General features: G+C 45.4%; 3 long non-coding RNA genes across 3 annotated transcripts; 2 read left to right on the top strand and 1 right to left on the bottom strand.

The window, feature by feature from the left end:
* Positions 1-31,401: 31,401 nt before the first annotated feature.
* On the top strand, positions 31,402-33,466 carry LOC138916032 (uncharacterized). The gene is made up of 3 exons (XR_011422671.1): positions 31,402-32,048; positions 32,175-32,265; positions 32,434-33,466. It is a non-coding gene; the product is annotated as an uncharacterized lncRNA (long non-coding RNA).
* Positions 33,467-50,697: 17,231 nt separating this feature from the next.
* LOC111775178 (uncharacterized) lies at positions 50,698-52,485 on the bottom strand. Its single transcript, XR_002810668.2, has 2 exons — positions 52,184-52,485; positions 50,698-50,928 (listed from the first exon to the last, which is right to left on the bottom strand). It is a non-coding gene; the product is annotated as an uncharacterized lncRNA (long non-coding RNA).
* Positions 52,486-52,717: 232 nt separating this feature from the next.
* On the top strand, positions 52,718-61,727 carry LOC106782077 (uncharacterized). Its single transcript, XR_011421810.1, has 3 exons — positions 52,718-53,211; positions 60,673-60,966; positions 61,079-61,727. It is a non-coding gene; the product is annotated as an uncharacterized lncRNA (long non-coding RNA).
* The last annotated feature ends 10,162 nt before the right edge of the window (positions 61,728-71,889 follow it).

Genomic DNA, 71,889 nt, shown 5'->3' with positions numbered 1-71,889 from the left:
TTTTCAAACACCTTTAGCATATTTTTAAAAACTGACCATAAACCGAGCTGTAAATTTCGAAGGATTGACTTTGTATACAGACTGTTCTGTCAACATTACTGTTAAGCTAGCCATCAGTCTTTAAAAGGATAACTAGAAAAATCCCTGTATTTTTTAGTAATTTAGTCATGTCACGTTAATATTCTCTCTCTGATGTCTGTAAGAACCACAGTAACATCCCCTTGTTCATTCCTGAAAGCAGTTATTTATACCTTTCCTCTTTTTTTATCTTGTTAGGAATTTATCCATTTATTAGTCTTTTCAAAGAACAACGTTTGCCTTTGTTAATTTTCTTTATTGTATGCTGCTTCTATAGGTCATTAATTTCTACTCTTATAATTTATTTCCTTCTGCTTTCTTTTGGTTTAAGTTTTTCTGGCTTCTTGAGGTATATGCTTAGTTCACTGATTTTTGGGCTTTCTTTTACTTTAATATATGCATTTAAAGCAAAATTTTTCTTTAAACATAGTGTTGTGTACCTCATTACATGGGTATGTAGTATTTTTATTAATTAAACAAAATATTGTCTAATTTCCACCATAATTTCTTCTATGACTCAAGGGTTATTAATTTTCAAACATATGGGAATTTTCTAGGCGTCTTATTATTGCTGATATTAGTCTGGTTACATTATAATCAGAAAACATCTTCTATGATTTCAGACATTAAATGACGTCTGTTGAAAATTGCTTTAAATCTGTTCTTTAGTTGTCGTATGCAGTGCTCTATACAATTTTATTAAGTCAAATTTGTTACTGTGTTATTCAAATCTATACATTCACCGATTATTTTTTGTCTGCCTATTCTACCTGATACTGAGAAGTGTGTTAAAATCCACTACGATTGTTAATTTGTCTGTTTCTCCTTGGAGTTCGTTCAAATTTTGTTTTATGTATTCAGAGTCTATATTATTTATTTCATGCAAATTTAGAATTATTTCCTGTCTCCCATAATTGAACTGTGTATAATTATGAATTTTTTGTTTATCTATGGTAATGCTTTTTGCCTTAATGCATCCTTTGTTGATCAATAATATTAACATACCCACACAGCTTTTTTTTGGTTAGTGTTTGCAGGATGTATCTTTTTCCATCTTTTTATTTTCAACTTTTCTGTATCCTTACATTTTAGATGTAACTCTTACACATAATATATACTTTATTTTTAAAAAATTCAGTGACTCTTGGGGCCAGCCCCATGGCTGAGTGGTTAAGCTTGTGCGTTCCGCTGCGGCAGCCGAGTGTTTCGTCAGTTCAAATCCTAGGCGGGGACATGGCACCACTCATCAAGCCATGCTGAGGTGGCGTCCCACATGCCACAACTAGAAGGACCCACAACTAAGAATATACAACTATGTACTGGGGGCTTTGAGGAGAAAAAGGAAAAAAATAAAATCTTTAAAAAAAAAAATTCAGTGACTCTTTGTCTTTAATTTGTCCTTGTCTTTTTACTTGGAGCATTTAGTTCATATATTATTTCCAATACTGATATATTGAGGTTTAAGTCTGCCACCTTTTTACTAGATTTACTAAATATAAACTTCCAGCTTGGCAGTTATTTTCTTTTAGCATTTTGAAGATATTGTTTCACTCTCTTTTCACTTTATTGTTTCTGTTAAGAAGTCATCTACCAGTCTAACTCTTGCTTCTTTAAAGGCAATCTACCTTTTTTCTCTGTCTAGTTTAAAAAAAATTCTCTTCGCCTTTAGTTTAGTAGTTTTATTATAAAGGATTTAGGTGAGGATTTCTTTATACTTATCCTCATTGGTGTTCTTAGGGTCTCTCAAGTTGATGGATTGATGTTTTTCAACAATTTTGATAAATTCTTAGTCATTGTTATCATTCTCTCTTCTTCTAGGATTTCAATTACTGGTACTTCAAGCTTCCTTTCTGTGTATTCTATGTCTCTTACCCTCTCTTCAAATGTTCCCAACCTGTTATCTCTCTGTGCTTAAGTCTGAGTATTTTCTTCTTCTTTATCTTCCAGTTCATTAATTCTCTCATCTGTATATGTACTGCTGAATAATCCATTCACTGAGTTCTTTTTTTTTTTTTAAAGATTTTATCTTTTCCTTTTTCTCCCCAAAGCCCCCTGGTACATAATTGTATATTCTTCGTTGTGGGTCCTTCTAGTTGTGGCATGTGGAACGCTGCCTCAGCATGGTTTGATGAGCAGTGCCATGTCCGCACCCAGGATTCGAACCAACAAAACACTGGGCCGCCTGCAGCAGAGCATGCGAACTTAACCACTTGACCACGTGGCCAGCCCCCATTCACTGAGTTCTTAATTCAGGTTATTCTGTTTTTCAATTCTTGAATTTCTTGTTTTTGTTTCCAAATCACTGGTGAAATTTTCACATCTTGTCTTTTATCTGCTTGAGCATAGCAAGTATAGTTATTTTAAAATATATCTAAAATATAGTTATTTTTAAATGTCTGACAGCTTCAATGACTAGAGCTCTCGTGTGTCTGTTTCTATTAACTGTTATTTCTGTTGATTTTCATTCACATTGTCTCGTTTTCCTGTGGTCTGGTTATTTTTTTATTGTGTTTTGGACATTGTGTGTGCAATATTGTTCACAGAAAGTTTTGAGGCCTAGGATCATGTCAGTTTCCTCCAGAGTAGATTTGTTTTTGGTTTTGCCAGACAGCTGGGGACATTAGCTGTGCACAGCTACTTCAATAAAATTTCAGGGCTTGAAATGATTTGTAGCTGAGTCACAGTCCCTGCAGGAGCCTACTTACGGTTTGTGCTTATGGCCAGGATACAGACTTTTGTGGTCGCATGCTAAATTGATGGGGGCTCACTAGTCTTCTCTTTACTTGGCAGGCCTGACTACCAATCCCTCTCACCCTCAAGGCTGTCAAAATTTTAACTTAACCTCTTGGCCTTTTACTTTTCCCACCTCAGAAATGGCAACTGCCTCCTGGGGAAAGTGGCCTCAAATGCTGTGCTCTGCTCCCAAGGTCTCCCAGGATGTCCTTTCTGAGATCCCGTCCTGGTAATTCTTTACTATCATGTTGGGGCTCTTTCGTGCTTTCAAGCAGGTTTTATTTTTATTTGTTTTCCAGATTCTCTAATTGTCTTTTGTGGTAGGGTTAGTGGTAACTAGTCCACCATTACTTAAAGTGAAAGTGCTTTACTCTGTTCTTTTTCTTCATGGTTGACTTGACTTGAAAAAAGAAAAGTGAATTTCTACTTTACTTCATATACAATAATACATTCAACATGAATTAAAGGTCAAAATAAGAAAAGTATTTTAGTAGAAAACGGAAGACTTTATCTTGATATTCTTAAGACAGAAGTATCCAGGAAACATATCTAAGGAAAATAATTGATAAGTTAGACCAAAATAAAATATCAAGTTTGTAACAACAAAAGTCATGAAAACTAAGGTTAAAATGCAAGGCTGTCAGCGAGAGAAAGATAATCTGTGTATGACTCCACTCATATGAGGAATTTAAAACTATGGACCAAGAACAGTTTAGTGGATACCAGGGGAAAGGTGGGGTGGGGGGTGGGCACAAAGGGTGAAGTGGTGCACCTACAACATGACTGACAAACATTAATGTACAATTGAAATTTCACAAGATTGTAACCTATCAATAACTCAATAAAATAATAATAATAAAAAAATGCAAGGCTGTTTCAGAAAATAGTTTTTAAACGTCCGTAACTGACCAAAGATTTTTATCTAGAATATATTAAAAAAAAAAGAAATTAACAAACAATCCAATAGAAAAAAGTGGCAAAAGATACAAACAGACAATGAAGAGGATGCTCTACAAGCATATGATAAGATACTCAACTTGCCAGGATTCAGGGAACTCAAAATTAAAACAATGAAATGTTTCATGCCCATCACATTGTCGAAATTTTTAAAAATCTGACAAGTGTTTCAAGAGACAGGAAGTCACCTGTAAGCCAGAGTGCTAAGGAGAACAGGCAGTTGTGCTTTGGATGGTAATATCTGTTGAAAGTTGAATACATACCCTCCTTTTGACTGAGCCATCCCAAACCTAGTTATAAAGCCTTGAGGTATTCTTGAACATGTGCATACGGAGACTTACTTATATCAGATCTTTATTGCAGCACTATTAGCGATGATAAAAAGTGGGAAACAACGTGTATCCCTCAATAGGAAAATGAGTTGAAAAACTGAGACATATTTATTTAATAGATTCATATAAAACAGTTAAAGTTATTGAACTAAATCTATGTGAATCAAGATGGATAAATTTTGAGAATGTATTGGTTAAGAGAAGAACATGATGATGTGTATAGTATGACGTAATACAAAGGTTAAAAGTAAGGAAAATAATTCTATAAATTCTTTGAAGATATATACAAAAGTTGCCAATATACAACAACATAAGCAGAATGGGTATACACCAACTTCTGGTTACCTCTGGGGAGAAGCAGAGATTGGGATGGAGGAAGAAAATGAGACTTTCACCTCTAGTGGTACTGTTTTCTTTCTTACACAACAAAAACAAAAGACGAAAGTTGAAACAAATATGGCACAATGTTAAGATTTTTGTTAAGTTAAAAAAATTAATTAAATAAGGCATCTAACAGTTCCAAACATAAATAGGATTAAAGAAAAGAAGGGAAAGGGGATTGAGAGAGAGGGAGGGAAGCACTCAGACTCGGCGGATGTCCCTAGGTGTCATAAGCAGCTGCAGAGCTTGAGGTGGTTGACATTGACAATATTTCATATGGAGAATGTTTTTTAAAAACTGGTTCCAATAAGGATGGAAGATGATGTCTTGGCATGTGTAGAAAGCTGGCTGAAAGAATTATGAGGTTAGAGATAAGCAATCTGGATCCTTACTGATGTCAGTTTCTTTGAGACTACAGGAGAGTCACCCTCGTTTAACATCTTTATCCATAATCTGGAGGTCACAGAGCACAGGAAACTCTGGGCTCAGAAAGGGCACCAAGCCCTTCCCAGGTATGAGGTTTCAGGCTGCTTTCACTGGGCTGTAGAGTAGACCAAGAAGGGGTTATCTGAACTCTACTAAATGGGCACTGAGTGATGCTGACCCCCCAGAAGGGATGCAGGTGCAGCTGTCATCAGGTGTCCTGGGTCAGTATGCCATCAAGGACCAAGCTGAGAGCACTAGCTGGGAGGCAACTTAAATTTGGCAGATACCCAGGGAGAAAAGTGTGCACAGCTGGCCCAGAACAGGCAAGGCAAGGCTGGAAGGACATCTGATCAGGGTTCCTGAAGTTGTGATGCAAATGTTTTTGCTCACCAAACTCTAGAATGTTGAATATAAGTATTTGAGAGAGGGAAATCTATAATAAAGGAAAAGAAACAAGATCTTTCAAGCTTCTGTCCCTAAGTTGGGAGTGCCTACTGAAAGAAAAATTGATCAAAAAGATTTTGTTTAAATTGAGAAGACTTTTGGATCCAGCCTTGACCTCCGAGCTTGTTTGGGCAAGCCATGTCTAGATAAAACCAAGCATGACTGGGGACCCCAGTGTGGGCCTTCCTTTGGGGTTGAGGCTGACTTTGGTTGCTCCCTTCCTTTTGGGTAGGACACACAGCAAGCTCACATCTGGGGCAGTTTTCCGTCAGTGTAGCTAATTGCCCAAAAAGATGTAAAAACTCCCATTTTTTCCAAAGTATTAAGAAATCTAATGCTAAGCAAGATACAGTCAGACTCCCCAAACTCAGCTTGTGTGTAAATTAAGCAGTATACCACTAATTGGTGTCAAGATGACTTGTTTGAATATCTATTTTTAATTTCTTATGTGCATGGGAAATACCTTATCTTTCAGCCTGTTAAGGAGCTTTCTGATTTTTAAGGATATCATCATAATTGAATAATGAGATGCTGCTTAGCATGCTGTTGTTCAAAAATGTTTCCCCCCTCCAGTTACATTTGTTTCAAAGTAAATAAGAGTGATTATTTCACTTCTTAATGTAAACAGCATGGTCAATTTTCTCCTAAATCTGTTTCTCTTATAGTGACTGAGTTTGTAATTTAACAGAGTTGGAAGGGAATTTTTTTATGTATTTAGGAGGGTCTTCTAAAATAAATTAGGGTTTCTCTGTGAGACTTATAAAAATGGTGGAAATATGATAAATCTTTCTATTGATCAGATACTGGAGGTGTCCAAAATGAACTGATAAATGTTCATATCTTTGTTGAATATTCTTCGAAAAGTCATTGATAGTTACAGATTGTTCATCTTGACTCTGGCTAAAGGAAGACGATTATTGATTAATAAACATCCATTAATTAAAAAATTTTTTTTGGATATGACACCATAAGTAAAGGCAACAAAAGCAAAAATAAACAAAAAGAATTTCTCCATGTCAAGGAGCTTTTTCCCTATATTTTCTTCCAGGAATTTTATGACTTTAATCCATTTAAGTCTTTAAGTTTTTGTGAGTGTCTAGTTTCATTCCTTTGCATGTGATTATCCAATTTTCCCAGCACCATTTATTGAAGAGACTGTCTTTTCCCCATTGAGTATTCTTGGCTCCCGTGTCAAATGTTAGTTGATCATATATACAGGTTTATTTCTGGGACCTCGATTCTGTTCCATTGGTCTATATGTGTGTTTTTATGCCAGTATCATATTGTTTCGACTACTAGAGCTTTGTAATATAGTTTGAAATCAGGAAGTGTGATGCCTCCCGCTTTGTTCTTCTTTTTCAAGATTGCTTTGGCTATTTGGGGGCTTTTGTGGTTGCAAACAAATTTTAGGATTGTTTTTCCTATTTCTGTAAAAAATGTCATTGGAATCTTGATAGGGGTTGCATTAAATCTATAGATGGTTTTAGATAGTAAGGACATTTTTTCCAGCTTTATTGAGATATGATTGACATATAACTACGTTTAAGGTATACAATGTATTGATTTTTACATTTATATATTGCAACATGATTGCCACCATACTGTTAGGTAACACCTCCATTCCATCACATAATTACCATTTCTTTTTTGTGGTGAGAACATTTAAGTTCTACTCTGTTAGCAACTTTCAAGTGTTTAGTACAGTATTATTAGCTATGATCACCAAGCTGTACATCAGATCCCCAGAACTTGTTAATCTTATAACTGGAATTTGTACACTTTGACTAATATCTCCCCATTTTCCTCACTCCCTAGCCCCTGGTAACTACCATTCTACTCTTGGTTTCTCCGAGTTTGGCTTTTTTAGATGCCACATATAAGTGACACCATATAATATTTGTATTTCTCTGATGTTTTTTGCTTAGCATAATGCCTCGTTTCATCCAAGTTGGTGCAAATGGCAGAGTTTCCTTCTTTTTTATGGCTGAATAATACTTCATCATATACATACCCATTCTATTTACCCATTCATCCATTGATGGATATTTGGGTTCCTTCCACATGTTGACTATTGTGAATAATGCTGCAGTGAACATGGGAGCGCAGATATCTCTTTGAGACAGTGATTTAAATTCCTTTGCATACATACCCAGAAGTGGAATTGCTGGATCATATGGTAGTTCTATTTTTAACTTTTTGAAGAACCTCCATACTGTTTTTCATAGTGTCTGTACCAATTTACATTCCCACCAACAGTGCACAAGGGTTCCCTTTTCTCCACATCTTTGCCCACACTTGTTATTTCTTGGCTTTTTGATGACAGCCATGGACAGAATGGACATTTTAATAATATTAATTCTTCCAATCCATCTTTTTATTTGTGTATTCTTCAATTTATTTCATCAGTATCTTATAGTTTTCAGTGTATAGATCTTTCACCTTCTTGGTTAAATTTATTCCCAAGTATTTTACTGTTTTTGACGCTGTTGTGAATAAGATTGTTTTCTTTATTTCTTTTTCAAATAATTTGCTATTAGTGTATAGAAATACTACTGATTTTTGTATGTTGATTTTGTATAATGCAATTTTGCTGAATTTGTTGGTTAGAACTAACACTATTTTGGTGAAGTCTTTAAGATTTTCTGTATATAAAATCATATCATCTGCAAACAGAGACAGTTTTACTCTTCCTTTATGATTCAGATGGCTTTTATTTCTTTCCCTTGCCTAATGGCTCTGGCTGGGACTTCCAGTACTATGTTGAAGAGGAGTGGTGAGAGTGGGCACCCGTATCTTGTTCCTGATCTCAGAGGGAAAGCTTTCGACCTTTCACTATTGAGTATGATGTTAGCTGTAGGCTTGTCATATATGGCCTTTATTATGTTGAGATATGTTCCTTTAATACCCAACTAGCTGAGAGTTTTTATCATGAGTGAATGTTAAACTTTGTCAAATGCTTTTTCTGTATCTATTGAGATGACCATACGATTTTCATCTTTCATTCTATTAATGTGGTTTGTCACATTTATTGATTTGTGTATGTTGAACCATCCTTGCATCCCAGGGATAAATCTCACTTGATCATGTGCTGTTGAATTCCAATTTTTCCATTTTGTCAGTATTTTGCTGAGAATTTTTGCATCTATTTTCATAAAGGATACTGGCCTTTAGTTTTCTTTTCTTGTAGTGTCCTTATCTGACTTTGTTACTGTAGTCTTGGCCTTGCAAAATGAGTTTGGGAGTGTTCCTTCCTCTTCAATATTTTGGAACCGTTTGAGGATTGGTGTTAAGTCTTCTTTAAATGTTTGGTAAAATTCAACAGTGAAACTATCTGGTCCTGGGATTTCCTGTATTGGGAGGTTTTTGATTACTTATTCAATTTCCTTACTCATTATTGTTCTGTTCAAGTTTTCTATTTCTTCACGATTCACTCTCAGTTTCTCCAGGAATTCTTTCATTTCTTCTAGGTTGCCCAGTTTTTTGGCGTATAATTGTTCATTGTACTCTCTTGTGCTCCTTTGTATTTCTGTGGTATCAATTGTAATGTCTCCTCTTTCATTTAGAATTTTATTTATTTAGTTCTTCTCTCTTTTTTTCTTGGTTAATATAGCTAAAACTAAAGGTTTGTCAATTTTGTTTATCTTTTCAAAAAAGCAACTCTTAGTTTTGTCAATCTTTTCTATTCCTTTCCTGTTCTTTATTTCATTTATTTCTTCTCTAATTGTTATTATTTCCTTCCTTCTGCTAACTTTGGGCTTAGTTTGTTCTTTTTCTAGTTCCTTGAGATGTAAAGTAATGTTGTTTATTTGAGATCTTTTAATTTTCTCTATATGTGCATTTATCACTATAAACTTTCCTCTTAGAACTGCCTTTGCAGTATCCGTAGGTTTTTGCACGTTCTGTTTCCATTTTTATTTGTCTCAAGATATTCTTTTAATTTTCCTTTTGATTTCTTCTTTGACCCATTGGTTGTTCAGGAGTGTATTGTTTAATTTCCGTGTATTTGTGGATTTTCTGGCTTTCTTCCAATTACTGATTTCAAGTTTCATACCATTGGGGTCAGAAAAGATACTTAGTAAGATTTCAATCTTAAATCATGAGAATCTGTTAGGTCCATTTGGTCTATAACGTCGTTCAAATTGGTTGTTTCTTTGTTGATCGTCTGTCTGGATGATCTAGCCATTGCTCACAATGGGGTATTGAAGTCCTCTACTGTTATCGGATTGCTGTTTATTTCTCCTTTTAGTTCTATTAATATTTGTTTTATATGTGTAGGGGGTCTGCTGTTGGGTGCATAAATATTTATATTTATTACATCTTCTGGAGGGATTAAGCCATTTATCATTATATAATGATCTTCTTTGTCTCTTTTGGCCCTTTATACCTTAAAATCTATTTTTTTCTGATATAACTACTGCTTTTTTTTGGTTACCATTGCTTGAAATAGCTTTTTTCATCCCTTCACTCTCAGTCTGAGTGTGTCTTTAAAGCTAAAGTGAGTTTCTTATAGGCAGCATATTGTTAGTTGTTTTTTTTTTTTTATAGATTCAGCCATTCTGTGTCTTTTGATTGGAGAATTTACCCCATTTATCTTTTAAGTAATTATTGATAGCTCAGGACTTACTGTTGCCATTTTGTTAATTGTTTTCTGGCTGTTTTGTCAATCCTTTGTTCCTTGCTTCTTATCTTGCTGTCTTCTTTCATGATTCAATGACTTTTTGTAGTGGTATGTGTTGGGGAGGAAGACATTTCCTCTATTCTCTGGGTCCTTCTGGCTGGGGTGTGAATTAAATTCACATGAGACAGGGCTGGCCCCGTGGCCAAGTGGTTAAGTTCGCACACTCCGCTGCAGGCGGCCCAGTGTTTCGTTGGTTCGAATCCTGGGCACGGACATGACACTGCTCATCAGGCCATGCTGAGGCGGCGTCCCACATACCACAACTAGAAGGACCCACAACAAAGAATATACAACTATGTACCGGGGGGGCTTTGGGGAGAAAAAGGAAAAAATAAAATCTTTAAAAAAAAAAATTCACATGAGACATAATAACAGGAGAAAATTAAACAAAGCTTTATAACATGTATATATGGGAGAGACTCAGGGAAATTGATCAACTCCCCAAAATGACAGAAGTTCTCATCTTAAATACCATCTTCAGTTACAAAGGAGGATGTTGGGGGTAGGGAGAATCAGTTATGGGAGATTACCAGACAAGCACTAGAGTAAGGTTATTATGCAGATGTAAGTCCTTGCCTTCCACATTGATAAGAGTTTCTAGAGATCAGGTCATCCCCCCTTCTTCCTGGTACAGAGAGGGAGACACCTTTACAGATGGAGATTTCCTTTACAAATGTAAATGTCTCTTAACAAAGAGTAACTTCTACTTTTCAGTGTTTCTCCCATGTCTGCAGTTTTAAAAGTAACCAGCCCAAAATAATCCTCATGCCAAAGAGACATATCTTGGGGTGGCCAATTCCAATCCCCCACATATGCTTTGACTACTTTATCATAATTTTTTGTGCATCTACTACATGTTTTTTCTTTGTGGTTATCATGAGGTTTACATAAAATATACTATATTTGTAACATCCTATCTTAAGCTGATAGGCTTCAATAGCATACATAAAATTTATACTTCATTTTCCCCTCCTCACACTTTAGGTTATTGATATAACAACTTGCATTTGTTTTGTTTTGTTTTGTTTTGTTTTTCTGAGGAAAATTCACCCTGAGGGTTAGGGTTGCCAATCTTCCTCGGGTGTTTTTCCTTGAGGAAGTTTAGCCCTGAGCTAACATCTGTGCCAATATTCCTCTGCTTTATATGTGGGTCACCACCACAGCATGGCTGATAAGTGGTGTAGGTCCACGCCCAGGATCTGAACCCACAAACGTGGGCCGCTGAAGAAGAGCACACCAAACTTAACCACTCAGCTATGGGGCTGGTCCCTTTTTAACTTTTAAACTAGAGCTGTAAGTTAATTATGCCGTACCATTACAATATTAGAGAATCTGACTTTGACTATATATTTACCATTACCAGTTTTACACCTACCTTCATATGTTTTTATGGTGTTAATTAGCACCTTTTAATTTCCACTTGAAAAATGCCCTTTAGCGTTTCTTGTAAGGCAAGTATAGTGGTAATGAACTCCCTCAGCTTTTGTTTGCATGGGAAAGTCTGTATCTCTCTTTCGTTTATAAAGAACAGCTTTGTTGGGTATAGCATTCTTGGTTGACAGTTTTTTCTTTCAATATTTTGAATACATCATCCCACTCTCTCCTGGCCAGCAAAGTGTCTGCTGAGAAATTTGCCCATAATCTTGTGGGGGTTCCCTTATATGTGATGAGTTACTTTTCTTTTGCTGCCTTCAATATTCTCTTTGACTATTGACAATTTAATTATAATATGTCGCAGCATAGCTCTTTTTGATTCAACCTATTTGGGGTTCTTTGGGCCTCCTGAATCTGGATATCGACTATTTTCCCCAAGTTTGGAAAGTTTTCAGCCATTATTGCTTTAAATATACTTTCTGTCTTTTTCTGTTTCTCTTTCTCTTCTCCTTCTGTAACTCCATAATGTGTATATTGTTTCTCTTAATAATCTCCCATAAATCCTGTGGGCTTTCCTTGCTCTCTTTCATTCTTTTTTCTTCTTGCTCCTCTGACTGGAGAATTCAAATTACCTATCTTCTAGGTCACTGATTCTTTCTTCTGCTTAGTCATGTCTGATGATGAAGCCCTCTACTGAATTTTTCAGTTCATTGCACTCTTCAGCTCCAGGATTTGTTTGAGTTTCTTTGATGGTTTCTATTTCTTTGTTGAACCTTTTTTTTTTGTTCATGCATTGTTTTCCTAATTTCATTTACTGTTTATGTGTTCTTGTAGTCCACTAAGCTTCATTAAGAAGATTATTCTGAATTCTTTGTCAGACGGTTCATAGATATCCATTTCTTTAGGTTCAGTTATTGGAGTTTTATTAGTTTCCTTTCATGGTGTCATGGTTTACCTGATTCTTCATGATCTTTGATTCCTCCTCTTCCAGACATTACAGGTTCCCTTTGGCAGGGACAGTCCTTCACCAGTTAGCTCAGCCTGGGGCTCTGAATGGGTCAACTGATAGTGTCTTTGAGCAGGTGGGGCTTGCTATCAGGGTCTCTATTTGGGCAAGACACTGCCTGAGCTCTGAGGTTGGGGGGTGCTGCTGGCTGGGAGCAGTTGGATAGGACTGCAGGCTTGGTTCTCTGCCCAAGCATGGCTGTAGGATGGGCTCCGCAGTTGCCTGAATTCTCTAGTCAGGCTTCCTGGTTGGGCAGGACTGAATGCTACATTCAGTAGTTGGGTAGGGCTGCAAATTTTCTTTCCTGCTCAAGTGGAGCCATAGAACAGACCCCATGACTGGTATGGCTCATTGGCTGGGGACCTGAATAAGACAGAACTACCCACCAATTTCCCTGGCCAGACAAGGCCACTGGCTTGGCTCTGCAGGTGGACAGAGCTGCTTGTATGCCACTACCAGTGGGGCTGTAGGATGGGTCACGCAACCTCCAAGGTGCTCCAGCCTGGCCAGACTGGACTGGGGGTTATATTCCACAGTAGAGAGGGATTTGAATCTGCTTTCCTATCTGGGTGGGGCTGCAGAACAGCCTCCACAGCCAGTACAGCTCATTGGTTGGGGACTTGAATCAGGCAGAGCTGCTCACCAAGCTCCCTGGGCAGACAGGGTCACCCGCTTGGCTCTGTTGATGGATAGAGGTGCTGGCTGGGCTAAGATTTGTGGAACGTTTTAGTGCATGCCAGGCACTGTACTAAGCACTCTGGAGGCATTGCTTCATTCAATTATTTCGCCAACAATATAATTAGTCCCATTTTGCAGATGAGAGAACTGAAGTTGAGAGTAATGAGGGTGAGGGAGGGAAGCTGGGATTCAAGCCCAGGGCTACATGATGCAAAAGCCCCATGTTCTCAACCTCCATGCCTTTCTGTTTGTTATTTCGGAATCCTTCGTTGGTCTCTTCACAGGTGAGATCACACAGATTCTTAGTTCTAACTGCCATGGCTTTTCCTTAGCTCTGCATCCTTTGTCTTGATCATAGAATTTTCCATTTCTATGGGGCAGGGTGAAGAGAATCCTTATCTGCTGTGCAGTTTCTGCTGTTACACACAAACATTACAGACAAACTTTTTAAAAAAAATCTTTAAATGGACCAAATCTGGGGATCTTCTTTAAGTTATTCCTATTTTGAAAACTAGTGATGATTCTACTTTAACAACTTTCTCACCCTTTTTTCCCCACATTCTATCCCCAAATGAAGCCTCATGAAAACTTGTTAATGTTCCTAAACTGTGAGGGTAAGAAATCTCAGGGCATAGTGGTTAAGTTAAGAGTGCTCTGCTTCAGTGGCCTGCGTTCAGTTCCTGGGAGACCTACACCACTTGTTGGCAGCCATGCTGTGGCAGTGACCCACACACAAAACAGAGGAAGATTGGCACAGATGTTAGCTCAGGGCAAATCTTCCTCAGCAAAAAAAAAAAAAAAGAGAGAGAGAGAGAAATCTCTCTTCTATACTGAGTCCTCCTAATATCTGGCAAATGTGTTAGACAAGTCAAGTAGGTTGTAGGGAAGTGTCAGAGGCATAAATGAGAAATTAGTCTGAACTTAAAAGTGGGAATCAGGTGTTAATTGTATTCAGCAAGTAAAGATTGAAATGTTTACTCTTAAGACAGGATGAAATGGAAGCTAGATTGAAGAGATCACTTCACATTTGGTAAAAAATTATTTAGTTATTTATTTCCATGATCTCAAATCCTCGTTTTGAATTCTGATTTTAAAGTGGTTTTCTAAGTTGGAGTGTGATCCCTGCCATTAATACTTACTTACCCCCGAGTACTTATATCTTCATACAGATGTGTATTACTGATGTTGGAATAAGACTTGTTTTTTGTTGTGCATCCAGTTGTCTTGTCATTTGGAAAAATAGTGATCTACTTGGTTTTTTTGTTTTGTTTTTAATTTCTCAAGTTTCTCTTTATTTTTTCCAGCGTTATTGAGGTCTAATTAACATCAGTGATCTATTTGGACCTTTCCTGTAGCACAGAGGAATGATCTAGTTGCAGACCTTTTTTAGGAGCTACAAATGTCCTGGTCGAAAAAAGAATTCTCATAGCCCTTCTTTGCTTCCTAGCCTTACCTGTATCCCCCCATCGTCCGTGAACACCAACGTAAAGACCCACCCCATTCAGGCCCACTGCCAGCTCTCCTCAGAGCCTGCTGCGTGGGTCTTGGTGAGCTGGTCTGGTCAGCATGTATTTCTGAGGGAGGAAGGGCAGGCTCTGTCGAGGAGGGGCCCTGGATTTCTATTATACTTCAGTCAGAGGCCAGGATTTATTTGTTGTTAAGGAGAGAATAAATTAAAGCAAGCATGTTCTTATGAAGGCTGTGGGTGTGTAGTTGGGGACCATTGTGAGGCCCCCCCAAACATGGAAATGAGGAGGAGAGAATGACCTCAGAGCCAAGTGAGGAAATCTATAGGAATTGGATCAAAGCCCGTGCTTCAGAGTGAGCTTGTCAACAGGAAGGTTCCTCAAAGAAGGGGTGTCTCTTAGAAGCATGACCAGTCCACTCAAGGTCAGCAGGGAGGGAGGTGATGAGAGGCCCCTCCAGGCACTCCCCCAGGATGCCTGGCAGCACCTCAACCTGTGAGCAGGGCTACCCCTGCTGCGGAGACGGAGACCAAGTCATGCTGCCCCGAAACACATGACCCACACTATTCCTGAAATTGCATGTCCACCTAGAGGACGAGAATGTGCAGGTCATGTTGACCTAAGTGCCGTCCTCCGTGTGAGTGGTCTCTCTCAGTAAACGGGCATGCTGAGTTTTTACAGTAGTCCTGAGAACTTGTCTCAGGGCACCCAGCCCCTGAGAGATGGATGCAGTCTCCACATGCCGGCAGCACCCAACTTCCAAGCCTGCAGTGCTGATGGACAGACCCTGCACTGCGGTGGGTCTGCAGGCCGCCTCCTGGGAGGCCTGGCAAGAGCCGGCCAGCCATGCACTTCAGCTCCCTGCCCAGCTGCAGCCTTGGAAAGTTGACGTCTATACCAGTGACTCTTGGGTCCACCTGTGACCCAAAAATGTTGAAGCCCTAACCCCCAGTACGGGTGAATGTGGTCCTATTTGGAAATAGGCACTTTGCAGGTAATCAAGTTAAGATGAGGTCATTAGGGTGGATGCTAATCCAATTTGACTGGTGTCTTCATGAAAAGGGGGAATTTAGATACGCAGAGGAGGACGATGTGAAGATACAGAGAGAACACTGTGTAAATGCCAAGGAATGCCTAGGGTACCAGAATCCAGGAGGACGCTCTGGAACAGGCGCATAGCCCTCCCTGTGAACCGATCCTGCTGACACCTTGGTTTCCAGGCTTCGGCCTCTGAACTAGGAGATAATACATTTCTGGTGTTTCAGCCACGCGCTTTGTGGGACTTTTTTTAACAGCAGCCCTGGGAGAGTAACACGCCCTGTGCCAGACTCTTCACCAGGGAACTCTGAGTTAAAGCTGTTAATTACCAGCCACCATTTAGCCCTGTTGGTGGAAAAGCAAGGCCCTAAGAACATGAACTACGCTAGGCCCCAGGTGGTGTGGCCCTCGGAGAACTCCTGGTAGGGACTTTAGTGAGCAGGGACAGATGCCCTCAGGGCTGAATCGGTATCATCCAGTGCTTCTTTTAAAGTTCCTTTCAGATAAAATAAGCATTTCAGGCTACGTATATAGAAGGCAGTAGCACCAAAAGATGTTCCTAAAGACAAAGTATAATTTACTTAAGCGGGTGTTTAGCATTTTGCCCCAAACATAAGTAAACTTAGTCTGTTTGTTTTAATGCTTTGTAAACCCCTGAATATTTACTTTGAGATTTTTGACCACATACTAACTTTCCAGTAAGGAAGTTCAGACATTTTAAACTATTTGCACAAAAAATATGTTGTCATTTTTTTAATGAAATTTGAAATTTCCCATGTTTAATGTAAAAACAGCTGTCATGAATTATCTCAGGTGCCTCACCTCCACAGGGTAAAGGCAGAAGCATTTGGTCTTAAGCAAAAAAATGACTGTCAAATTTTGACCAAGTGAAAACATGGGATTACAATAAATGTAATGTATGCTTTTATCTATAATATTCACTCACTGAAATAATTAACTAAATTTCTGAAATAGTCCTTCTTTCATAGTTTGACATACTTTTTTCTAGATTTACATTTTTTATTAATTCTATTAATTAGTTATTAATTAATACATTTTTATTAATTATTAAGTATTAATTCTGGAAGCCATCCAATGAGGCTGACAGATTTTCTCCCATTTTGTGGATTAAAAACGCTACGACCCTAAATGGCTTGTCCAAAGCCATGAAGAATAAATATTGAGAAAGGAACATCTATCTGTCGCAGCTTTTGTCTTCTTATTCCTTCCACAAATATTCCTTTCTTGAGAGCAACTCTCCTGTTCAGATTCTTCATCAGGCTCACACACACGCAGATGGAAGAGCAAAGTCCTTGCTTCTGATTGATGGCCTTGGCCCACCCCTTCCATGGACCACACCTGTGAGTCGGGTACGGCCAACCCCATGTTACGGAGGCTCAGAGGGGTTTAATATCCCGCACGAGGGCGCATAGCTAGTTCACGACTGCTCGGTCTGAGGCTGGTACGGGACGTAAAGGAAGTTCACATCCATTGTCTTTTCATTATTGCAGGCGGTCCCCAAAATGAAAAGAATTTTTGTTAGATTATTGCTATTCCTTAGCACCCACTATATGCCGGATACATACCACAGGAGGCCAGTTCATAGCTTTGTCTCATTTAATCCTCTGAACAACTCTTCAAGGTAAGAGATTACTTCTACTTTTTCCAGCTAAGGAAACAGAAACTTAAGGGTGTAACTAAGGTGTCGTGGGCAGAAACTGGCAGAGGCAGAATTCGGGCCCAGGTCTGACTTGGCTGAAAGCATAAGTTTGTTCTGCTGCACGGATGACAGTACTGTATGTGCTGAATGGGACAAATGTCTCAGGAAAGCGCCATCAGGGCCCTACGGGGCTCTGAGGAGGGGGGGCATGACTCTAGTGGGGGCTGGTGATGAGGGTGATCAGGGCAGGCTTCCTGGAAGAGTGGGTGCAGGAGGCAGGCAGAGCAGGGCGAAGGATGGGAGGGCGGGAGAAAGGTCAGAGACACCTGCCCTCACTGTCTGCTCAGCCGCCGCCGTCCTGTGGGCCAGTGTGTGCTGGAAACTCTTGGGTGTTGACTTTGTGCTTAACACGAGGGGCTATATAGATAAACCCGACGGGGGATGAAGAGTTGAAGAGGGAAGAGAGGGCATGCGGACGGGTGTTTGCTTGGATGCAGAGAAAAACCCGCAGAGAATTTACCCCGGGAGCTGCCGTGGCGCAGGCAGGAGGGGAGCCAGGGCCGCAGTGGAGCGGGGCGAGAGTGGCATCCCAGTTGGCCACACCATCCCTTCGGCTTCTTCTTCTGACTGCCCCCCGCCCCCCACCGACTCCGTGAGTACTTTGCAGATCTTCTTCATATATATTTGCCTTGAAATAATCTTTTATGAGGTTCAGTCTTTCCGGGAGAGTCACGGTGTGAGGGGAGGGCTGCTTTTACAAGGCTCCACGCCTTTCTAAGGCTGTCATTCTTATTTCTCTCCAGAGAGACAGGACATTGCGAAGAGCTGTTGAATTGCTCACTGGTCTTAGAGTTTGCTGTTGTGACCGGCCTTTGCTGAGAAGAGTGAAGTGATGCAGTGACGTCTTTCGGCCTGTCAGTCGAGAGCCAGGGACCATGAGTGCCAGGAAGGAGAGGAGAGGACAGGTGCAGCGTGGTATTAACCCAGAGTCCACCTGCTTCCCGCAGCATCTTCTAGCCGAGGGACCTGGGGACCCTTTTTCACCTTCCTCAAGCCCTGTTTCTCCGACTATAAGACAGTACTAAGATCTGTGTCTGCTCCAGACAAGACACCCAGCACGATGTTTGGCACAGAGCTGGTGTCTGACAGAAGCGTGTTGTATCTGAATCTGAGTCCATATGTTCTCCACTCACAAGACTGCTTTTAGCATCTATCTAACGACTAGTCCCTGAGGCTAAAAGGAAATACTTTGAGCTGCACTGAAAGCTGCTAGGATGGAAAGGACGCAGAGGTCACAGTCCTCAGTAAAGGTCCAACCCAGCAGGCTACTAGGTGCAGCCGTGTCCTCTGGAGCCAGCAACTAGGAGATGAATGTGAACAGTAGCGTCGCCACTGACACACAGCTGTGCTGTGGGTGACTGCAGGCTGCACCCATGAAGCTTGGCGGACACAGTGGGGAGCTCGTCTGGCAGCTGCCCTCAAGCCAGTTGCTGGGTGCACTCAGAAACACTAGCTAACAATCCTTGGCAGATGAGCAAAGACATGAAAAAGCAAGGCAAATGGCCAGTGGGCCGGGCCCTGTCCAGTTGCAGCCTAGGCTCACCTCGAGGCCAGGCTGGGAACCAGGTGCGGCCCTGCCTGGGCTCTGCCCCTCTTTGGAGAGTGGGAGTTTCCAGCTGTTTCTGCCCTTTGGGGGCTCCTAGCAGTGTGTCCTGAGGGACTGAGCAGCTTAGAGTCAGTCTCCAAAGAGGCTTTCACATCAGACACCTCTGATTTGGGGAGGAATTAAGAATGAAGATCAATGGCAGGTAATGCTTACCGGACTAAAACACACAGGAATTGATCATAAACCTCAAACGAAGATGTTAATTCTTATTGCAAGGAAAAATACCTGAGTTTTAAGCAATGCTTTGCCTGGGAAGATGTCCAAAGACCTGAGGCAAGCCCTGTGTTCCCAAGGAGCCGCTGATCCCTGAGAACGAACAAAGAATACACACGAGACGTGGGAATTAAAATCAGACGTTCTTTTCCCCTGACCGTCTTACCTTTAATAGTTATTTAGAAGAAATCTGCATTTTCCCTTGGAATGCGCTGCGTCTTTGCTGGCCGGCTCTGTGTACCGGTCTGCCCGCCTGTTTCCACTGGCTTGTCATGCTCACTAATTAGAGAGCTGCCGCCTGATTCACCTTGTTAATTAGAGGGACTTGCACACGGAGCCCTTCGGGCGGTGCGCGAGAGAGCCTCGCACCAGCGCCCCGAGAACGAGGCGTCTGTGAAGTCATTCTTCTCATCTACCTTCTATTTTTCATTTGAAATGAATAAATCATTGAGATTTTCCTTGTGGAGTGAGAAGCAAGGATTCACATCTTTGTAAGATGTAAATTACATGTGATCAATAGGAAGGGATGGCTCCCGTATTGTACTTACATGATTTCCTAATTTACTCCTTGTCAGTGGATGAAAAATGGCCTCAAATGTGTGTCTCCTCTCCGTGAAGCAGTGTCCTTCATCTGCTAAAGGGGACATTGACTGGGAGACACGCCTGCTTCCTCCAGCTGCTGGAGTCTGTCTGGTGGTCCGTTGCTCACCTGCACAGAGGGAGGGAGGCCCCGAAACCCGGAGGAGGGGGTTGGAGCAGCTCCTCCCCCAGCCTCTCCCAGGCCCCGTCTGCTCAGGAAGAAGCAGGGCCCGGTAGGTAATTTGGACTGAGACCTTCTCCTGTAATAGACACTCTCACTTAATCAAATCGGGATTTTAGATGTATCACGTCTTTAAAAAAGCAAAAGCATTGAAATGCTACTTTGGCGTGGCCCGGCTGTGGCCCTGGTCACAGAACAGCTGTGCCCTTAAGCAACGTGCTCCTCCCTTTCCTCCTGCACAGGGAACTTCGGAAAGTAGTTCCAGTGGCTTTCTCTCCAACTACTTCGTCAAAATTCAGTATTATAGTGAAACAAGAAAAGGAAAAGGTAGCAATTGCTCATTGGTTGAAAGGAGGGTGGTATTAAAGGTGTGGCTTTCCCATAAAAAGAGAGGGATGGGGCTTGACCCCACAAAATCTGGGCGTCTGCTGAGGAGCCTGAGTCAATCACCCCATTATTGGTCTTTGTGGTTAATTAATATCTTAAAAGTTTGCCTTTTTGCTCGTCCATAGCATTTGCAGTAACTGTGCATGCTGTCTTGCAGAGATTTTGGCAAAAGATTTGCAAATATTTCTTTAGAAAAAGGAAAGAATTTTACACCTGCTCCTCCTGGGCAGGGCATAGACTGGGGTATCTGTTTTCTAGAATGCTCTTTCCACCGTTCTGAACATCTGATTTTGTGCCCACAAGCACGCATTTAGCACTTACTGCACAAAAAACACTGCCCCAGCCCCGAGGGAAAGCTCTCACACAGAGACCCTCCCTGTCCTGGGACCCCATGCGCATCTGGATGGAGGAAAGAACCGGAGAAGACACAAATCCTTACCACACAGAGTGGTGGGTGCTCCGGAGCCTGCACAGAGGAGGAGAGTGGAGACTGAGGTCACAGATGGAGGGACCCTTTTGAGGGCTGCTGGGGGACAAGCGGAGCTTGCCAGGTGGGGAAGGCCTTGCAGGCAGGGAGCACAGCGCACACAAAGCCGTGGAAATGCGTGGCCCTCTGCAGGGATGTGAGGGGCTCAGGGAGGCTGGAGAATAGATGAGTGAGAGGAGAGATGGCTGCTGGCCAGGAAGGCACCAGTCAGGTCCTGAAGGCCCACGCTCCACCTCGGATGTTACCCGGGGTGCTTCTCACTGCAGTATTACTGTGAGGAGCCTCCAGCCCGGGGGAAAGGCAGGAAGGTCAATGTGTGCCTGCCCCAGCGGGTGCTCTGGCTCAGCAGGAGCCCATGCAGGTCTAGAGGCTCCCCAGGAGGCTGCAGAACTGTGCTTGGCTTCCTTGACACATTTGCTCTCTGCACAGCTCCAGCCCTGGGTGCAGGGGCCCTCGGACATAGGGAGGAGAGGGGAAGGTGATGGTGGATGCCGGCCTGCCAGGAATCTCACAGGCAAAACACGCCGCCTCCGTAAGAAGCAGCACCTGTCTTGAGAATTTACCGAAGATCCAGGTTGCGCCAGGAGCGCTCTTGCAGTACTGCCCGGACCCCGAGCTCAGTCCCCCAGCATGATGTGAGCGCCTGCCCTTTGCTAGGGCCAGTGTGAATAACCCAGGATTCAGAGATGGAAAAGGCACCGTCTCCAGCCTTTAAGAAGCTACAAGAGACAGGCAGAAGTGATGCGTGTCTGCGGAAACGCAGAGAACGCGCTGCTAAGTCTCGAAGTAGTGGCCGCGAGAGGCAGTGACGCTGGCGCTGAGTCTTGCAGGGTGAACAGGATTTATGAGACTGAAGTTGGGGGGAAGGGTTTCTAGACAAGGAGCGGCAAGTGCAGAGCAAGGAGACGCGAGTGTGCTTGGTGTGTTCAGGAGCTGCAAGGATTCATTCAGGTTCCAACTCAGGGAATAAGCCTGGGGGGTTTGCAGTGGGGCCCAGGATGGAGGCATTTAGGGCAGAGTGTAAACAGGGTCAGATCTGAATTTATAGAGGAGGCTGTTGCCCTCACCCGGTTGTACAACACCTGGGGTGCTTTTCACAATGCTTTCTGAGATGTTGTGCAAGGCCACGACAGAGGCCCTTTTACCATCCGGGCCAGAGCTAGCTAGGGTCTGAACCAGCACAGACAGAGAGCAGATTCTGAGGTCAATCAGGGCTCGGGCGGCGGGCAGGCAAGCGCTGTCCTGGAGGTGGCTTCCAGCTTAGGGAACTGAGCATCGTACTGAATTAATAGCCTTCTATTCGCAGTCTAGCAGTTGCATCTTGTAGCGATGTGAGACTTCCTGCTTCACAGCTCACCGGGTTACAGCCAGGGGAACGGAAGATCCGGCCACATTCCCAACCTGCCGCCCGAGTAGTGCTGGATCCGACGATGAGTTCCTCACCACCAGAGCACACCACCCCTTCTAATTTGCTTGTAAAACGACAGTTGCGAGCTGTACCATCCCTATCAGCTGTAAATGGTTGTCCCTCTTTTTTAAAAAAACAAAGTCCTTCGTCCCTCTGATGAGCGGTCAGCGTTGTTCCAGGCAGGAGGGAGAGCCAGGGGACCAGGGCTGGAAGCTTCTACCTCAGGGACCCCTGGGCACCACCTCATCTCCTGGGTGAAACCATCTCTTCTTCTCAGACCAGTCCTCACTAGTGGGGGAGCTTTCCAGAGGCTCACAGTGATGTCTAAACACTGACTCAGGGGAGCCCAGCAGCCCCCAAATCTGCTTAGTCCCATCCCCCTGGGGAAGGGTCAAGAGGCCCGGTGCTCCTCTGTCTCCAGGATGCTCACAATAGCCAGGCGGCCCTGCCATTTTCACGGTGAGAGAAGCTGTTTGGACTTAATCTGTAATCCTCCTGATTCAGTCAGTGTCAGTTATGGGTGCCAGGCACCGAGCAGGGCACTGACTGGTCCCTCGCAGCCCCAGCCCTCACACAGCCAGTGCATCTGAGAGAGGTTTCTGAGGACCATATGGCTGAGGTTTCTCACAAGGTGCATCAAGGCTCAGGCGCAAACCTGTATCTCCCTGCATTCAGAGAATACCTCGGTGCCAGGCTTTCCTCTTTTAACAAGTCATTTTCTTCAGTAACGTGGGTTACAAGAAAATGAAGAGGTGGAAACACACACACACACACACAGACCCAGTGAAATGAGAGCAGCATTAAAATAGCAGCTAAGAGCCCCACAAGGTTTTCTCCTGCTTCGTGAGACCCTCTCGGACCCCCTCACCCCGTGGGCCTCATCCTGCAGGCTTGCAGCCAGCCAGCCATCCGGCCGGCCTCCTCCAGGCAGAGCACCACTGTCGCCACTCTAGCTTCCCATGTGACAAGTCCCTGCAGGCAAAGGCTGGCCCTCCTCCTATTGCCCCCAGAGTCCAGCAACACTGCGGGCTCTTGGGAAGCCTCTGCTAAGTCATTAATAGTCTCTCCACACACTTAGAAACTTCATCCTTTGCTTGACTCTCAAGGTAATGTGCGTTGATGGCAGACAGTTTGGAAAGTGCAAAGCTGCTGAACTCCATTGCAGGAACGGTGGCCACAGGTTGTTTAGGCCAAATATCTGCTCCCCCCAACCTCCCAACCCCACCTGTGCAGTCTCTGCTTCTCACCTAGTTGATTTTCCACTTTAATTCCTGAACTTTGGCTTCATTACTTTGTATCAGCTATTGCAAAATAATTTTAATGGACTTTTTGGTGTGAGACAAGCATTCTAAGCTTTGTGGTGTCCTTTGCAGTAATAATTAATACGAGAGCATAAACTGCCAGCAGCTGGCTTTACGTAAAGTGGCGGTGCCCACCTCCTTCCTGGTAGGTGGTGTGGGATGCCACACGCCAAGCAAGGTCGAGTTGGTACACACAGGCAGACAAGTGGGGGTCGTTCGCATTCATAAGGATAATTCGTGTTGCCCCCAACATTATTGATAAGCTTGGATAAAGGGGCGTGCAGGCGCGTGCAAGGGATGCGGGCATCCGACCACAGAAGGCCGGCTGATCTGCTGTGCATTCGCAGCAAACCGTGCGCAAATCGGTGAATGGTGAATCTGCCCAGGAGGTTCGGGCGGCATCTTAGTTTTTCCTGTTGGTCCTTTGCTGGAGTAGACCAAAGAATCCTTAAGTCTAAATTTAAGGACTCATTTTGGAACAGCTTTAACCCATGTTTTTTGTTTTTTTTTTTTTTTTAAAGATTTTATTTTTTCCTTTTTCTCCCCAAAGCCCCCCGGTACATAGTTGTGTATTCTTCGTTGTGGGTTCTTCTAGTTGTGGCATGTGGGACGCTGCCTCAGCGTGGTCTGATGAGCAGTGCCATGTCCGCGCCCAGGATTCGAACCAACGAAACACTGGGCCGCCTGCAGCGGAGCGCGTGAACTTAACCACTCGGCCACGGGGCCAGCCCCTTTAACCCATGTTTATATGTCCAGAATTGGTGATTTTGTGGCTGGCTCTGAAAATAAAATGTTTGAGGTTTTCTTAAGAGGATATATTCATAATTGTACAAATATCTGTTGAGCACTCGCCATGTGCCAGCTCCTCGACAGACACCGGGGCATTCACCCTCATCTTTGAGGTGCTCCGGTCCGGAGGGAGACAGAGACCCGCGGACGGGCACCATCCCTGCAGGGGCAGTCGAGCCGGGACAGGAGTCAGTCCACGAGAAGCATGAACCGAGAGCGAAGGAGAGCAGGGGTGAGTGGGACAAGGAGCACACTGGGGCGGGAACAGGATGGACAGGGGAGTGCTTCCAGCAAAGAGGCGAGAGCAGGCAGAGGCCTGGGGCCAAGGGGAGTGAGGTGATCCAGCTGCCTGGCAGAGGTTCCAAAAGGGACAGCTCACAGACGGCTCTGTGTGGCCTGACATATCTTCTGATCTCTTTTCAAATTAGCTGCCAACATTTAAATACTGAGAAGTTTCACATTCAAAACCAAACCAAACCAAACTTGGATTTTTGGGTTCGCTTAAAAAATTTGGCATCTACATTCCCACCTGGCAGCCATCAGCTGGAGCTGTGCCCTCCTCCAACACGGGTCTACGGACTGAGCTTTTCCGGCCCCCAAGAAAGATCTGAGCCTGGAGTTGCCGTGCAGGTGGCTAGGGTGGGGGCTTGGTTAGGCAAGGGGCGCTGTGTCCTGCAGGCAGCTGAAAGCCACCCAAGGGCTGTGCGCGTGGAGCCACCTGAGCGGGTTTGCCTTCCAGAAAGACGTCTCTGGTTACAGTCTGGAGATTGGACTTGATGGGGCTGGACAGGAAGCCATCCAGGGGCCATTCGTTAGTTCATGGGAGGGAGGATGGGAGACCCATGGTGGCTGAATGATGGCCCCCCAGAGAGATCCGATTCTAACCCCTGGAACCTGGGAACGTGACCTCCTGTGGCAAAAAAGGACTTTAAGGACATGATCAAATTAAGGGTTTTGAGATGGGGAGATTATCCTGGACTACCCAGGTAAGCCCCCAAAATGCGACCATGTGTCCTTATGGGAGGGAGGCAGGGGAGATCGGACACCCACGGAAGAGAAGCAGTGTGACCACGGAAGAAGGACAGGAGAGATGCGGCCAAAGCCCTGGGATGCCAGCAGCCTCCAGCACCTGGGAGAGGCACAAGACAGAGTCCTCCCCAGGGCCTCTGGGGGGAGCGCAGCCCTGCTGCCCCTTGATCTCAGCCCAGGGACACCGATTTCTGACTTCCGGCCCCCAGAACTGTGAGAGAACACATCTCTGTTGTTTCGAGCCCCCAGGTTTGTGGTGATTTATTTCGGCAGCCACAGGACACTAACACAGACCCTGTTGGAGAGACTTAGGGGTGGGATCCGCCAGACGGGGGGCCGAGAGGATGTGCCTGTCGGGGCAACGGGAGGCGTGTGGGAGGTCTCCATGTTGGGTCCTGATGAAAGCAAGCCTGAGACTCAGCTGTGGGTGCAGGAGTGAGCCCAGCAAGCAGAGGGAGAGCACAGAGGGAGCGAAGCAGAGAAAGGAGAGCCTCCTGTGAAGCGGTAGGATGGAGCTGGTGACCTCAGCGGGCAGAGAAACCGTGTTGGATGCTCCTCGGAAGAAGGGAAGCTGGGGCATCGATCCATCAGCCCCCCTCACCCAGCGCTTGATAGTTGCCTGGGTTACTCAGGGTTCTCCAGAGCAACAGAATCAAGAAGAGGCATCTATCCCTGTCTGTATATCCCTAGCCCTGTACCTGTACCTACATCTATACATAGATATATAAAGAGACATAATGAATCAGCTCACATGATCACGGACGCTGACAAGCTCCAAGATCTGTGGCCCACAAGCTGAAGACCCAGCAAGAGCCAACATTCAGTTCAAACCTGAAGGCAGGAAGAAACTGATGTCCCAGCTCCAGGAGTCAGGCGGGAGGAGTTCCTTCTTCCTCACGAGCGGGTCAGCCTTCTTGCTCCTGTCAGACCTTCAGCTGATTGGACGAGGCCCATTCACGTTTAGGAGAGCAATCTTCTTTACGCCGTCTACTGATTCAAATGTTAACCTCACCCAGAAACACCCTCACAGAAACACCCAGAATAAGTTTAACCAAATATCTGGGCCCCCGTAGCCCAGTCAAGTTGACAAGTAGAATTAACCATCAGATTGGTCCAGGGCATTCTCCCTCCACCCGCTGCTGAGTGGCCTCCTGCGGCTACTAAAAATCCTGACGGATGCTGAGGTCTGTACACGAGGCGGGCCCCAGGCCAGGTGCACAGGACCATTCTCCATGACTGTGCTGAAATCAGGTGCCCAGGGGATGCACTGGGAAACGAAAGCACAGGCTTCCTGGGTGGGTGGGGGTCGGGGCGACACTGAGGCTTTGCATGTCCCCGGCGACCAGGCAGGTGGACCTGGGGCATGGCTCAGGCTCTGGAAGGCCCAGAGTGGGTGAGGTGACACACATGGGATTGGTGAGAACAGCTGTGGGGGACCCAGGGTCTAACCATAAGCACCTCGGCGACAGACTTGGTGAAGGAGCCAATCAGCGAGGACAGCTCCTTCAAGGAGGAGAACTGAGGACAGAGGCTGAGGGAGCCTTGGAGTCAAAGGGAGACCGATTCCATCAGTCAGTCAACAACATCACTGAGTGCCTAATCTGCGGCAGTCCCTGAGGATGCAGCAATTATCCACACGAACTAAGCTTCTGTTCACAGAGTAAACATGTAATAAAAAATAATTTCAGCTAGTGATAAGTAGCATGAAGAAATTGGGGCGATGTCACAGAGAGCGAGCGACAAGGCTACCTTAGTTGGACTGTGTAGGAGGCCTCTCTGAGGAGGTGGTGACTGCCTGACAGTGGGCGCTGAGGAGGAGCCACTGGGGGGCGGGCAGCGTAAGGGCCCCAGGCGGGGTTCAAGGGTTCAAGGGCCGCGGTGAGAGTGGCCGGGAGGCTGCTGGGCACCGAGGGCCTGGAGACCATCTGTCTAGATGCCATGTGAGGCCGGTGGAGCTTTGGACGCTGGGAATGACACAATCTGAGTCACATTTTTAGGTCACTCTGGCTGTCGTGGGGTGAGCGCACTCCAAGAGGACAGGACTGAAGGCGGGGAGGCTGGAGAAGAGGCTCCGTGGTCGTCTGAGCTGGGCACGGGGGGAGATGCCGGCAAAGTCAGGCAAGCAGGGCCAGGCCCGTCTGGGCTTCCGGTCGTCACCACTCGGGGGTTAAAATGGTACAGGGACGGACGACATGACCATATGCAAGGTTCCTGTGCCACGGGAGTGAGGGAACGTGTGTCTTCACAGAGCAGAAGCTGCCCCTTGCCTGGTGCCAGCTCCCGGGCGGCCCGCTCTCAGGTGTGCGTCGGTCACAGGCACTGTCCTCGCTTGAGAGCGGGCCACCAGTTAAGGGACCGCCCTGACGGCCATGACAACCGCGCTCGTTTCACGGAACCGCCGGGCCTGGAGAGGAGCTTTCCGAGAGCCAGCGCTGCCCTGGGGAGGGGCAAAGGGCCCGGCTGGGACGGCGGCTTTCTGGCCGACCCTCCCCACGTTCCTCCGAGGACCACTCTGAAGGAGGAGGCCAGGCGGGCTCCTCCTCAGCCTCCGGCTGCTGCAGGGGGCGGGCGCTGGGCCCACGTAGGGCACCGGGTCTGCTCACCACAGGCCGCGGCGGGGAGGAGAGCTGCAGGGCTGGGGCTGGGGCCGTGGGAAGGGCAGCTGGAGACCAGCTGCCCAGAAAGAGGGGAGGTCTAGTGCAAGACCCTGATGGCCTCAGGAAAGCTTTTGGGGGGCCTGCACCATTTATTCCTGGATTGGGGGGATGTGCATTCACTTCAGCTGAGCAGGGGTAAGTGGTGTGGGGAGGTCGATCCCGCTCCTGCGGACTCTGCAGCTCTCACGGCAGGTCACCCCCTGCCCGCGGGGAGAGAAGGCTCAGTCAAACCCGGGAAAAGGCTCCTGGAGCCTCAGTTTCTTCAGCTGTTAAATGGGCACAACTGGGCCCATCCTGAGTTCAGTGAGGATGAGACGGAGGTAAGGGCAGGGTGGGTGTGCCGATTTGGATGGACCTGGAAGACACGTATGCTAAGTGAAGGAAGCCAGACACACAAGGACAGATCCTGTACGGTTCCACTTCTATGAGATACCAAGAATAGGCACATCCATGGAGACAGAAATCAGAATAGAGGTTACAGGGGGCGGGGGGAGGGAGGAATGGGGAATTATTGTTCAATGGGTACAGAGTTTCCGTTTGAGATGATGGAAAGTTCTGGAAATGGGGGCTGGCCAGGTAGCATAGTGATTAAGTTCATGTGCCCCTCTTTTGTGGCTTGGGGTTTGCTGGTTTAGATCCCGGCTTCGGACCTACACACCACTCATCGAGCCATGCTGTGGCGGTGTCTCACATGCGAAATAGAGGAGGTCTGGCACAGATGTTAGCTCAGCGACCATCTTCCTCACCCAAAAAAAAAAAGTTCTGGAAATAAATGGTAGTCATGGTTGCACAACAATGTGAATATACTTAATGCCACTGAACTGCACACTTAGAAATGGTTAAAATGGTACGTATTATGTTATCGATATGTTACCACAATAAAAAATAATAATAGCACCTTTTGATGACACTGAGTCAGGCTTCCTGGGGCTGCTGTGGACATGGCTGGCCTCTGGCCCAGGCCTGGCCCCCACCCCCAGGGGAAGATGGTAACTAAATGTAGACAATTTTGCAAAGAACTAAAGTATATGAAAACAGAAGCACATCACCGCGGTCCTCATAATTATCTATACATTTTTTCTTTACAAGGTTTTATATAATTTTATACCTGGGTTTCGTGGCGGTGGCTGTTTAGTGTCACACTCATTTTCTCATATCGCTAGAGACTCTAGGGCTCTCTTGTGCTCGCAGGACAAGCTCACCCTCCTCCTCCCAGACTGTGTTACCGGCAGGGTGGGCGGCCCTTTCTCCCCAGGCCTCAGACCAAGGGCAGTGTCTGTGAGACGGTGCCTGCAGCGCCCATAGTGGGGCATCTTGAAATGAGCTTGGGAGCTCTGGGTGCCCCCTCTTCCCTTTCCCTCAGCAAGAGCCCTTCCTTTGTGCTCATGGCCCCTGGAATCCATCCAGCCCCAAAACGTCGGCTCTCCAGAGGCCCCACTGCGTTTGAGGCTGCTGCTGTCCTGGTGACCATTTCTAGCAAGTAGACCCTCAGCTTAATATATTCAGCAGACATCTGATCACTGTGATAACCCTGATGGGTGGTGAGCAGGGCAAATTAGCTAAAAGATGATTGATTTTTTTTATGCGCAATTTTATCTTCAACCTTTCCTAGCAACGTGCAATACCAGAGTAATAATTTCTCCTCCCAGGTATTTGCCAGTGTCGAGATGGCACATCTATTCACGGTTGCCTGGAAGCCTCGTAATTACAATACAGTCCAAGCGTCCATTTTCCTTCCCTGACTACAAATAGGGATCAATCGAATTTGAAACGACCGCTCCTGGGCTTGCTCCCGATCGTGACCTTTGTAACGATTAGAGTTCCACCGTTGCTGTCCACCCCGAAAGAGCGAGTGGGCAGAGCTTTCCAACTGGCATTTAATCTGGATGTGGGCCAAAGATATTCCAGGTGAAAACTGGCCGTGAGCGGCGTAGAGAAAGGGCATGCGGACGGTCTCTCTTCCCCTGGGCGCTTCCTGTGTGTCCTCGGGTTTTCTTTGTCTGAGTCTTGGGTTCTGGGAGTGTCTGGTTGCTCTGGTGCGTGTTGAGGAGCTGTGCTGGCACCCTCTGGGCTGAATTCAGAACATCCCCGGAAGTTTTAGACCTGCAGACAAAAATTCTTATTTGCCAAAAAGAAGTTTCTTTCTTTCTTTCTCTTTTAATCACTGAGTTTGGTCTCAAATGCCAAGCTTTGGATTGTGAAGCCCCAGAGAGCCACAGGGTAAACAGCCCTTACGGAGGAAGCTGGGCCCAGACCTTGCCTGGAGCCCCCGGTTACTCCCCAAGTTGTCTGCAGAGCCGGGGTTTCTGACTCAGCGGCACCAGCTGCGGTGTGTCAGAGCCACCCCAGGCCCCTGGCACCGCCTGAGCGTGGACAGCTGCAGCCCCGTGCAGAGTGCCCCTGGACCATTTCAGAGGTGAGGGGTCACTGGGAAGGCTGTTCCACACATCTCCCCCAGAATCACACACCCACCTTGATGGCAATGAAGGGCCCCGGGGAGGGAGAGCGAGCATCCTAGGTTTGGCTGCCAACCCACCTCAGTTTTTTGAACAGCCGCTGCTGGGGCTGAGTCTGCTGCCTTTGTCTGTGGTCAGGGTGTTGACCGTGTCATTGAAATACACTCTCGTGGCCTTGCCTGTCCAGAGTCTTATTCTAAGCAATAGCAAAGTGGCTCCTTCCAGGCAGTGGTCTTCGGATGTCTGTTACTAACGCTGTTTTGGTTTCTTCGAGAATTCCTAAGCCCAGCCTCTGTACCCACTGGTTCTCTCTACACCCTCCCTCTTCTCTCCAGCCAGGCAGTCTCCCTGGGACTGACCCTCCTTGGCACCGTGCATCAGCTGCTACCCACACAAGGCCCCAGAACACCCCACCATCATCCCTGCACCTCCCCTTGGCCACCCTATCCAGTCCCGCCTCTGTGCCGGCTTCCCAGAGGACTCTGGGCAGCAGGAATGGCACCTGCTCAGGATGCAGACGGCAGGTACCCCTCCCTCCGCCCCGAGCATCTGAGTGTGTCTTGTAGACACCACGGCGCCTTGCCATGCCACTCCCTAGGGAAATCTTGTTTCCCCTCCAACCCACAAGAATTCTCTTTGCCCCTGGAGGCTTGAGGTCCCAGGAACAGAGGAGGAAACCTGGGGAGCAAATAAGCTGAGATGTGCCAGCAAACCAAGCTTGATCCCATGGTTGACTTGCCAGTGTCTCTCTGTGGTGCAACTACTAACAGAATTCTTAGGAAAGCACCAATGTCCCCAGAAATGAAAGCTATCATCAAGGGTTTAGGATCTAAAATCACATTAAGAGTCAAGCAAACCACTGTTTTGGCCCGCCGCAGAAGTCTCTGGAAGGTGCGTGCTGAGGCTGCCTTGCTTCGCTGCGTCACAGGTACACGTGTGTTGGGAGTCATACAGTAACTTAGAGAATTTGGAAGACAACTTTCTCTCTTTGCCACAGATGCAGAAACAAGAGCGGGCTCCGCTGAGACAGAGGCAAAGACCGGGACGGCATCAGCAGCCACCGGCCCTTGAAAGACGACGGGCCGGCTCACCTGAGCTCTGTCTCCCGGCGGGGAGGGGAACAGCGGCCTGTGCGCACGTGCCGTTTCTGCTCTGTCTCATGCCTATACCTTTTCTTCTGTTTGGCCTTTGAAATGCAGCGAAAACCAGGTGCCCCTGGTTTCTTTTGTCCTCTCCCTTATTTATAGAACACGAGAGTACAGTCTCACAGGCTGGGGCTGAGGTCCACGGGCCTTTCCCTTGTCCTCATTGGGTTTCAACGTATGAATCCTAGCAGGCCCCAGGAACGGGAGCACAGAATATGTAGGGTGTTTCTGTTTTGCTGCATCCAAGGAATACAGTTGGAAGCCATTGACTTAATTCTCAAATACCCTGTCAATCTGGAAGCGTGAGATGCGTTTTGTGTGCTGTCAGGATGGGCTCTAAATTGTGCCTCTAGGCTCGGCAGCAGACCAGAGCCTGGAGCCAGAATCTGTGGAGCTGCCATCCCGGAACCCTGACATCACCAGGCATTAGGCCCGGGCACAGTTCGGGACGTGAACCCTCCTGACGGTGGAAGATGCCTCTGCATCTTTCTTGGCAGAGGTACCTTTTGTCCCCTCCCGGAAGAGCAGCAACTTTGCTGATTTCAGTTCAGTTTATTTTCCCACTGTTAACATGTGTACATGGAAGTGTTTTCCAAGATGCTTACATTAGTGTCATGTTTTACAGATGATGTATAACAGTAGGACTTAGGTGAGAATCTTTAGCGCAGAATCTCTTGCTCCTGGTAACGAAGGAAACGCACGGGCGTCGCAGTGAGGTATGATAATTGATCTCACCACGGGCAAGTCGCGTCTCCTGAATTTCACCTTTGCCTTGGCACATATATTAGTAATTATTCTGATTAGAATAATGGCCTGCATTTTCAAAGTGTATAGTTCGCACTTAAAGTCTCTGCTTAACCTCCATGGTAATGTCACTTTCGCAGAGTTCTGCTGATGCTACAGACATCCAGAAAACCCAAGTGACGAAGCAGGAGCCTGCTCGTGGGCAGAAGGTGTTATTCCTGCTTCTGGCATTCTCCGGGACATTGTCCGGAATCTGTGTCTGGAAGGGATGAATGTTTGATTGGGAGATGGGTTAGTTTTCAAAATTCTTTTCTGAGTCCTCATCTTAAGAAGGGAAAAAGCAGTGCCCCGGTGCCCCAAGATTCTGGAATAATGGAATACTGTGCCCAAGTACATATGTATGTAGGAATCTCATGCCCAGGCCAGCCGGCGTGCACAAAACCAGCACAGAAGGTGGCTTTCCTGAATGAGAATCCAGCTGACGGGGGCGGAGTGAACAGCCGTGTTTCCCAGTGTGTGCGCCCTAACCCGGCCGTGCTGCGGCTACGGGGGAAAGGGAGCTGCAGGCCAGGGCTCCATGGTCAAGGAGGAGGGAAGCACTGGGTCGAACCACGCGAGACAGGCTTCTTTACTCACTTGCATTGTGTATCTGCCAGAGAGGGGCGTGCTCGTCCCTGCCATCCTGGCCCAGGCCTCCATCCCTGCTCATCTAGACAAAGGCAGCAGCGTTCCACCTGGGGCCCTGTGGCTCTTTAGTCCTCCTTAACCCATTTTCCACACACAGCCGGAGGGGAGCTTTTAAAAGATGATTTGACATGTCACTTCCCAACCTGAAGCCTTCCAGTGTGCTCAGGATAGACTTCAGCTGTAATCGTGGCCCAAGGCCTGCCCGCCCTTGCCCTGCCTCTCCTCTCCACCTCTCTTCTCCTTCCCAAAGGCCACCCTGCCTCTTCCGGTCCTTGGAACACCTCAAGCCCTTTCCTGCCTCAGGACCTTTGCACTTGCTGCTTGTCTGCCTGGAAACTTCTTCCCTCTGATCTCCATGGTGGGCCTTTTTGTCACTTGGATCACAGCTCAAAAACACCTGTGAGAGGTGCTTTTCCTCATCACCAGCTCTATCCTGTCCCCCAACCCCCCATTACTTTGTATACCATTAAAATGTGTTATTTTCTGTATAGAATTCATTATTCTCTGAAATTATCCTGTTTATTTATTGCTTTCTCTCTCCTTGCCTCAATGTGGGTCTCATGAGGACAAATTGGTGGCCTGGTCTGTCTCAGTCACACTGACCCCTTACATTTAGAACCAGGCCACGACTTGGAAGCCTCTCTAGGAATGCTTGCTGACTAATGGCATGAACAGTGGGCACGTTTGTTGGAACCTGCTGAGGAAGCGGGTGGGGGCTGCGGGCACTCGTGGATCTGAGCCGTGTGCTTACCGCATGCAGCCCTGGCCCAGGCGGAAACCTCACCGTTTGAATGTGTTCGGTATTGGGAATGAGGGTGAGAATCAGAGGGCTCAGACTGGAAGGCATTCTGAAAGTCCCCCGTCACAGCCCCACATCTGGCATCCCAGGGCTGGGTATCACGGCAGGCACCCGTGTGGCCACCTGGGCCCGCTTACAGAGGCCCGTCCTGCTGTTTGCGCTGCAGGCAGAGTCCTTTTTGGGTGTCGGGGCCTCACGTGGCTCTGTCAACCCCCCACTGTTCCTGTGTCTGCGATTTTGCCCCGACTCCCTTTTCTGACCCCATCCCTGTAGGTGCGAGCTCCCATTTCACCTAAACGGCCCAAGAGGTTTAGGAGCATAGCGTCCTTGAGAGGGAGCGCTGGTTCAGCAGAGCAGCACAGGGACCCTGGCTTGGCTGCTTCTCCTTGACTGTGAGGCACCAGGTTTCCCAAGCTGCTGGCTCATCGAGCCTGGACACGTCTTCCAGCTTGAGGCCTCCCCTTCAGCTGACACATGGATGGCAACAGTGGTGTCAGAGCCCTAGGATTCCCCCCCATGGAGGGAGCTAAAATGATGACACTCTCCTGGCCAAAGCTGGGGGCCTGGCCTTGTCAGATGATGGGGTCTTAGGGGGTCGGCCTCCCACTTCATCCAGAGGACGCCAGCCTGCCCCTGGGCTCCCACGCCCACCGCTGCACACCTGTCCAGAACCTCCTTCCCATCCTCTGCCCTCCCATCCTCGGTCCTGGCCCTCTGGCTGGCCCTGCCCCTCTGGCCTCCCTGCTGACTTCCTCTTCTAGACTTCCCGAGTCATCATCTGCTAATCAGGGAGGGCCAGTCTTGTCCATGCTCCTTGTTTCCAAGTTCCAGGGCTTCTACTGGCCCTTCCTCGTCCATCCCGCTGTCACCTGTCTCTTCAGCCTCCCTTGGCTGACTCCCACATGCAGCAGCCAGAGAGTGTGGTGCGTTATGGCAAACGTCAGACTACTCTGCAAGTCTGCGAGGGAAGATAAATCAGCATAGTAAAGATTTTCCCTCCTAGTCACACTTTTTAGGAAGCAGAGTTTTCTAAATGTTTACAACCACCAGGCTGTAAAAGAGGAACGTGGACAGTGCCAGCAAATCCATGAAGACCCTGTTTGTCTCTGTGGTGTGAGCGCCATTTCCTTAGCTTGTGAGGAACATGGAGGGATGGAAGTGTTGATTGGCTAAAAGCCCTGGCAGGAGGAAGCGCACATGAAATGCGCGTGTCCTTATTCATGGAAAGGAGCATCTTCAGGACAGGCACCGGTGCCCAGAGAAGGGGAAATGACTTCAAAGACTCACACGGGGCATTTGTTGTTTCTCTGTGGGCCCACGGCCCTCTGTGAGATTGAGGTCTGACACAGACATGTGTAAATGGTGTCCTGTAGGATCCTGGGCCAGAAATGAGAGCTGGGCTTCAGAGCCTTGGGTGGGAGTGTCACACCACTAGCCGGGGCTCCAGTTATGTTCCTTTTGCAACTCAAGGCACATGAGCCTCCTGGGCAAAGGAATCCCTGCTGAAAGTTGAGTTCACAATAACAAATTACAAACCCCCGTCAGGGAGAGTCTGCTGCAACAAACAGAAGAAGGGCATTCCAAGAACTGGAAATAATAGAACCACCTGAAAGAGATTCTCAGATATGTTGAAAATAGTTAGAGAGAGTTGAATATGGATCACTTGACTTTTCTGTATGTTTGAAATCTATGATGAATTTTAAAAAGAGAATCAAAAGAGAGAGGTCAACAGTTTAAGTGAAAAAGTGACAGGAATTTTGATTAGAAATTGGAATGTACACCTACCCACCCCTTTCATCCTGTCCCCTCCTTCCTGGTAATCCATGCCATATAAAGCCAGTTTGCACTCCAGGTCAGCAATCAGTGGTACGTCATAGTCTCTATTCAAAATTCCTGAAACAGTATGGCATCTGACTCATCAAACAAAAATACAGGAATTGATTTCTCATGGGCAGACAGAGCAGGTATGACTTTTCCCTTTGCTCAATCAGAGGAGAGTAAATGGATCCGGATGAGTTCGCAGTCACTGCTACTCAATAGCAGCCAGACGCTTAATTTCCTTGGGATGCCAGCCATATACAGAAATTGTTTGTTGCCATGGATTTTTGCTCTCAAGGTTTTTTCCTCTGCTTTTTCCAAGACTTGAGCAAAGCCAGTCTTGCTGAGAAATAAGTGAATTATTTTGAGTTCTTTGAATGGTTTTTCGTGAACTCTTTCCTTCCTTTGGCCCAAGGCCCACTGGACCATCAAAGAGATTTTAATACTAAGGTTGGAAAAGGAGCAGGGTCTTTGCTGGGCCACTTATCTCCATGCCTGCCCCTTAGCAGCTAGAACCTTGGGCACCCCCAGGAGACAGGAAGCCCTTGCTCTCATTTACTGGGTTGCTTACAAAGAACACATTACTTTTCAGATATCCCAAAGATACTTCAGACTTGGCACATTTCAGCGGAGACCTCTGGGTTCTCCTCCTCGTTGGCAAGGACCACCAAGCCAGAAGCCCCCATGGTCCTCGTGACTCCTCCTCCCATTCGTCCTCCCCCAGTCACTCACCCGCCCTTTCAGTTCTACTTCTCAGCATATTCCAAGTGGAGGGGGTGTTTTCTGCTGAGTAGGTTTGGGGCTGACTTGGAGATCGGAAGACCCAGCCCCAGTCCCAGGAAACCTTTGCTCAAGCCTTACATACCCCAGAAAAACTTTCCTTGCAAAGCTCCAGCCTCCATTGCCATCCTCGGCAGCCTCCCTTTCCTGGCCCCAACTCCAAGCAAAGCAGTGGTGCAGGGCTACAGAAATGCAGCCTGCAGGTGGACCTTCCTTGGAGTCTGTCCTTTTCTTGGAATCAGAGGCAAGGAAACAACAGCGAAGCAGAAAAATATTAACTAAAAATGAGCAATAATTCATTCTTTATCCCTCTGCCATAACCTGAGCCGTAGAATGGATTTCTCTTCTCTTCTCCTGCCCTTCCTGTGGGGATGGGAATGACACTGAGAATGGGGACAAAAGTGACCCTCAGCTCTCAAGCAGGAATATTTCCGCCCCTGCCTCTCTCCTTGATAAGATCAACTCCCCTCATGGCTGGAAAGGAATCAGGAAACATGAAGGGGAGCAGCGCTTCCTTAGGGGAGAAATCCCTGGTGTCTCTGTCAGAAAGAAGAACTTGCCATCTTTCCAGGAGGGTTAGATCTCGCCCGCCACACTTGCTGTGCGTGTTTTCAACTGCAACCCCAGCCTTCAACGATTATTATTTTCACATGAGATGTTCCAAATGCTGATGGTCTGGTTCCACCCCTTGGGGTTTGCAATTAAAAATAGATCTTCATAGACCTAAATGTAAAAGATAAAACTAGATAACTCCTAGAAGATAACCTAGAGGAAAATCTAGGTGCCCTTGGGTTTGGTGATGACTTTTTAGATACAGCACCAAAAACGCGATCCATGAAAGGAAGAATTGATAAATTGGAGTTCCTTAAAATTAAAAACTTCAGCTCTGTGAAAGACACTGTTAAGGGAAAGAAGAGACAAGCCACAGACAAGGAGGAAAATCTTTGCAAAAACACATATATGATGAAAGACTGGCATTCAAAATATACAAAGAACTCTTTAAAATCAACAATAAGAAAACAGACAACCCAACATAAAAATGGACAAAAGACATTAACAGATACTTCACCAAAAAATATCAGAAGATATGAAAAGATGCTTACCAGGGAATTGCAATTTAAACCAACAATGAGACACCCCCACACACCTATTAGAATGGCTAAAATCTGAACCACTGACAACACCAAATGCTGGTGAGGATGTGGAGCAACAGGAGCTCTCATTCTTTGCTGGTGGGATGCAAAATGGTGCAGCCACTTTGGAAAGGCAGTTTCTTACAAAAGTAAACACACTCGTACCATATGACTCAGTAGTGATACTCTTTGGTATTTATCCAAGTGAGTTGAAAACACAAAAACGTGCACATGAATGTTCACAGCAGTTTTATTCATAATTGCCAAAACTTGGAAGCAAACAAGATATCTCCCAATAGGTGAATGGATAAACAACCGAGATACATCCGTGCAACAGAATATTATTCAGCACTAAAAAGAAGTGGGCTATCGAGCCATGAAAAGACATGCAAGGACCTTAAATGCATATTACTAAGTGAAAGAAGATAATCTAAAAAAGTTGACATACTGTACTGTTTCAACTATACGACATTTTGGAAAAGGCAAAACTGTGGAGAAAGTAAAAATATTTGTAGATTTTAGGGTTTCGGGGGAGCGCGGGTAGGGAGGAATGAATAGCTGGAGCACAGGGGGTTTCACGGCAGTGAAACTATTCTTTATGCGACTGTTACAGTGGACGCATGTGAAAACCTGGAGAATGTACAGCAGGAAGACTGAAGCCTATGCAAACTATGTAACTATTATTAGTTAATAACAATGTATTAATGTTCGCTCATCAATTGTAACAAATGTACCATCCTAACGCAAGAGGTTTACAATAGAGGCAACTGTGTGGGAGTGAGGAAGTACGTAACTCTCTGTACTTTCTAGTCAATTTTTCCGTAAACGAAAATTGCCCTAAAAAATGAAGTTTATTAGTTTTTAAAAAGGGGGGAGTTCTTAAGGGCCAAGGGCTCCCAGAGTTAGCCTTGTAGCTGAGGCCCAAAGCAATTTTGGGACATTTCAGATGGACTCCTAGCATCAACCAAAAGTAAGAGTGTATTAGGTATTCTGGCATGCTTGCCAAAACAACTTTGAACTCTAATGATAAAGAAGATAAATTTTCTATCAATCCATCCAACCAGCAGTACATTTTTAGACTTGACCGGTCTAAAAACCTGGATGGAAGACAAGGTCACCTGTCCTGAATGCTGATGCCCGGGGTGGGTGCCACTCTCATCGTGTCCCTGACCTCAGACAGCCATGGTCTCGAGGCATTGCTGTACCCGCTCATCTCCCAGCTGATGGAGAGTCAGGCAGCAGTGCCTGTCACAGAGATGTCAATGCAGCGCTCCCACTCGTCTAAGCTCAGCCTGCTCCTCCGGAAAGAGAGGGTGACATCAGCCATGGCCAGCTCCCAGGAGTATTGCTGTGAGAGTAAAGTGGCTGTTCTGAGTGACCTGAAGACACTGCAAGCTTACTACAGCTAAGAGGTGTAGTAAGTAACTTCTCTGAGTGGGGGCATCCGGAGGTTTGGCTTTGCCTACTTTCTCTCGTTAGATTGCCAGCCTTTTGAAGAAGGCCAGAGGACAGGAGACATTTCTTTTTTCTTTTGTTATTTTGACCTAGAACTTTCTCCAGCAACAATCCGTAGTACCCAAGCCAGGCAGGAGCCCATCCAAGACAGAGGTGGATGTTGTCTGTCTCGCTCCTTGAGGAAACCAGAGATTGGCCACTCAGTCCATTTTATTTTTTTTTTAATTCACAGATTATTTTATTACTCTGAAAGTCAATGACAAGGATCCCATTTCCACATTTCTAGATCCAAGTTTGAGAGGACAACATTTTCAGAGATGACTGTGTAAAGCAGGGAGTATGTGCAAAGTATTGGGAAAAATACGTAAGCGAGGGCAGCCATCTTAATGCCTGCTGCTGAGGCGCTCAGAGAGCGTGTTTGCGGGCATCGCACAGGTCCTGAGGGGTGCTCCAGTGACGCCTCGTCTTAGCCATCACTGAACCGCCACATCCAGAGACGGAGGAACAAATTACACCTGTGCCTGCGTCAAGCACTGTGAGGGAGGAAGGACAGCTGAATGACTCGGGGCACCGCCCTGACCAGCCAGCTTCCCGACGTGTCCCTGCGCTTCACATGCCCTCTGTCCAGCAGCAGCCTCTACTGATGCTGCGAACGTGCAGCCAAGTGACTGCAGGAACTCACAGCCTGAATGATGATTGTTTCTCTATCAGAATATCAAACTTTTAAATTCTTAAGAAAGCTTTTATTTTCTAATAGTTTCAGACTTATAGAAAAGTTGTGAGTGCAGTATAGAGAGTTCCTATAAACTCCACTCCCAGTTTCCCCTATTATTTACACCTTGCATCGGTGTGGTACATTTGTTACAATTAATGAGCCAATATTGGTACTTTATTAAGTAAAATCCACACTTTATTCGGATTGCCTTATTTTTTACTTAACATCCTTTTTTCTGTTCCAGGACACCACATGACATTTAGTTGTCACGTCTCCTTAGGTTCCACCTGCTGTGACAGTTTCTCTGCCTCTCCTCGTTTTGATGACCTTGACAGATTCAAGGGCAGGCATTTTGTAGAGTGTCCCTTAGCTGGAATTTGTCTGATGTTTTCCCCATGGTTAGACTTGGGTTGTGGGTTTCGGAGAGGAAGACCACAGAAGTGAAGTGCCTTCTCATCACATCCGATCAAGGGTACGTGCTGTCACCCCGACTTTGATCACCTGGCTGAGGCCGTGTCTGCCAGGCGTGCCTGCCAGGTGTCTCCACTGTGGAGTTACCCCGCCCCTTCCATGCTGTACTTTCTGGAAGGAAGTCATGATGTGTAAGGAGTGGGCAGCTGGCCCCACCTCATCAGGGCAGAGTACATTCATAAGCTATTTGGACTTCTGCATGGAAGATTTGTCTATTCTACCCCATTTAGTTATTCAATCAATCACTTATTTATATTACTATGGACTCATGGATATTTATATTACACTTTGAGTTATAAGCCAATACTATGTTATTTATTTTGTTGATCAAACTGTCCCAGTGTTGCCATTGGGAGCTTTTTCAGTTGGTCCCTGTGTGTCTTTGACACACGGCCATAACTGAGCCTTTATGGAGCACTTCCTTACTTTACGCACTATCAGATGCTCCAGGCTCATCTTATACATCCCAGGCCTAGACTCGGCCATTTCTCCAAGGAGCCCTGGTTTCTTTTTATTAGAGAATGATATAAGAAACCAAGATCTGGGCAATTGGTATACTCATTGCTACTGGGGTCTTATTGCTTCTAGGCCCTTCTAGAGCAAGAAAATATGTGTGTACTAACTTGTTTATATACACGTATCTATAAATATTTCTATATGTGGTCAGATTTATCTATAGTAAGCTAAACACAGATTCATACTGATGTCTCCAACTCTAATCTATCACCCCATGGATCATTCTAGTCTCCTCCCTTCACTTATCCATAAACTACCACTCCAGTAGTGAGAAATTTGGCTCCAACTGCCCACCATCCATTTATTTAATTGTTCAATTCATATATATATATATATATATATATATATATATAATTACACTTACATTTGTCTTACAATTGTTAACCCTTACCCTTATGGGAAATACTTTATCAACTAGAGTTTGGTACTTATGTACAGTTCCTTTCACCTTTAGTTTTTTGTTTGTTTTTTTTTGCTGAGGAAGATTAGCCCTAAGCTGACATCTGTGCCAGTCTTCCTCCACTTTATATGTGGGTCGCTGCCACAGCATGGCTGACAAGTGGTGTAGGTCTGTGCCCAGGATCTGAAACTGTGAACCCGGGCCGCTGAAGCAGAGCACGCCGAACTTAACCACTACACAATGGGGCTGGCCCCTGCCTTTAGTTTTACATCTCCACTCATTTCCAAAGTGACTTAGGTCAGCACCTTTACCCCCACCTCCTTCAGTGAAGTTATTACATACATTTGTTGCACAGTTAAATTCTTTTGTCATTATCCTCATTCTGTTGTGGGATTTTCCAACCTCCTAAATGGCTTTTTAATTTACACAAATTAAGTTTCATTCTTTGCGCCATAAAGTTCTAAGGGTTTGACAAAGGCATAGTGTCATGCATCTGCCATTACAGCATCATACAGAAAGTTTCACTGCCCTAAAAAAGTCACCTGCGCTTCACCTATTCAAGTGTCTTCTCCCAAAACCCCCGGTACCCACTGACCTCTTTACTGTCTCTATAGTTTTGCCTTCTCCAAAACATCTTACAGATGGAATTATCTAGAATGTAGCCTTTTCAGACTGACTTCTTTTACTTAGCAAAATGTATTTAACATTCATCCATATTTTTGCAAGGCTAATTCCTTTTTATCACTAAATAGTATTCCATTGAATGGATCAACCACTGTTTATCCCTTCACTTGCTGAAGAATGTCTTGATTGCTTCCATTTGGGGTGATTATGAATAAATCTATAAATATTCACATACAGACTTCTGTGTGGACGTAATTCTTCAGATCAGTTGGACAAATACCTAGGAGCGTGATTGCTGGGGTTTATGGTAAGACTTTGTTTTGCTTTGTGAGAAACCGCCAAACCATCTTCCAAAGTGGCTGCACCATTTTGCATTCCCACCAGCACCACGAGTTCCTGTTGCTCCCTCTCTTCTCACCAGCAACTGGTATTGTCAGTTTTTTGGATTTTGGCCGTTTTGCTATGTGTGTAGTGGTATTGCATTGTTGTTTTAATTTGCATTTCCCTAATGACAAATGATTTTAAACATCTTTTCATATGCTTACTTGCCATCTGTATATCTTCTAAAGATAATTTTTTTTCCTGAAGAAGATTAGCCCTGACCTAACACCTGTTGCCAATCTTCCTCTTTTCTTGCTTGAGGAAGATTAGCCCTGAGCTGACATCCGTGCCAGTCATGCTCCACTTGTTATGTGTGGGCTGCTGCCACAGCATGACTGACAAGTGCCGTAGTTCTGCACCCAGGATCCAAACCCGTGAACCCAGGCCACCGAAGCAGAGCACGCTGAACTTAACCACGACACCACAGGGCCAGCCCATAATTTTTATTTTTAAATAATTTCAAACCTACAGAAAAGTGTCAAGTACGGTACAAAGAACTTCATTACTCTTGAACAGTATGAAAATAAGTTGCTGGCTTGATGCCTTGTCACTCCCTAAAACATGAATGTGTATTTCCTACCAACAAGGACATTCTCCTAAACAATGAGAACACAAAGCTACAATTGGAAAATTAACATTGGTATATTGCTAGCATCTACTCCTCAGACCTCACCCTAGTACCATCAGTTGTTTTGATAACATCCTTTATAGAAGAAGGGTGGCATCCAGAGTCACGTGATGCATTTAATTGTCCAGTCTTCTAGTCTCCTTCGACCTGGAGCTGTTCCTCAGTCTTCCCTTGACTTTCATGACCTTGACACTTTTGCAGGTTACAGGCTGTGACTTTGTAGACTGTCCCTCAGTTTCATCTGACTCAGGTCTCCTCACGTTTAGGTTCAGGTTTTGTTTTGGGGGCAGGATTTTACAGAGGTGATGCTGTGCTCTTCCAGCTGCAGCCTATCAGGTGGCACTCGATTTCAATTTGTCCCACTGCTGACGATGGTACCTTGATTAAGATGTACCTGTATTTGCCAACCGTCTTTACTACGAAATTATCCTTCTACCTTTGTAATTAATGAACATTTTGTGGGGAGGTGCTTTCAGACTAAGTCAACATTTTATTCCTCATCAAACCTCCACCCACTCATTGTAGCCTCACTGATGACCGCTAATGAATCAGTTACTGTGGTGGTTGTGAGATGATTTTCTCCACTGTTCCTTACATGCGTGGCTTCCCTATTCGACTACAGGGAAGCATTCTATTGCTCTCCCCATTATTTATTTATATCAGTATGGACTTACAGGTTTCTGTTTTATTCGGTGGATTATAACTGCCCCAGATTTGGCCAGTCGGAGCTCCTTCTGTGTCCTTTTGACATATCCCCATCATTCTTTGAGTACTTCCTTATTTTCTGGCATAACAAGATGTTGTTCCAGGCTCATCATGGACTTTCCCTGCCCAGGCCTTTTGTGGAGAATGATATTTAGAAAGAAGGGTCTGGCCACTAGGGGAGCTCACGGTTTTTGGGGTGTCACTGCTCCCAGGGACTTTCCATGAACAGAGAAACATGAATACATGGATGCATATACATACATACACACATTTATATATACACACACACATTTATGTCTGCATTTCTTATATCTATCTTTATGTATATGGAAAACCATGAATTTGCACTGATAACTCCCATTTTCATCTAATCCTAAAGGTTCTGTATTAGCTTCCTAGGGCTGCCATAGCAAAATACCACATACTGGATGGTTTCAACAATGGAAATTTAATTTCTCACGGTTCTGGAGGCTGGAAGTCCAAGCTCACGGTGCCGGCAGGGCTGTGTCCCCTAAGGCCTCTCTCCTTGGCTTGTAGGTGGCCGCCCTCTTGCTGTCACTTCACACTGTCATCCCTTTGCGCACACGTGCCCCTGGTGTCTCTCTGTGTGTCCTAATGTCCTCTTCTTATAAGGACACCTGTCATACTGGATTAGGACCCACCCTAAGGGCATCTTTTTAACTTAATCACCTCTTTAAAGGCCCTGTCTCCAAATACAGCCACATTCTTAGGTACTGGGGGTTAGAGCTTCAAGATACGAATTTCAAGGGGGAAACAGCTCATAACAGGTTTATTCCAGTTTTTTCTCCCTTTCCATGTATGAAACTCCTTTTTCTAACAATGAGAAGCCTGGCTCCCATTATATTTGTATATTTACGAGTTAGATGGGTGCCCTCTATATTACCAGTCTCTTGCTGCTGCTGTCTCTGCCCCCACACAGATGCGCTCCTTATCCCCCTTGGGGTCAGATAGCCCAGGCTGTGCTCCCCTACCCACACTAAACGTAGTCACCTGCCTCATCCCACTAAGACTCCAGTTCCTCACTCTGGCACCCTCCTCATCCTGCTTTCGTTCCAGCTTCTGGCCCAGGCTGCTGCCACTGCTCCCCCCACCCCTACACGCATCCTCGCATCTCACTGGGGCTCCAGTACCCCACAACAGGCTTCACAAATGCCCCTTCGCCCCGCTGGGCTCCTGGGCTCCATGCCAGGCTGCCAGCACTGCCCACCCCCACCTGATAGCAGACGCCTATTTTGCTGGGCCCCACCTAGTGGCTTTCAGATGGAGGCAAGGAAGAACTGATTCCCAATGGGCTTTGGGACCCCAAATCTCAGGCAGAGGGCATGACTGGATCCACTGGGGCTCTTTATTGCAAATGACAGAAACCTACTCTGGCTAACATGAGCAAAAATAATTATTATTGAAAGGACGTGGGACAAGACAAAGAATCAAATAAAAGCTAGATAGTCAGTCACAGGTAGGTTGGGAACAAAGGTGGCCTAAGGATGTGGGGGGATAGGAAGGATTTGGGGGTGCTGCCATCAGAATGGCTCAGCACAAACCATTTTCCTCCCTGGCTCTCTCCACTGAAAACTTGGATTCCTGGCAAGGGGTGTGTGTTGGGCCAACATAGGGAAGACAGGTCCCCAAAGGAGAAGCAGGGCCTCGTTGCCCACTGCAGCAGGCGGTGTCAGCTGAGAGTGGAAGGTTTTGGTCCTTGCGTTGGTTTCCCAGGCTGTCATAAAAATACAACACTGAGTGGCCTAAACAACCAGAATGTATTTCCTCACAGTTCTGGAGGGTGGAAGTCTAAGATCAAGGTGTCGGCAGAGTTGGTTCCTCCTGACAGCTGTGAGGGAAGGACGTCTTCCAGGCCCCTCTGCCAGCTTCTCGAAGCCTGAGGCATTCCCTGACTTGTAAATGGTGTTCTCTTTCTGCCGTCATATCATCTTCCCTCTGTGCTTGTCTGTCTCTGCATCCAAATTTCCCCTTTCCATAAGGACACCGTCATGTTAGATCAGGGCCCACCATACTCCAGTATGACCTCGTCTTAACTTATCCAATAACATCCGAAACGATCCAACTTCCAAAAGAGGTCACGTTCTGAGGTACTGAGGATTAGGACTAAAACATAGGAATTTGTGGGAGGGACGCAATTCAATCCATAACAGTCCTTTTGGGACATCCAATTCAGTGTCTCAGGAAAGACAACGTTCCAGATAGTACCTTTTCCCACCCTTGTGTATCCTGCTCAGTTCTGGAAGAAACCTCAATCTGGACAAATCAGAAAACTCAAACTGATTATGTTCCTGGTAAAAATAAATCTACTCGAATGGAAATTTCACGTGAATTCATGGCTACAAGTAATCCCAGTAGCAGAAAAATACATCAGGAGCTGACACCTCCTTCTCCTGCGGAGGGAAACATGACCACTCAGAGCCCTGGAGTCCCCCTGTGACGTCCATCCAGGCACAGGTGACTGATTTCCAGATATCTGTATTTGTCATTCTGATTAATAAGATGCAAGGTAATTTTAAGGTGTTCACAAATTCTTTTACTATTTTGTATTTGCTAAATCAACACACACGAGAAATACAACAGCTATGTTGGAGGTCAGCAATATTTTGTGTGTTAAAAAAGGATCTTCCTACTCAAAAACAAATGGGAACTTCAAGACTTACTATAAAATTATAGTAATCAAGAAAGTGTGGTTCTGGCAACAGGATCGAAAAATAGATCAGTGAAGAGAATACAGGACTTGGAAGCAGATACTCCATGGTCATTTGATTTTTGACAAAGACATCAAAGCAACAACGGGAAGGGAAAGTCTCTAAGAAATGGTGCTGGGACAACTGGACATCCACATAGGAACAAAAGAGAACCTCAACTCTTGTCTCAGTCAGGCTTTGATCAGAGAAGCAGTGCCATCGTGAGTGATACAGAACTAGGTTTCATCATAGGAGTTAGACCTCACCAATTGTGAGAGCTGGTTACACAACCTATGTCAGGCTGTTGCTTTTGCTGAGGTGTCAGGCCTGAAATTGGCCGGACCAGTAGACAGGAAGGAAAAATGGAGGTGAGGAGGGGGAGAGCAAGGACAAACTGGAATCCACAAGGACAAACTGGAACCTGCATTTGTCTCTCACCACCACTCACCTCCGTGGCATGGGCACCCTACGGAAAAAGCAGCACTCCCTGGCCCGGACTCAGAGAAGCGGAAGGAGGTGAGGCGCAGCTGGAGGAAGTGTGCGGATGGCTGCTGCCCAGCACCAACAAGGTGATCCAGCAGATAAGTGACAACGGCCTGGCCCTGGATGGGTCATTGGAGCTTAAAGATGGCACTTTCTTCACTTCTACCTTCCAGGTATGGCACAAATTTCTCTTGTGCTCATCTCTAACCTAGAACCATACAGGGAAAGGGAATATACAGTTCCTTCTTAGCTAAGTTGACCCAGGAAAAAGTCTGCACAACCTGCACCTCACACACTAAAAAATCAGTTCAATATGGCTCAGAGATCTAAACATAAATGCTAAAACTATAAAGCTTCTACAAGAAAACACAGAAGAATATCTTTGCAACTTGAGTAGGCAGATATCTAATGCATGACCTAGGGAGCAATAATGATGAAAGGGACAAGTGATGAAGCAGACCTCATCAAAATTAAAATCCTCTGCTCATCAAAAGATGCCATTAAAAAATGAAAAGACAGGCCACAGGCTGAGAGGAAACACTCATAAAACATAATTCTTACTCACTTAGTAATAAAAAGTCCAAAACATGGATAAACAATTTGAAAAGTCACTTCACAAAGGAAGATATGGTCAATAAGCACATGAAGAATTACTCAACATCATTAGTTATCTGAAAAAGTACAGGACATCATTAGTTAGAAATGCAAATTAATACCAATGAGATACCACTACACAACAACCAAAATGATTACAATGTAAGAGACTGACGATTCCAAATGCTGGCAAGGATATGGGGCAATTTCATACATTTTTGGTGGGGGAATGTAATGATGTCTGTAACTGACTTTGAAATGCATCAAAACATGAATGAGGCAGATTGTAGTTTCCAAAAGTGACCACAGCAATATCTCCCTTCCTACCTGCCCTGTACAACCGTGGCAACCAAGGGCACGTGTGCCACTCCCCTTTCTAGTCTCAAAGTCTAATTCCCCTCCCCCTAAATCTGGTGAGTTTGTGACTGCTTGAACCAATAGAGTTCAGTGGAAATGATCCTGTATGAGTTATAAGGCCGGGCCCAAAAAGTTCATGACACTTCTGCTTTGTTCACAGGAACACTTGTGCTTGGAGCCCTGAGCTGTGGGGTAAGAAGTTCAACTACCATGAGACCAACGTGCTATGATCAAGCCAACTCAATGGCGAGGCCACATATCATCACTCCCTTCTGTTGTCTCAATCTTCAAGTCATCCTGGCCCAGCTGCCAGACACATGAGTGAAAGACCTTCCAGCTATTTTCAGCTCTTTGCCGTCAAACCACCCCAGCCTAAGGAGCCTTCCAAGCACAACTTTTCACTGTTTCATGAGGTACGGAAAGAGAGAGATGAACTAAAGAAGGAAGTACTCAGTTTCAAGCAGAATTTAGAGGTCAGAGTAGCTGGATTCAAAACCAATTTCTCATTCCAAGTTTATCCTGGGAGAAGATTCTCAAATTAAGAAAGAGCTTCAGGGCAAGGCTCAAATCCAAGACACTGCCAGGAAAACATCTCAGGGTAAAGGTGAGGCCAAGTGCCCAACTGCAAAACTCTTCATTAAGGTGTCAGGAAATTTTCAGGTGGTGCCTTGCAGGCCCTTTCAACCAGACAAAAGCTGTTTAAGGATACTAACAGCATGCTTTGCAGACATTCTGCGTTAAAACATAGAACTTCTAAGAATCTTAAGGGCACTGTCCCACAGCAACCTCATGGGGAGCCAAAGTAGAGGATTTATTTTGAAGAGATTTGTGAGTATGGCTTTTATTTAATGGAATGGGTTACAAATTGATACAGAAGAAGTCCACAAAGGTTTTAAAGGAACCGAATTAGATTGGCCTGAAAGGGAAAGAGACAATTCAAAATGAAAAGAGGCCTTTGAACTCCCATACTTTTATGGGCAGGAAGCAAGTGAGTAGAGAAGTCCACTTTGCAAATGCAGGACATTTCTCATGAAAAAGGAAGGTGACTCAGAGGGCAGAGCCAAGAGCCATGGAAAACAACTCCCAAGGAAGCGGCAATTTGTACTCAGTTAGATTTCAGAAGTGCTGTGGTCCAATGTCTCCCACATGCCTCCCATTTTCTCCCTTTTCGAATAGGAGTATCTGTGGTGATTATCCTATTACTGCCTGCTCTTCTGTGTAAGCGGATGGGTGGCTGATAACATGTCCATTTATTTTACAGACCTTCAAATGGCGTACTCAAGGAACCACACCTGAGGGGCCTAATTCATACATGGATCTGATTTATATGCAGAAATCTTGGACTTTGAGTCTGAACCTGATGCCTTAATGGAATGAGACTTTTGGGAGCTCTTAGGGTGGGCATTTTGCATAAGGATTGTTATGACCAAAGGGGAAAATGTGACATCTCCAAAGATGACTGCAACAAGAGCTCCCATCCCATATATTCTACAAAGTGGCTTTGCCACTTCACCATCAAGAGGTGGGGTCTAAATCTCCTGTTTGAATCTGACTGCTTCAACCAGTAGGCAGTGACACTCTGTAACTCGAAAAGCCGGGTTATAGAGGCAATGCAACTTCTGCCTTGTTCGCCCAAACTCACACTTGGAGCCCTGAGCTGCCATGTAAGAAGTTCAACTACCTTGAGTCTACCATCCTGGGAGGAAGTCTAGGCTACCTGGGGAGACCACACACAGGCTCTCTGTTGGTAACCCCAGACATGTGAGTGAAGGTGCTTCCAGATAATTCCAGCCATCAGCCATCAGGTCTTCCCAGCTGAGGCCCCAGACAACACAGAGCAATGACAAGTCAACCCTACTATGCCCTGTCTGAATTCCTAACTCACAGAATCCACGAGCATAACAAAATGGCTGTCGTTTTAAGTCACCAAGTTTTGAGGAGTTTGTTACACAACAACAGTAACCAGAACAGAAGGATTGCTAGATGGATAGAGAGCTGGACAGATTAATAGATGTGTGATAGAGCAAGGACAGCTAACCCTGGTGGCTACGATTCGGTGCTTTCACCGTCACAGCCCAGGTTGGTTTCCTGGTCAGGAAACCACACCCTTTGTCTATCCACTGGGATGTCATATTGGATGTCTATTGGCTGTGGCAGCTGCATGTTGCTGCGATGCTGAAAGCTATGCCACTGGTATATCAAATACCAGCACGGTCACCCATAGTAGATGGGTTTCAGCAGAGCTTCCAGACTAAGACAGACTAGGACAAGGACCTGGCCACCCACTTCTGAAAAACTGGCCATGAGAAGCCTATGAATAGCAGCGGAGCATTGTTTGATAAAGTGCCAGGAAGATGACAGAACGGCACAAAAAGACGGCAGGGTTCCGCTCTGCTCTGCACAGGGTCACTACGAGTTGGAATTGACTTGTGGGCATTAGCAATAAGCAAGCAAGTATAGTTAAATGTTAATCGTAGAATCCAGGTGGGACATACATGAGTGTTCACAGCCCAATTCTCTCAATTTTCCTGTATATTTGGAAGTTTTTACAGTAGAATGTTGGTTAGGAAAGAAAGAATAGGAACAAATGTGAATAAGAGAAAAAGCACTAGTTAGCATTGATCATGTGTTAGACTCTGCTAGGGCTCAGGCCAAGCACTTTTATATTTATCATCTCATTTAATCTTTTCAATAGCCCCATAGGTTGGTGCTATGATTTTCTCCACTTTACAGGTGAGAAAATTGAGGCTCAGACAGGTTAAGTCACCTATCTAAGGTAATAATGCTTGTAAATGGCAGAGGCGGGACTCTCGTTCAGGTATGTGTGATCCCATAATGGATGCTGTTACCTTCCTCTGGTCTAGAGCACCCAGCATTCCTGTCCACCCTCCATCCATTTCTTTGAGAGAAAGAGAGTTAAAACTCAACAAACGGGGGCTGGCCCAGTGGCACAGTGGTTAAGTTCATGAGCTCCACTTCGGTGGCCCAGGGTTCACAGGTTAAGATCCTGGGTGCGGACCTACACACCACTCATCAAGCCATGCTGTGGTGGGTGTCCCACATACAAACAGAGGGAGACTGGCACAGATGTTAGCTCAGCAACAATCCCACTCACCAAAATAATAATAAAAAAAAAACGCAACAGACGGCTTCTAATAACTCCTTAATTTTTATACCTCTCCAGTATTAGATTGTATTTTTATGGAAGGAAAAACAAAGTTCTTATATTCTCTTCCTTCTGGGATGGCATTGTCTTCTTCCCATCATTCTTGGCAGTTGCACATCCTTTTCCAGGTGCTAAGAAAACTTAACTCACGTATTGGGCTCCAAAGGTGGTACGGAGTAGTCACACTGAGTGTCTCCTTTTGTTCCCACTGTACTCTGAAGGAAGGAGAGGTTCTTTTTGTGAATGAGAACCTGTGATGCTCAGAGACTTTCAATAAGTTGGCCAAGGTCTGGCAGCCTGTGGTGGAGTGGTTAGGTTCACATGCTCCACTTGGCAGCCCAGGTTTCACTGGCTGGGATCCTGGGCACCGACATGGCACCACTCATCAGACCATGCTGAGGTGGTGGCCCACATAGCACAACCAGCGGCACTCACAACTAGAAAATACAGCTATGTACTGGGGGGCTTTGGGGAGAAGAAGAAGAAAAAAAAAGGAAGAAGAAGAAGATTGGCAACAGATTAGCTCAGGTGCCAATCTTAGAAAAAAAAAATTGAGAGCAAGATAAAGACCTTTACAAAAAAAAGTTGACCAAGGCCACACACGATTAAAGGAGAGGGAGACCTCGCACTCCCCTCTGGTGGACGGGGTTTGGGTTCACTTTCTCTTAACTGGTCTCCACACTGGTTTCCTACTAAACTGAGCCTAGCAGTTAAACTGCACTTGCTCTCAGATGCCCGTGATTTGTGTGGGTACTTTCCAGACCGTGGTACTTCCGCGCCTGGCACAATCCCGAGGAATTTTTGAGCCGGGGAGCAGAGATTTGAGTCAGTCGTAGACATGCGCTCTTGGCCACCAGCGCGCCCTGGGGAAAAGGACTGTTTTCCCTCCTGGTTTGCGTTTTCACCGAGGGCCTGGATGTCCTGTGCTTTCCTGCAGCCCTAGGGAGGCCCTGGGCAGACCTGGGAGCGCCCCTCGTCCCCAGCGAGGAAGGACCCCTGTTCTGCGGAACGGAGGCCCAGAGAGGAGGCAGGGCGTCGGGCGCGCGGTCAGCAGGGCTGCAGCCTGGGCAAGGGCCAGCCCCACTGGGCCCCGCCCAGCACCCACCAGGGGGCAGCTGCGCCCCCCACGAGCGGGTTGACTGGCTGGCCTAAGCCTCTAACCCTGGATACCCGGGCGGGCCCTTGCAGCCCCCAGACCCACCCGTCCACAACCCCGACCTCAGGAGGCAGACCCCGGCCCTCCTTAAAGGCTTAGCGGGAGGCCTGGGTGCCACCACCGCACAGCTCGGCGCGAGCGCTCCATCTGGAGCCTGCGGCCCCCCGAGGGGGAGAGCTTGGGCCGTCAGCTGGGCTGGCAGGGCCGCGACCCCACCCCCGACCCCACCCCGGGGCCCAGAGGCGCGGCACTCCCGGCCCGCGCTGAGCAGGCCGAACTGGGGGTCGCCGTCTGGCTTGCCCGCAGGCTCTCACCAACAGAGTCGCGGTCCAAGTTTCCTGTCTCCGCCTGGGGTCGCCTGAGCACTGCAACTGCCCTAGGCTTTCTGGGCCATATGGGGGACAAGGGGAAGAAGCAGCTGCGCCAGGGCTGCTTAAGGCCGGAGCCCCAGGCGGAAGTCCGGTTTCTTGGCAACGGGTCCCCTGCTCGGGTGGGGCCCCCCAACTCCCCCAACCCCCACCTTTTGTTGGTTTTTTCCTCCCCTCCCCCATTGAGGCTCCCAGGAGTCAGAGCCGGGGGCCAGGAGACGGAGCCCAGGTGTGGGCGGGGCCGGCGTGGGAGGAGGGCCCCGGGCTGCCCCAGCTGCGGGCCGGCGTGTCCCCGAACCCCTCCCCGGCGGGTGTGCGCGCGGGAGGGGGCACGGGGAGGGCCCGAGATGGGGCAGCAAGTCTGTTTCCGCCCGGCCTCCGCCTGCTCCGGCTGGAACGAGTCTTTCCGGTGGGGCTGCCCGGCCCGGTCCGCCCCGCCCGGCCTCCCGGAACCACGCGGAGACGCGCACGGCCCCGCCCAGGCCGAAGGCGAGCTCCGCGGGCGGGCCGCAGGGCGGGGCCGCTGGGGCGGGAGGGCCCGGGGCGTGTTCCCGCCGGGGCTGCGGGCCTCCGGGGCACCCTGACAACTGGAGAAACTGAGGCACAGACTGTCTCAAGGCCGCACTATGAGTTAGCAAACCACAGGAGCGCCCAGTGAAAGCCTGCGACGAGTGGCCTGACAGAGGCCGGGATTTTCCCAGGCCCTGAGTCCTGGGGGTCTGAAGAGGACCAGAGGGGCTGGGGACTCCTGAAGGCCTGGGCGCCCGCTTCCGGGACATCTCCGCCGGGTGGAACGAGCCGGATCGCCGCGAGGGTCCCCGGCCTCACGAAATTAATGAGGAAGATGCCTTTCCTCAATGGAGGAGGAGAGATTCCGTTTAACCTCTGCAGACAGCAAGACAGGGACCACTCTCCCCCCAAGCCTGGCGGCAGCATGGACTTGAGGACACGTTAACAGGAGCCAGGAATTGGAGGTGAAGCACCCTTCATTTCCTCAGCGGTGGAACAAGTGAGGTCTCTGATTGCCAGGGTCTGGTTTTTCAAAATCGCAGCATGCTCAGACCCAAAGCGGGGGTGGAGGGTGGGGGATACCCTGGAGGATCCTTTTATCTGCTCAACCTTGAGTCAGACTTGCAAGCAGCATTTGATCAAGAAACTTGGTCAGTTTCTCAAAATGCAAAATCAATGGCCCGTTTTACTTTTTCACTTGGCATTTCCTTGGGATATTCTCAGTTCTGGGAATGAAAGATTATAAACTATTGTCTTAAATTCTGTCCTGATTAGCATCCTTCCTCAATTCAGGATTTCCCTGGAGCCAGATCTTTGCAGCTTCAGGATTATGACTTTTTAAAAATATAATTTTGATGAATTTTTATCTGTTCCCTAGATTAGAAAATCCCTTAATTACAGGAGAAAATGTTTTCAAAGAGACAGAGTAGACGTTTAGAGCAAGCCCTGGAGCACTGCTTCTGAAGAAAATCTCAGGGCAGGCAGGTCCTCAGCTGACTTGGGGGCCAGGGAAGAACCAAGCCAGATCGTCTCTTCTGCAGCCGTCAGTCCCACTGTCTTCCAGTTAATTCCTGGCTAGAAAATAAAGAATAAGTGAAGGTTTGCTTAAAGTTGTTCATCCTCCTGCAAGAGATTCTAACTTGAGAGAAAGCATGGTCTTGGTTAAACTGTTTTAAAATTGAGTTTGGGTGGCCAAATAGCAGATGAGGGAAAATTTCTCTTTATAAAAGAATTTCCAGCTGATAAATGACGCAAAAGCTATAGATAGAACATCACCATTTTGCATCCCTAATGAATCAAGGGATGTAGGTGCGATCAGCTAAGGCTACTCACATCACCAACAGAGAATCTGACGCTATGAGTCTTGCAGTGGGAAAACAGCACCAACTATGAAGTAGTCTTGACACACCTCCCCCCGCCCCCCCCACCACAAATCAAACTGAAATGTAATTGAGCCTTACAGGAAAGAGAAAATACAGGGGAACGTGTTACACAACACAATGGGAACAGAATCAGAGCTATCCAGATCTTGTGAAACTATGGGACAAATGACCCAGTTCTTCAATAATTAATTGCAAGGAAAATAATCACATTTAGATTCTAATTCAAACAAATGGTAAAAAGAAAAAGAAGTGACATTCGTAGGACGCTTGCAAATTTCATCACTGATGGGCTATTTGATGTTTAAAAAGTCTGATTGCGTTATTTCAGAACGGCAATATTATGGTTATATATATATATATTTTTTTTAGGCAATCATTCACTCTTTATTTGGGCTGGTAATTTTTTTTTATTGATAATGATAGGTTACAATCTTGTGAAATTTCACTTGTACATTAATGTTTGTCATTCGTGTTGTAGGTGCACCACTTCACCCTTTGTGCCCACCCCCCACCCCACCTTTCCCCTGGTAGCCACTAATCTGTTCTCTTTGTCCACATTTTTAAATTCCTCATATGAGTGGAGTCATACACAGATTATCCTTCTCTAACTGGCTTATTTCACTTAACATAATTCCCTCAAGGTCCATCCATGTTATTGCAAATGGAATGGTTTTGTTCTGTTTTGCAGCTGAGTAATATTCCATTGTATATATATACCACATCTTCTTTATCCAATCATCTGTTGATGGGCACTTAGGTTGCTTCCATGTCTTGGCTATTGTAAATAATGCTGCAATAAACATTGGGGTGCATAGGACTTTTGGAATTGCTGACTTCAAGCTCTTTGGGTAGATACCCAGTAGTGGAATGGCTGGATTGTATGGTAGTTCTATTTTTAATTTTTTGAGGACTCTCCATACTGTTTTCCATAGTGGCTGCACCAGTTTGCATTCCCACCAGCAGTGTATGCGGGTTCCTTTTTCTCCACACCTCCCCAACATTTGTTACTATTAGTTTTAGATATTTTTGTCATTCTAATGGGTGTAAGGTGATATCTTAGTGTAGTTTTGATTTGCATTTCCCTGATGATCAGCGATGATGAGCATCTTTTCATGTGCCTATTGGCCATCCATATAGCTTCTTTGGAGAAATGTCTGTTCATGTCTCCAGCCCATTTTTTGATCGGGTTGTTTGATTTTTTGCTGTTGAATTGTGAGAGTTCTTTGTATATTATGGATATTAAGCCTTTGTCAGATATATGACTTGCAAATATTTTTTCCCAGTTACTGGGTTGTTTTTTTGTTTCAATCCTGTTTTCATTTGCCTTAAAGAAGCTCTTTAGTCTGATGAAGTCCCATTTCTTTATTCTTTCTATTGTTTCCCTTCTCTGAGAAGACATGGTGTCCAAAAAGATCCTTTTAATACTGAAGTCAAAGAGTGTACTGCCTACGTTTTCTTCTAGAAGCCTTATGGTTTCAGGTCTCACCTTTAGGTCTTTGATCCATTTTGAGTTTATTTTGGTGAATGGTGAAAAAGAATGGTCAACTTTCATTCTTTTACATATGGCTTTCCAGTTTTCCCAGCACCATTTGTTGAAAAGACTTTCTTTTCTCCATTGTATGCTCTCAGCGCCTTTGTCGAAGATTAGCTGTCCATAGATGTGTGGTTTTATTTCTGGGCTTTCAATTCTGTTCCATTGATCTGTGCACCTGTTTTTGTACCAGTACCATGCTGTTTTGATTACTGTAGCTTTGTAGTATGTTTTGAAGTCAGAGATTGTGATGCCTCCCGTTTTCTTCTTTTTTCTCAGGATTGCTTTAGCAATTCGGGGTCTTTTATTCCCCCATATAAATTTTAGGATTCTTTGTTCTAATTCTGTAAAGAATGTCATTGGGATTCTGACTGGGATAGCATTGAATCTGTAGATTGCTTTAGGTAGAACAGACATTTTAACTATGTTTATTCTTCCAATCCATGTACGTGGAATGTCTTTCCATCTCCTTATGTCATCATCCAATTCTCTCAGAAAGGCCTTGTAATTTTCATTATATAGGTCCTTCACTTCCTTAGTTAAATTTACCCCGAGGTATTTTATTCTTTTTGTTGCGATTGTGAATGGTATTGTGTTCTTGAGTTCTTTTTCTGTTAATTCGTTATTAGAATATAGAAATGCTACTGATTTATGCAAATTGATTTTGTACCCTGCAACATTGCTGTAGTTGTTGATTACTTCTGAGAGTTTTCCAATGGATTCTTTGGGGTTTTCTATATATAAGATCATGTCGTCTGCAAACAGCCAGAGTTTCACTTCTTCCCTCCCTATTTGGATTCCCTTTATTCCTTTTTCTTGCCTGATTGCTCTGGCCAGGACCTCCAGTACTATGTTAAATAAGAGTGGTGATAGAGGGCATCCTTGTCTCGTTCCTGTTTTCAGGGGGATGGCGATCAGTATTTACCCCTTGAGTATGATGTTGGCTGTGGGTTTGTCATATATGGCCTTTATTATGTTGAGGTAGTTCCCTTCTATGCCCATTTTGTTCAGAGTTTTTATCATAAATGGCTGTTGGATCTTGTCAAATGCTTTCTCTGCATCTATTGAGATGATCATGTGGTTTTTATTCCTCAGTTTGTTGATGTGGTGTATCATGTTGATTGATTTTCGGATGTTGAACCATCCCTGTGTCCCTGGTATGAATCCCAGCTGATCATGATGTATGATCCTTTTGATGAATTGCTGAATTCTGGTTGCCAAAATTTTGTGTTGAATTTTTGCATCTATGTTCATCATTGATATTGGCCTGTAGTTCTCTTTTTTCGTGATGTCCTTGTCAGGCTTTGGTATCAGCATGATGTTGGCCTCATAGAATGTGTTAGGAAGTGTTCCATACTCCCTAATTTTTTGGAATAGCTTGAAAAGGATAGGTATTAAATCCTCTCTGAAAGTTTGGTAGAATTCCCCAGGGAAGCCATCTGGTCCTGGGGTTGTATTCTTTGGGATGTTTTTGATTGGTGTTTCAATCTCTTTCCTTGCAATTGGTCTATTCAAATTGTCGGCCTCTTCTTGAGTGAGCTTTGGGAGATTGTAGGAGTCCAAGAATTTATCCATTTCCTCTAGGTTATCCATTCTGTTAACATAGAGTTTTTCATAGTATTCTCTTATAATCTGTTGTATTTCTGCAGAGTCTGTTGTTATTTCTCCTCTTTCATTTCTGATTTTGTTTTATTTGAGCTTTCTCCCTTTTTTTCTTTGTAAGTCTGGGTAGGGGTTTGTCAATTTTATTTATCTTCTCAAAGAACCAGCTCTTTGTTTCATTGATCCTTTCTACCGCCTTTTTCGTTTCTTTCAATAGTATTTATTTCTGCTCTGATTTTTATTATTTCTCTCCTGCTGACTTTGGGCTTTATTTGTTCTTCTTTCTCTAGTTCAGTTAGGTGTAGTTCAAGATTGGTTATTTGGGATTTTTTTTTGTTTGTTAAGATGTGCCTGTATTGCGATGAATTTTCCTCTTAATAGAGCTTTTGCTGTATCCCATAGGAGTTGGTATGGCATATTATCATTTTCATTTGTTTCCAGGTATTTTTTGATTTCTTCTTTAATTTCTTCAATGATCCATTGCTTGTTCAGTAGTGTATTGTTTAGTCTCCACATCTTTGTGCCTTTCTCAGCTTTTTTCTTGTAATTAATTTCTAGCCTTATAGCATTATGAGCAGAGAAGATGCTTGTTATTATTTCAATTTTTGTAAATTTGTAGAGGCTTGCCTTGTTTCCCAGCATATGGTCTATCCTTGAGAATGTTCCATGTGCACTTGAGAAGAATGTGTATTCTGCTGTTTTTGGATGAAGTGTTCTATATATGTCTATTAAGTCCAATTGTTTTAGTTTTTCATTTAGCTCCACTATTTCCTTGTTGATTTTCTGTCTGGATGATCTGTCCATTGATGTGAGTGGGGTGTTGAGGTCCCCTACTATTAGTGTGTTGTTTTTAACGTCTTCCTTTAGGTCTGTTAATAGTTGCTTTATGAACTTTGGTGCTCCTATGTTGGGTGCATAGATATTTATATGCGTTATTTCTTCTCGATGAAGTGTCCCTTTGATCATTATATATTGTCCCTCTGTGTCTCTCTTTACCTGCCTTATTTTGAAATCTGTTTTGTCTGATATAAGTATTGCAACACCTGCTTTCTTTTGCTTGCTATTAGCTTGAAGTATTGTCCTCCACTCCTTCACTCTGAGCCTGTGTTTGTCCTTGGGGCTGAGGTGTGTTTCCTGGAGGCAACAAATGGATTGTAGTCCATTTTGCCACTCTGTGTCTTTTTATTGGAGAGTTCAATCCATTTACATTGAGGGTGATTATTGATGCATGTGGACTTAATGCTGTCAATGTGTTGCTCGTTATCTGGTTTGCCTGCATTTCTCTTCCTGTGTGCTTTAGCCTACCCATTTAATACTGCAATTTCTTATCCTGGGTTTCTTAGATTTTTCCTTATTTATGTTTTGTGGCTCTGTTCTGTTTTTTACTTTAGTGGCTACCCTGAAGTTTGTATTTAGAATCTCGTGTATAATATAGTCTATTCTCTGGTGGCCTCTTACTTACTTGGCCTAGACTGATTTTGTCCCTTTGCTCTTCCCCTCCTAAATTATTATTTTCATTTCTTATTCCAACTCGTGTTATGAGTTTGTACTTAGAGTGATAAGATCATCTTTGCTTTGGAGGTTTCCTTACCTTTATCCTAATGCTATAGTTGAATATTTGCTATCCTATTCTGGTTCTATTTATCTGTCTCCCTACTCTATGGTTTGTGACCCCTTTCTCCCTTTTTTCTTTTTTCAGATATGAGAGCCTTCTTGAGAATTTCTTGTAGTGGAGGACTTTTGGTTACAAATTCCCTTAACTTTTGTTTGTCTGGAGAAGATTTAATTTCTCACTCATATCTGAAGGATATTCTTGCTGGATAGAGTATTCTTGGCTGAAGATTTTTATCTTTTAAAGTTTTGAATATGTCACGCCATTCTCTCCCAGCTTGTAAGGTTTCTGTAGAGAAATCCTCTGAAAGTCTGATAGGAGTTCCTTTGTAGTTATTTTCTTCTGTCTTGCTGCCCTGAGTATTCTTTCTTTGTCATTCATTTTTGCCATTTGTGCTACTAAATGCCTTGCAGTAGGTCTTTTTACAGTAACAAATCTAGGAGATCTGAAAGGTTCCTCTACACACATTTCCCCCTCAATCTCTAGATTTGGGAAGTTCTCTTAGATAATTTCATTAAGCACACTTTCTGCTCCATTTTCCTTTTCCACGTTCTCAGGAATTCCAATGATCCTTAAATTCTTTCTCCTCATTGAATCCACTATCTCTCGGAGATTTTCCTCATTTTTTTAAACTCTTAGTTCTCTTTCTTCCTCTGTCTGGAGCCATTCAGCCTGTCTATCTTCGATTATGCTAATTTTCTCCTCTATGGTGTCTACACGGGCATTCAGGGAATCCATATTCTGTTTTAACTGGTCCATTGTGTTTTTCATCTCTAGTAATTCTGTTTGATTCTTCTTCATAATTTCAATCTCTTTTGTCAAGTAACTCCAGAACTCGTTGGCTTGTTTCTCTATCTTTCTCTCTACCTCATTGAGTTTTTTGATTATAGCTATTCTGAACTCATTTTCACTTAGTTTACCTATTTCCAAGTCCTCAGGACTTAATTCTGTGTTTTTGTTGTTTTCCTTCTGGTCTGGAGCTTTTATAAATTGCTCAATGGTAGAGGAGCGTTTTTTTCCCCATGATGGTAGAATTCGGTTGCAGTTACAGCCTGTCGCCACTAGATAGGGGTCGAGAGCTGCACGTTCTGAGCTCTCCGCCTTCGGGCAAGATGGCGGCCCCCAGCGCAGTTTGCCGGCGGAGGGAGGGAGTGTTTTTCTTGCATGCCAATCTAGATTCGGATGAGTTCCATTCTCTGGCCTCCCAGGGCCCTGGGTTTATGGGGTCCCCTCGCAGGGAAACTTTTCCCCATCAGCGGGTTTCCACTATACTGGCGACAGGAGTCCTGGACGACCCCTGGGTCATGCGGCCCCTCCCGTGCTCCTTCCCGCACCTGGGGCAGCAATCCCAGACTCTAGGGGAGGGAGCGAAATTCTCTCCTACCTGGTTCCATCTCTGAGGCCGGTAGCAGGATCTCCATCCTCCGTCTTTTTGATACTGTAGGTCTCTGACATCCTGGCATTAGGTTTATTAGCTGAAATTCAGGTTTTTTCCAGTCCTTTGTTGTAGTTTGGAGGGGAGAGAGTCCCAGATCAGCTCACCCTGCCATTTTGCCCTGCCCACTCCTCTTATGGTTATATTTTTAAGTATTTTAATATATTTTGGAAATACATGCTAAAATATTCACAGATGATATGATATCTGGAATTTATTTCTAAATGGTTGTGTGTAGTGGTAAGGAAAGTGGGTGAAGGTATAGATGGAAACAAGATTGGACATTAGTAATGGGTCTATGGTGGTTCATTATATTATTCTATTTTTTACTATGTTTGAATTTTTATCTGTTACTTTTTGCAGGGTCTTCTCAAACTTGGCAACCAACGTTGAATTGCCTGAGCTGGAGCTCAGGATGACCGACCCATGTCTTGCTCTGACTTTGCACATCTCAGTTCTCACTTATCTGTTCAAGAAATATTATTGAGGACCTTCATTCCGCTTGAGCTTCTGAAATTATGGATCTCAAACTCTAGATTAGAAAATGACACAGAAGCCATGAAATGGAAGGGTAGAAGGCTTTGCAGAAGGACCAATGTTTGTTATGAGTCCTGACAGATGAAAAGGAGTTCCCTCGGTGGTGTCAGTTCATCTTCTGTAAGATAACATGGTTAAACTAGATCTACAAGAGGACTCATTTAGTCCTAATAGATTCCGTGTTTATGACCCGCCTGTAACCAATTTTTTTCTTCTGTGTGTATCCCTCTAGGGAGTTGAGAGACCTCCATGGACTTCCTGTCATCATCCCTTATTTTGTTAGCTGAAGCAATCCAACTTGAGCTTTTGGTCTTGAATTTCCCAGTTGTGTTTGGAAGCCAAAGCATTGTCACATTAGCTCATCTATAATCTTCTTAGGGAATGGTCTCTTGAGCTCACAGATTTATTTCCATCCATCCAGTTCCCAAGGCATTTCACTTAGTAACCTTAGTGGTACATTTGCTGGTAATTATGCCCAGCCTTGGTCATAAAGTCCGTTTGCTCAACAACAAAATGTGAGTGCCTGCAGTCAATACTCTCAGCCTTCCCAACTGCTCTTGTCTTCCCTTTCTTCCTCTAGGACACGCAGTTCAGGATACAACATGCAGCCAGGACTTCGATTAACTAGGATCCTGATACTCTGCCACAACAGGTCAAATTTCGTGCTTTGACGGCTTTTTCATCCATGGGACAGGAGCCAGCTGCTAGGGCAAAGCTTGAAACAGCAGTGGTCATCTGACAAGTAGTTGGCTAATTACCTATCTATTCTGCTATGGAAAATTATGGGGTTTTTTTATCTTCTCAATTTTTATGGATGTTTGCACTGTAAAAGAACAATTTGTGAAACTTTTAGAGAAGTAAGATAACAGTCTTCAAATTTGGTTGCTGTATGTTCATTGAGTGAGTTTGCCTGCGCTATGATGCAGTCACACTGTCTTCTTAGGAACCTGGCAAGTATCTTGCAGTGTGATCCAGAGCCTGGTGGAGGGCTTGGAATGCTAGGGACTCCCCTAATTCTCACTGCTATAAAGCAAAGGTACACTTCACTGTGGTAAAAAATATTGGGAAGTTAGCTGTTATATATTGTATGTTTCCAGTGACTGACTGCTCCAAAGCTTCTTATACTAATTTAATTAGAATAATTTACCTTAATAGAAAACTATAATTTTCTACTTTTTCCAATCAGTTGAACCAATTTGTACTTTTTTTTACCCATCCAGATGGAGTTTATTACCCCTAAACCTTAATTTTTGTGCTAACCATTATTATAGCTAAGAAATTATGTTAAAGGAATAGTTGGGACCTCTGCTTCTGACTCTGGAACACCAGCATGGATCAAACCAAACCTCCCACCTCAAACAACTAGAATAGCTGGATAATTTTTAAAATCTGTCCCAAAACATCAGAAATCTACCTAGGCAGGGAGAAGCTGAAAGAGCAAGATCCTGGAGAGAAGGGAAGCTTAAAAAGGTGAGCCTGACCTTTCACACCTGTCTTCGTCAGCTTGGACCACAGTAATAATATACCATAGACTGGCTAGCTTGAAAAACAGGCATTTAGTTCTCATAGTTAGGGAGGCTCAAATTCTGAGATCAAGGTGTCAGCAGATTGGGTTCTTGATGAGGGCCCTCTTCCTGGCTGGCAGATGGCCGCCTTCCTTCTGTGTCCTCACATGGCAGAGAGAGGAAGCTCTGGTGTCTTCCTCTTCTAATATGAGCAATAATCCCGTCATGGAGGCTCCATCCTCATTACCCCATCTAAACCTAATTACCTCCCAAAGGCTTCACTGCCTTATACCATCACATTGAGGGTTAGGGCTTCAACATATGAAATTGAGGGGGACACAAACATTTAGTTCATACCAGCACTATTATTCTGCTCAAGGCATTTACTTCTAAGAGCAGTGACTTAAAGGCTAAAACACTGAGCAAAGCTTTCGCAGTCTCAGAGAGGCCCTGGTAATATCCTAGGCTTTTGGTTAGGACCTCTGAAAGGTTATACTAGTAGTAAAGACAAATCAAAAAGGACCACTCTCATGAAGATCAACTTTGACTCAAACCAGGTTAAGATGGCCTGCCTCTATGCTAACTGCTTTACAAAAGCAAAAGAAAATCTCTGGAGAAAGAGAGCATCATCCACAGTGTCACATCGGTTCCACAATTTTTCACATACAACATGTGGCAATTGATCAAAATTTACTGGGCATACCAGGAGACAAGACCCTATGACCCAAAACCAAGAGAAGAAATAGGTAAGAGAAACTGACCCACAGGAAATCCAGTTAACAGATATGGACTTTAGAAGAACCTCTGAGTGATACATCAACGAGATAAAAGATAAAATGGAAAATTCCAACAGACAATATACATATAAAAAAAGAATCAATGGGAATTTTATAGCTGAAAAAAGAAAATTAAGAACATACTAAGTGAGTTCAAAGATTAGACACAGATGAAGAGAGGATTAGTGAATTGGCAGATACATCAAAAGGAAATATCTGGACTGAAGCACAAAGAGACAAAAGGATGGAAAATACAAAAAGAGTGTGTCATATTTTGGAGATAGTGAAAAGGTTTAGCATAATTGCAATTGAAGTCCCAAAAGAGGACTAGAGAGAGAGGGGGGCACAAAGCAATATTTGACTAGATAATGGCCAGGAATTTTCCAAAATTGATGAGAGACATAGATCCACAGATTTGAGAAGCCCTGAAGAACCCTAAGCAGTGTAAATACAAACAAAATCACACCTAGGCACATCATAGTAAAACTACAAAAACCAAAGAGTAAGAGAAAGTCTTAAAAGTAACCAAGTAGAATAACAGATTACCTAAACTAGAGCTACAATAGGACTTACAGCTAACTTTTCAACAGAAATCATAGAAGCCAGAAGACAATAAAATAGCACCTTAATGGCACTGGAAAGCTAATCTAGATTCTATAACCAGTAAAATATACTCATCAATAATGAAGCTTAAATGAGGATTTTTAAAATAGACAAAAAGTAAGAGTATTTCTCACTATCAAATTATACACTAAGAGAAATACTAAAGGAAATTGTTTTAGGCAGAAAGAAAATTATCACAAATGGAACTTTAGAAATGCAGAAAGGAGCAAATGCAGAAGGCAGCAGAGAGAGTACACAAGTGGGTAAATCTAAATGAATATTTGTAAAAATAATATCTTGTAGTGTTTTAAGTACATATAGAAAAATTTTTTAACAAAATATATGTAAAATTTAAAATGTACGACAACAATAGAACAAAAAGTGGGAGGAAGAGAATAGAGTTAAGGTATGTTAAGGTCCTTGCATTGTTCAAGAACTAGCAAACTTACTAATTTATTTCGATTTTAATAAGTTAAGGATGCATCTTGTAATCTGCCTTAGTCTGCTTGGGCTGCCAAGACAAAATAACAGACTGGGTGACTTAAACAACGGAAATTTATTTTCTCACGGTCTGGAGGCTGGAAGTCTGAGATCAGGGTGCCAGCAGGGTCAACTATGAAACAAGGCTCTCTTCCTGGCTTTCAGGTGGTCCTCTTCTTGCTGTGTCCTCAGATGTCAGAAAGAAAGAACTCTCTGTGTCTCTTCTTATAAGGACATTAATCCTATGGAGTTCAGGACCCTACCCTTATGACCTCATTTAACCTAAATTACCTGTGTAAAAGTCCTATCTTCAAATACAGTCACATTTGGGGGTTAGGGCTTCAACATACGAATTTGATGAGGGGACCCAATCCAATCCATAACATAATCTCTAGGGTATAGCCACTAAAGGAATGGTAAAAAAATATATATATATACAGGCATACCTCATTTTATTGTGCTTTGCAAATATTGCATTTTTTACAAATTGAAAGTTCATGGCAACCCTGTGTTGAGCAAGTCTATTGGTGTCATTTTTCCAACATCATTTACTCACTCCATATCTCTGTGTCGCATTTTGGTAATTCTTGCAATATTTCAAACTTTTTCATTATTATATTTGTTATGATGATCTGTGATCAGTGATCTTTTGTGTTAGTATTATAGTTTTGGGGTGCCATGAACCATGCCATATAAAATGGTGAACTTAATAAATATATTCTGACTGCTCCGCCCACCAGCCTTTCCCCTGTCTCTCTCCCTCTCCTTGGGGCTCCCTGTTCCCTGACACACAACAATATTGCAATTAGGCCGATTAGTAACCCCTCAATGGCCTTTAAGTGTTCAGGTGAAAAGAAGAGTTGCATATCTCTCACTTTAAATCAAAAGCTAGATATGATTAAGTTTAGTGAGAGAGGCATGTCAAAAGTCAAGATAGGCCAAAAGCTAGGCCTCTTGCTCCAAACAGTTAGCCAAGTTGTGAATGCAAAGGAAAGTTCTTGAAGGAAATTAAAAGTGCTACTCCAGTGAACACGTGAATGATAAGAAAGCAAAACAGCCTTACTGCTGATATGGAGAAAGTTTTAGTGGCCTGGAGAGAAGATCAAACGAGCTACAACATATCCTTTAGCCAAAGTCTAATCCAGAGCAAGGCCCTAGTTCTCTTCAATTCTATGGAGGCTGAGAGAGGTGAGGGAGCTGCAGAAGAAAAGTCTGAAGCCAGCAGAGGTTGGTTCATGAGGTTTAAGGAAAGAAGCCGTCTCAGTAACATAAAAGTGCAGGGTGAAGCAGCAAGCGCTGATGGAGAAGCTGCAGTGAGTTCTCCAGAAAATCTAGCTAAGACAATTAATGAAGGTGCTACACTAACCAACAGATTTTCAATGTAGAAAAAAACAGATGGAAGAAAATGCCATCTAGGAGTTTATAGCCAGAGAGGAAAAGTCAACGCCTGGCTTCCAACCTTCAAAGGACAGGCTAGCTTTCTTGTTAGGAGCTCATGCAGCTGGTGACTTTAAGTTGAAGCCAATGCTCATTTGCCATTCCAAAAATCCTAGGGCCTCTAAGAATGATGCTAAATCTGCTCTGCCTGTGCTCTATAAATGGAACAACAAAGCCTGGATGACAGCACATCTGTTTACAACATGGTTTACTGAATATTTTAAGCCCATTGTTGAGACCTACTACTCAGAAAAAAAGATTTCTTTCAAAATATTACTGCTCATTGACAATGCGTCTGGTCACTGAGGAACTCTGATGGAGATGTACAACGAGATGAACATTGTTTTCATGCCTGCTAACACAGCATCCATTCTGCAGCCCATGCATCAAGGAGTAATTTCAAGTTTCAAGTCTTAGTATTTAAGAAATATATTCCATAAAGCTGTAGCTGCCATAGATATTGATTCCTCTGATGGATCTGGGCAAAGTAAATTGAAAACATTCTAGAAAGGATTCACCATTCTAGATGCCATTAAGAACGTTCGTGGTTCATGAGAAGAGGTCAAAATATCAACATTAACAAGAGTTTGGAAGAAGTCGATTCCAACCCTCACGGATGAGTTTGATGTTCAAGACTCCCATGGAGGAAGTAACGAGATGAGGTGGGAACAGTGAGAGAACTAGAATTAGAAGCGGAGCCTGAACATGTGACTGAATTACTATAATCGCACGATGAAACTTTAATGGAGGAGGAGTTGCTTCTTATGGATGAGCAAAGAAAGTGGTTTCTCGAGCTGGAATCTCCTCCTGGTGAAGATGCTGTGAAGATTGTGGAAATGACAACAGAGAATTTAGAATATGACATAAACTTAGTTGATAAAGCAGCAGCAGGGTTTGAGAGGACTGACTCCAATTTTGAAAGACGTTCTATGGTGGGTAAAATGCTATCAGACAGCATCACGGGCTACAGAGAAATCATTCATGAAAGGAAGTGTCAATCGATGCAGCAAACTTCATTGTCGTCTTATTTTAAGAATTGCCACAGCCACCCCAGCCTTCAGCAGCCACCACCCTAATCAGTCAGAAGCCATCAACATGAAGGCGGGACCTCCACCAGCAAAAAGATGATGATTCGCTGAAGGCTCAGGTGATGGTTAGCATTTTTAATAACAAAGCATTTTTAAATTAAAGCATGTACTTTTTTTAGACATAATGCTATTGCACACTTAAGAGGCAACAGTATAGTGTAAACATAACTTTTAAATGCACTGGGAAACCAAAAAATTTGTGTGGCTCAGTTTATTGCGATATTGTCGTGATCTAGAACCAGACCCTCCAAGGTGTGCCTGTAACTGTCAAGCTTATAATGGAGAAGGAAATGATATGAAAAGAATTACTCCAAAAGAAGGTGAGGCAAACAGGAAAAGATTTAGAAACATTTAAACCCAAATATATGATTAACTAAATGTGAATGAACTAAACACTGCCATCAAACTACAAAAATTGTCAGACAGGATAAGTAACCAAAACCCAACTACGTGTTGAGACACACCTTAGGCATAAGGGTAGGAAAGGTAGAAAGAGCAAAGATGGAAAAAAGACATGCCGTGCAAACAATGACTAAAGGGATGGTTGGGAGGCAGACAGATGAATATTTCTAATGTGACCACGCATATTTGCCACTATCGATAGTGGTTAATGAAAAATGTATTTTTCTGACTTTCATTGAATCAAATGAGCTTTTCCCGTATGCTTTGGGGCCAGTCATTTTCTTAAAGCAGGGCCACACTCTGTCTTACCCGCTACGTCATCCAGACTCAAATGGTCAGGCACGGAGAGCCTCCTTCCAGCCTGGAAAACCATGCCACTGGGTCTCGGGGTCTGCGTGTGGGGTGGAACCTCTAGGCACTCAACAGCTTTCTTTCCATTCACCCCATGTTTGCTGAGCTTTGCCAGAGGTCAGGCTCAGCGGTGGGCACTGCTTGTCCTAGCAGAACTCACAACTCCAGAGAGACACACGTGCACAGAGAGGACCCCAAATCTCTGAGTGTGCACTGTTGGAAAGGCACAGGAGCCTGACAACAGGACCCACTCTTGCAGGCTAGTTGACGTGGGTTTCATTTTTCCTGACCTAAGACCCATATTCTTTCCCCAATACTATGACATCTTTAAAAAAAAAAAAAAAAAAAGATAACGGGGAAGATTCTTCTCTCCAGTGAGTGAGCTTTGTGAAATGCCTATAAAATTAAGAGCAGATGGGGAGATATAGAGGCTGAGGTAGGAAAAAAGGGAAAGGAAACCAACCTTTATAGAGTCCTCGTTTTTTTATTATCTCATTGATCCGCATAATAACTTAAAGTGAGAGGTGTTGATACACTTTAAAGATTGGAAATTAAGGCATAGAGAGGTTAATTAACGCGGCCTCAGGCCCTAGCTTAGAAATTGAGGAGCTGATCTATAGGTGCGAGTCTTTGACTCTGGGTCTGGTGTTGTTCCCGGCGCCCCAGGCGGCTGAGAAGATGTCCTGCAGATCTCCTTCCACACTTGCAGAGCTGCCGGGCTTGGGGGTGGCATTTGTGAGGCAGCATGAGGAGACCGGGGGAACACGTTTCAGGCTCTGTGTCTGCTGTACTGCTGGGCTGAAGTGCCCAGATGTCGCAAGTGGGGTTGCAGGCTGCTGCCGCCTCCACTCCTCGCTCACCCCTTGGCCTCCTTATCTTTGGGACTTTACACCAGCCTGTTGGCTGCTGACAGGTGATGACATCGAGCGTGGGAAGGTGGGTGCAGGCTTGGTCCTTGTAGATGGTCCTCTGGTTGTCAAGGTCTTAGCATTTCCTTGAAAGTTTCCAGAAGTTTCCACAATCATTAAGAACTGGTGTCTACCAGGTGGCTTCTGTGTGAGATGCTCACCTAGTCAGCACTCCCTGTCACCTTGGCCGACAGTGTGTCTTCAGAGCCAGACAGAAGAAAGGAGAAGCAAAGACCATTCATGGGCGTCTTAGGCAGCTCGGGCTGCCATAACAAAAGACCGTAGCCTGGCTGGCTTAACAACAACATTTCTGTTCTTACAACTCTGGAGCTGGGCTGGGGCTGAGGGGGGCGCCAGCAGGGTTGGGCTATCGGGGGGGGGGGGGCTCTCTTCCTGGCTCACAGATGGCCACTTGCTCACTGTGTCTTTGCCTGGCAGAGGGAGTACACTTTCCCGCGTCTCTTGGATAAGGGCTCTAATCCCATCATGAGGGCCCCACCCTGGTGACCTCATCTAACCCTAATTGCCTCCCAAAGGCCCCGTCTCCAAATGCCAGCACACTGGGGGTTCGGGCTTCAACATAGCAATTTGGGGGACAGGAGTCAGTCCATAGCGGTTGGATTTTTGCCTTCAGGCCAATCCTTTAACCTCTTACCAGTATAATGCGCGTATTATGATTCCAAAGGGGTAGCAAATAGGAGCTCCCTGCCCCACTGTCTGTTCTTTCCCCTCGGCCTTTGCCGGAGGCCCTTTGGCAGGTTCACAGCCAGGGATCAGGAGGAGCCAGTCTCCCCCGCAGAGAAAAATGGCCCCGTGCGGGCTCCATGCTGTCTTCCCAAGTGAGTTCAATGGGGGGATCAGAAGTCCCAGGTGGTGCTGAGCGCGGATCTAGACCCCCGGAAACCAAAGGAAGGTGGCTGCTGCTCCCACCTGACAGTCGAGTTATTGACTGAGTATCTGTATCTTTTATAGCTTTCCAAACTGACTTCCTTTAAAACCTCCAAAGTTTGGACCTTGTAGGTTCAACATTTCACAGAGATGTTACAGAGGCTGTTGCCCCATTTTCCCTTGGATGGACTTAGCTCAGTCTCCCTGCCCCAGCTGCCCTCCGTCCCAGGCTCAGGAGATGCCAGGCACTAGATCTTTCTCTCTGGGACCCAGCCACCCAGACTCTGAGCACCCAGCCTCAGCCTGCATGCTCTACACAGAGATGGGCTCCGAGTGGAGGCTCCGGTGCCCAGCCCAGCCCTGCCTCAGGCACTGGACCAGCACCACGGGTCTGAGGGGTGTCCGGGCCTCAGCACTTCTAAGATGCTGAGGCTTCTGGGTGCTTCGCTTGTGACTGCCTCTGACAGCCTGGACCTAGACTTCTCCCTTGACCGAACTCCAGTCCTGGCTTCTGATTGCTGATGCCCCCACACCCATTTCCTGGTGCCCCTGAACCACCGCGGACTCTTCATGGCTTCCCCGGCTCCACCTCTGCATACCCCTCTCCCCAGGATGTGAGCAACTGCCTGGATCTTCCCGGACCTGCGCCCCCGCTCCCTGCCCTGCGGGGGTGCCCCTGTGACCACACCTGCCAGGTGGCTTGTGAGAGGCCAGTGAAGCCTGCAGGGAGGGCTGGGTGAGGCAGAGCTGGCGGGGTGTGGATGGCACTGTTGTGGCCTAGAAACAAGGTTTTACAGAACTGCCCTGTAATGCGTGCTCTGCCAGTCCCTGGGGCTTCGAGGCGGGATGACGGATTCACACACAGCTTCGTAATGAAAACCAGCACTTCTCGTTTTGACTACTCGGCTTTGACCTGGCAGCACGAAAACAGCTGGATCAAGCTGGCCCATGTCAGGAAGTACTCTAAGTCAAAAACCCAAGACATTGTGTGTGTTCTCTTATTAACTCTCACAACCACCCTGAGGCTCAGAGGGGTTAGGTAACTTGACCACCATCACACAGCACATCCATGGCAGACTAAGATTGAAAACCAGACCTGCTGAGCCCAAGGCCCAGGGGGCACTCAGGCTGGCATGTGCCCCTTGTATTGCTCCACACTGTGCAAGCTCAAGTAGGGTGGGGAAGTGACAATTGCAAAGATATCTATTCTTTCCTTGTTTGAAAAAATACATCACTCTGCAACTCTTCAGGTATGACTTGTTTCACAACTTTGTAGCCCTTGGCAAATGCACAGGACAGAGGGCCACAGCGGGAGCACTTGGCAGGTTCACAAACCAGCAAAGGTAAGAGGCGGTGGTTCCCACCCTGCCTCGGAGCCTGGGGCTTCCCCAGCCCCCACTCCAGATGTCGAGACTGCTGCCATGCCCACCAGGGCTGTGCCCACACATGGGTCTGGGGAGCTGGCAAATAAACCTTCACCTTCCACAAAGTGAGTGTGTATCCTGAGGGATAGATTTGTTCTAAACAGCACCTTCTGAGACCCAGTGCCCCCTCCTGAAGGGGTGACACCAGTTTCAGAGGCGCCGCCTGGGACAGAGCAGAAACCTCCACTCTGCAGCCTCTGGACCTGACTCACCCCTCCCACCCTCCCACCCTCCACTGCCCAAAGGCCCTTTTTTTGCAGAAAGAGCCCTAAATCTCAGGCCCTCTGACGGCTGGCAGCCACATCTACCCAGCCATCACTCCCGCTGCCCCACAGGGCATGGGGCCAGGCTCCCTGACAGCGGCTGGCCTGGCGAAGAGGCGGCCAGGGGTGGCAGGCGGGCGATTGAAGTCCCTGTTTCCTGTGTACAAAGGCAGCATAATTAATCAGGCAGTAATGGATTCAGGTACCACTCACTTGTCACCTCGAGAGATAGGCTATCTGAGAGGGCTGGAATTCGAAAAAGGGAATCAGGTCACCATTAGGATTTTTCAGTATTAAATGTTAATATTAACATTAAGTGAAAGAATTACTGGAATTTGACTAAAATTTGGTCTGTTCACCTTCAGGAACTCTCCCTCTCTTTCCCAGATGGGCTCTCAGGGCAGAAGCACCTGAGGTAGGTGGCCTCAGGATGACTCTCGACCTCCACCTGAGTCTTTCTCAGCTCAGGATGACTCTCTCCATGAGCACCTGTTACTCAGCCTTCTCTGAACTAGAGCCGTGAGGCGGGGGAAGGCGGGGGTTCCCCTCACTGATCAGTCAGGCTCCCTGGCGCTCTGCCTCCAGTGGCTCAGGCCATGGACCCGGGGTGCATGCACTGTGGAGAGGGCATGTGTTGGGTGCGGCTGCTGGGCGCTGTGGCCAGGCCCTGACCATACTGCCTGCACTCTCCTTAGCCTCCAGGAGCAGCCAGCCCAGGGGTGCAGCCGGAGCCATCAGCAAAGCACCGACGCTGCAGGCAGGCAGATCCGAGTTCGAATTCCAGTCTTTTTGGAGCAAGTCGTGGAACTTGGTGGAACGTGACATTGGCATCTGCCATGCAGTGACGTTAAAAAAAGGTGTGATTATGGGCCACGTTGCTCAGGACTTGCACACAGTAGGCACTCAATTGTGGAATGC

The sequence above is a fragment of the Equus caballus genome, chromosome 10 (genome assembly GCF_041296265.1).
Source record: "Equus caballus isolate H_3958 breed thoroughbred chromosome 10, TB-T2T, whole genome shotgun sequence".
In the NCBI taxonomy this organism is placed as follows: Eukaryota; Metazoa; Chordata; class Mammalia; order Perissodactyla; family Equidae; genus Equus; species Equus caballus.
The sequence above is the reverse complement of the archived record's forward strand: the minus strand, read 5'-3'. Positions and strand labels throughout refer to the sequence as shown.